This window comes from Heptranchias perlo, chromosome 14 (genome assembly GCF_035084215.1).
Source record: "Heptranchias perlo isolate sHepPer1 chromosome 14, sHepPer1.hap1, whole genome shotgun sequence".
NCBI classification, from domain to species: Eukaryota; Metazoa; Chordata; class Chondrichthyes; order Hexanchiformes; family Hexanchidae; genus Heptranchias; species Heptranchias perlo.
The window spans coordinates 15,331,639-15,403,727 of NC_090338.1; the positions used below are offsets into that span (position 1 = coordinate 15,331,639).

The 72,089-nt window shown below is 45.1% G+C and overlaps 1 protein-coding gene across 3 annotated transcripts; it reads right to left on the reverse strand.

Moving 5' to 3' along the window:
- Nucleotides 1–13,904: 13,904 nt before the first annotated feature.
- On the reverse strand, nt 13,905–56,988 carry LOC137332317 (uncharacterized). 3 transcript variants are annotated; one of them, XM_067996054.1, is made up of 12 exons: nt 56,870–56,988; nt 45,955–46,064; nt 43,069–43,410; nt 41,479–41,742; nt 37,841–38,194; nt 37,496–37,765; nt 29,758–29,865; nt 25,114–25,212; nt 23,459–23,515; nt 22,412–22,468; nt 14,660–14,703; nt 13,905–14,519 (listed from the first exon to the last, which is right to left on the reverse strand). In XM_067996054.1, the coding sequence occupies exons 2-12, from the start codon at nt 46,013–46,015 to the stop codon at nt 14,448–14,450; spliced, it is 1,728 nt and encodes a 575-aa protein (XP_067852155.1). In that variant the 5' UTR covers nt 46,016–46,064; nt 56,870–56,988; the 3' UTR covers nt 13,905–14,447. The 3 variants fall into 3 exon arrangements, with proteins under 3 accessions (XP_067852155.1, XP_067852158.1, XP_067852156.1); XM_067996057.1 differs by lacking the exon at nt 43,069–43,410; XM_067996055.1 differs by lacking the exon at nt 37,496–37,765.
- Between the last annotated feature and the right edge of the window lie 15,101 nt (nt 56,989–72,089).

Sequence of the window (72,089 nt, forward strand, 5' to 3'; positions counted from 1 at the left end):
ACATGGCGATGATGGGACCTGTAGAATTTTTAATGAGCAACAACTGGGCTGCTCAATGTTTGCGGGGCTCTGATATTTGCAAAATATAAGATATGGGTCCGCACGGAGTCTGAACGGAGATCAGACATTGCACACGTAAAACACAGATGCAGGTCCCATCCCTATGTTTACAAGTGCTGAGTTATGTTAAAACATTGAATAAAGGTTGCACACTACTAAATCCCACATAACAGGAGGCAGCAAGTGGTGGAGGCTCCATGGAACATGAGCCTGCTGTCCTCGCTCAGGATGACAGCATTCCTGTCCCACCCCTTAAACTCCACCAGTGCCCTTGGTGTTGCCTGTCAGCTAGCCAGCCCACTCCCTGTACAGTGTTGAAACTTTATTATAGGAAGATAGGAAGATAGGAACAGGAGTGGACCATTCAGCCTCCCCATGAGCCTGTTCCATCATTCAATGAGGTCATAGTTGATCTGTGTCGGGGCTGGTGGTGTGTGTCAGCTTCATCTCTGACTTCTGAGCGGTCCGAATCGCTCCCACTCCCTGGGTTCTAGACCTTTGACTTATTTGGGGGTTGTGACAAAGTGCAGCAGACAACTGCTTTTAGTGCAAGAAACTTTGACCTTTATTCAAGAGAGAAAATACAACACAACAATCTTAACAGTCTAATAAAATGGGGAACACTTTGGTACACACGAGGGAAATTACAGTAGAAAGATACCTCACCCCTCCCAATCCCACTGTACTAGCTAGGTTGGACTCTAAAGGGCCAGAGATAATGCTCACCAAACGTATCTTTGACAGTAATTCACCCAGAGGTAAGTCAGAAATAGATTGTAGAGTGGAAACTTTGCGGATCTTTGGTTTTCTCCCGAGTTGGTTTTCTTTGGTCGCGGTGGCCCAATATTACCCGGTTGGTTGGTGGTAATATTCGGTTGGTTGTTCCGTAAGGCCCTTGTTGCCGCGAGGTGTCTGATGGTCACTGGGGCTGTTGCTCTGGTTTCTTCCTGTGTGTCGGCCTGCTTCTAGAGCTGCTGACCTTCCCCGTCGAACTGCCTTCCCCTCGCCTTGTTGTTTGCTGGAAACTGCTCTTCTTTCCAGACACAGGCAGAACCAAGACAAGCAGCCCACCAGAGCCAGCAAGCCAGAGAGAGAGAGAGAGAGAGAGAGCGAGAGAGAGAGAGAGAGGGAGAGAGAGAGAGAGAGAGAGAGAGAGGGAGAGAGAGCGAGAGAGAGAGAGAGAGAGAGGGAGAGAGAGAGAGAGCGAGAGGTTTCGAGTTTCCACTTGTGGATGTCTCTCTTACAATTGGTCTTCGACCCTTTAAAAAAAACACTTCATGTCTGTTTAAACAGTTCTTACAAAGGCCTTAAGAATCTTTGATGGCTTTTTGATGGTCCCTCATCATGTTGCCATTGCTTCTCCCGATGGGTCATTGTTAATTCCGATTTGCTGATCACCTGGTTTACAGGCTTCCTTTTGTATCCAACATCCTAGGTGTTGATAGGTTTTGCATTAAAACAAAGACATGGCCCCACCATGTCTGGAGCAGTTGCCTCTTTCAATGGCTGACTGCCTTTTGAATTCGTGCTGAGTGTCGACCACCTGCTGTCGGTTATGCATTAAAACAGAGTCATGTCTGAAGCATTAATTCTCTGAAGTTCCACGGTGTGTGTGTTGTTGATTTCACCTGGTGACCTCTCACCTATCCTTCCATTTTAGGATTATAGTCAATGGCCAAAGTTTTCCCATACTCAGGGTTTTTTAGGGTTTTTCTCCGGGTTTTGGGGGATCTGTGAATTTCGAGAATCTTACATCTGTGACCCAACTCCATATACCCACCTTAGCCCCATATCCCTTAATACCTTTAGTTAACAAAAATCTATCAATCTCAGATTTAAAATTAACAATTGAGCTAGCATCAACTTCCATTTGCGCAAGAGAGTTCCAAACTTTTACCACCCTTGGGTGTAGAAACTTTTGCAAACTTCACTCCTGCAAGTCCTGGCTCTAATTTTTAGGCTGTGTCCCCTAGTCCTAATATTCAAGTATAGGAGACCTCCAAAAACAGGTACAAATGAATCAGCAGCCAGAAGCAATAATCCAGCAACTAACCTGTAACTCCTGCAACATCCCTTTAGATAGGATTTTACATTGTCATGGTGAAATTTTATTGGAATTTTTTTATGGAGTTGTAGCAGTTACTGTGCTGAGTGCACTCATATATAATGTTAACATTTTTGATACTCAGCTAAAATTAGCATCAGTAACAGCAACACAAGACTTATTGGTTTACGAGAAAACGAAACGTGGTTTGATCTTGGACCGCCTACTTTGGAGTGAGTTAGTTACAGAATCTGACTCAAAAATGGTTTGTTTTGTGGTTAACCACACAGAGCTAAGATATTTATTTGACGGTTACCACAGAACCAGAGAGAAATCACGGACTAGAAATTCTTTAGGCCATTTTTAATGCAGTAAATGGGCACAGGGAACAACCCCAGTGCCCAAAGACGGAGGCCCAAGGATCACAATAAATTTAGGGCGAGTTGCCGACACCTGTCGAGCCTCCACAGGTAGCTCGCACGAGGGGGGTCGATTGTGGCAGACAGCAACCATTGGGAGTACTGTGGAGCTGGGAAGAGCACTCCTGGGCTCCACAGAAATGTAAAAAAATTATATTTCACTTATCCTTTCGGAGGCAACCAAGGCTCGGCCGCATCTATGTCCCAAAAACCTGAACAGAGAAGGCCCAAGCCCTGCTTTGCTCAGAGACACCCAATTCCTTCTTGTAATGTTCCTTAAACAGGCATTATGCTCTTTAGTGGCATATGCAAGGGACCTGATGCCTGTTTTAGGCGGCTGCGTTAGACACCTGAAAAGTGGCCAGATCCAAATTCGGGTAAGACGTTTATCAGGCATTCTTGGGGTGCAGGGCTTGTGCTCCCAAATTGGTCTTTTTTTGTGCCCGTTTCACGCCTGATGTCAAGGGTATTTTACAAATAATTGTAAATGTACCATTTGTTATTGCTACTGATTTCTTAACTACTTATATTGTTAATAAATAATTCAGTCGTTCACGGCTTAAGCCGACATTTGATAGATTCATAGAATGATAGAAAGGTTACAGCACGGAAGGAGGCCATTTGGCCCATCAAGTCCGTGCTGGCTCTATACATCAGCAATCCAGCTAGTCCCACTCCCCCACCCTAACCCCATAGCCCTGCAAATTTTTTACTTTCAAGTCCTTATCCAGTTCCCTTTTGAAGGCCATGATTGAATCTGCATCCACCAACCCCTCAGGCAGTGCATTCCAGATCCTAACCACTCGCTGTGTAAAAAAGGTTTTCCTCATGTCGCCTTTGGTTCTTTTGCCAATCACCTTAAATCTAAGCCCCCTGGTTCTTGACCTTTCCACCAATGGGAACAGTTTCTCTCTATCAACTCTCTCAAGACCCTTCATGATTTTGAACACCTCTATCAAATCTCCTGGCAACCTTCTCTGTTCCAAGGAGAACAACCCCAGCTTCTCCAGTCTATCCACGTAACTAAAGTCCCTCATCCCTGGAATCATTCTAGTAAATCTTTTCTGCACCCTCTCTAAGGCCTTCACATCTTTCCTAAAGTGCGGAACCCAGAACCTGACACAATACTCCAGTTGTGGCCGAACCAGTGTTTTATAAAAGTTCATTGTGACTTCCTTACTTTTGTACTCTACGCCTCTATTTATAAAGCCGAGGATTCCGTATGCTTTTTTAACTGCTTTCACAACCTGCCCTGCCACCTTCAATGATTTGTGCACATGTATCCCCAGATCTCTCTGTTCCTGTACCCCTTTTAGAATTGTGCCCTTCAGTTTATATTGCCTTTCCTTGTTCTTCCTACCGAAATGTACCACTTCACATTTTTCTGCTTTCAATTTCATCTGCCACGTGTCCACCCATGCCATCAGCCTGTCTATATCATCTTGAAGTCTATCACTATCCTCCTCACTGTTTACTACCCTTCCAAGTTTCGTGTGATCTGTAAATTTTGAAATTATGCCCTGTACACCCAAGTCCAAATCATTAATATATATCGAGAAAAGCAGTGGTCCCAGCACCGACCTCTGGGGAACACCACTGTACACCTCCCTCCAGTCCGAGAAACAACCGTTCACCACTACTCTCTATTTCCTGTTACTTCACCAATTCTGCATCCATGCTACTACTCTCTCCTTTATTCCATGGGCCGCAGTCTTGATGACAAGCCGACCATGCGGTACTTCATCAAACGCCTTTTCAAAGTCTATATACACCACATCAACTGCATTGCCCTCATCTACCTTCTCTGTGACCTCATCAAAACCTCTATCAGGTTAGTTAAACAAGATTTGCCTTTAACAAATCCATGCTGGCTTTCCCTAATCAATCCAACTGTTAATTCTGTCCCGGATTATCGTTTCTTAAAGTTTCCCCACCACCGAGGTTAAACTGACTGACCTGTAGTTGCCGGGTTTATCCTTACACCCTTTTTTGAACAAGGGTGTAGCATTTGCAATTCTCCAGTACTCTGTCACCACCCCTGTATCTATGGATGTTTGGAAGATTATGGCCAGCACCTCCACAATTTCCACCCTTACTTCCCTCAGCAACCTAGGATGCATCCCATCTGGACCAGGTGACTTATTTACTTTAAGTACAACCAGCCTTTCTAGTACTTCTTTATCAATTTTCAGCCCATCCAGTAACTCAATTATATCTTTCTTTACTGAGACACTGGCAGCATCTTCTCCCTTGGTAAGGACAGATGTAAAGTACACATTTAGTACCTTGGTCAAACCCTCTGCCTCCATGAGTAGATCTCCTTTATGGTCCCTAATCGGCCACACCCCTCCTCTTACTGCCCGTTTACTATTTATATGTCCGAAGAAAACTTCTGGATTCCCTTTTATGTTGGCCACCAATCTACTCTGAAACTCTCTCTTTGCCCCTCTTATTTCCTTTTTCACTTCTCCTCTGAACTTTCTATATTCTGCATGGTTCTCACTTGTGTTATCAACCTGACATCTGTCATATGCACTTTTTTTCCGCTTCACCTTACTCTCTATCTCTTTTGTCATCCAGGGAGCTCTGGCTTTATTTGCCCTATCTTTCTCCCTCGTGGGAATGTACCTCGACTGTATCTGCTCCAACTCCTCTTTAAAGGCAACCCACTGTTCAGTTACAGTTTTGCCTGCCAATCTTTGATTCCAATTTACGCGGGCCAGATCTGTTCTCATCCACTGAAATTGGTCCTCCTCCAATTGAGTATTTTTACTTTAGAGTGGTCCGTGTCCTTTTTCATAGCTATTCTAAACCTTATGATACTATGATCGCTGCTCCCTAAATGCTCCCCCACTAACATTTGCTCCACTTGGCTCGCCTCATTCCCGAGAACCAAATCCAGCAATGCCTCCTTTCCCGTTAGGCCAGAAACACATTGGTCAAGAAAATTATCCTGAACACATTTCAAAAATTCCTCCCCTTGTTTGCCCCTTATATTATTATTATCCCAGTCTATATTAGGATAGTTGAAGTCCCCCATTATCACTACTCTATAGCTTTTGCACCTCTCTGTAATTTCCCTACAAATTTGTTCCTCCACATCCTTCCCAAGGCCCATAGAATACAACCAGTAGTGTAATGGCACATCTATTGTTTCTTAACTCTAACCAAATAGATTCTGTCCTTGACCCCTCCAGGACATCCTCTCTTTCCAGCACTGCAATATTCTCGTTAATCAAAACTGCCACCATCCCCCACCCCCCTCCTTTCTTTCCTTCCCTATCTTTCCTGAACACCTTGTATCCAGGAATATTTAGTACCCAATCCTGCCTTTTTTAAGCCAGGTCTCCGTTATCACCATGATATTGTATTCCCATGTGGCTATTTGCATCTGCAGCTCTCCAACCTTGTTTACCACGCTTCGTGTGTTTACACACATGCACTGCAAACCAGTCTCAGACTTTCTTGTACTCTCTCTTAGTCTGATCCCTCCTAATACTATACTAATTCTTACTCTTGTGCTATCTTTCTCTCCTGCTGCTTTGTGCCCCTTGTTTCCCCTTTCCACTGCTACATCCTGGTGCCCACCTCTTGTTAAATTAGTTTAAACCCCCCCCCCCCCCCGCCGACAGCACGAATGAACCTCCCTGCGAGAACATTGATCCCAGCTCTGTTGAGGTGCAACCCGTTCGGCCTGTACAGGTCCCACCTCCGCCAGAACTGGTCCCAATGCCCCAGGTATCTAAAGCCCTCCCTCCTGCACCATCTCTCCAGCCACGCATTCATCTGCTTTAACCTCCTATTTCTATACTCACTAGCACGTGGCACTGGGAGTAATCCGGAGATTACTACCTTTGAGGTCCTGCTTGTTAATTTCTTTCCTAACTCCTTAAAATCTGCCTGCAGGACAAAGGGTAAAAGTCGATGGATATCTTTGCGAATGGAAATCTGTTTCCAGTGGTGTGCCACAGGGCTCAGTGTTGGGTCCCTTGCTGTTTGTGGTATATATATATTAATGATTTGGACTTGAATGTAGGGGGCATGATTGGCAAATTTGCAGACGTCACAAAAATTGACCGTGTAGTTGATAGTGAAGAGGATAGCTGTAGACTCCAAGAAGATATCAATGGGTTGGTGGAGTGGGCGAAAAAGTGGCAAATGGAGTTCAACCCGGAGAAGTGTGAGGTAATGCACTTAGGGAGGGCAAACAGTAAAAGGGAATACGCAGCAAAAGGGAATATATTGAGAGGGGTAGAGGAAGTAAGAGATCTTGGAGTGCATGTGCACAGGTCCCTGAAGGTGGCAGTTACAGGTAGATAAGGTTGTGAAGAAGGCATACGGAATGCTCTCCATTATTAGCCGAGGTATAGAATACAAAAGCAGGGATGTAATGATGGAACTGTATAAAACGCTGGTAAGGCCACAGCTGGAGTATTATGTGCAGTTCTGGTCATCACATTACAGGAAGGATGTAATTGCTCTGGAGAGAGTGCAGAGAAGATTTACAAGAACGTTGCCAGGGCTTGAAAATTGCAGCTACGAGGAGAGATTGGATAGGATGGGGTTGTTTTCCTTGGAGCAGAGGAGGCTGAAGGTTGACTTGATTGAAGTGTACAAAATTATGGGGGGCCCAGATAGAATAGACAGGAAGTACCTGTTTCCCTTAGCGGAGAGTTCAAGAACTAGAGGACATAGATTTAAACTGATTGGCGGAAGAGTGAGAGAGGACATGAGGAAAAGCTTTTTTACCCAGAGGGTGGTGGGTGTATGGAATTCGCTGCCCAAATTGGTGGTAGAGGCAGGGACACTCAACTCTTTCAAAAAGTACCTGGACCTGCATCTAAAGTGCTGTAAGCTGCAGGGCTACGGACCAGGTGCTGGAAGAAGGGATTAGAATGGGCACCTGGTTGTTCTTCAAGCCAGCGCGGACACGATGGGCTGAATGGCCCCCTTCTGTCCTGTATCTTTTCAATGGTTCTATGGTTCTAGGACCTCCTCCCTCTTTCTACCTACATCGTTGGTACCAATATGGACCACGACCTTTGCCTGTTCACCCTCCCCTTCCAGAATGTTCTGCAGCCGCTCAGTGACAGTAGCATTTATTCTGCTGCTTTCTAAAGCCTAGGAATTCATGAGGGCCTGTGCTGTATCCAGTAAATAAAAGACCCCTGGGCACAGTCTTATTATCAGATATTGTAGATTTAAAGCAGCATTCTGGCTTGTAGGGAGCCTATGTGTCCCTTATGTGTGTGTGGTGTTTGACTGACCATGAGAAGGTAGGAAGAGATTCTTTTATCTCGTGGGTTGTGTCTCACTTAGAAGTTGGAATTTTAAAAACCTGTTTTCCGAAATACAGGCAATAGCGTCAGTCTTCTCAGAATTACTATTTGAATAATTGATGAAAAATCCCACTGATGTCTGTAAAAACTACGGGGATCAGTGTGTCATGTTTTAGTTGCTGATGCATTGCTTTTGAAGAAACTTTTGCAACATAGTCCACTTAGAGTGACTTTTAATCTTGCAAAATTCTACAAAAAAAAGTGTTGTCATAACAGAGCTAACTGAGCTTGAGCAGCATTTGGCAGATACTCAAAGACATGGCCGGGGCTTCCCACTTCTGTGCTCACCAGCCCCTGACCTTCTCACCATTAAAGTGAAAGGACAAAGAAAATCACAGGTTGGAGAATGCAAAAGCAGAAAAAGCCGGCCGATATCTCTACTGATCCCATATAGAGGGCAGTAACCTGTATCAGCAGCAGAGGTGTTGTGGTCAACATTTATCCCTCAACAAACATCACTCTCACAGATTGGGGGTGGAATTGGACATGGCGGGGACACAAAACAGGCGGTATCGCATCGTTCACCCGTTATACGCCCCGCCCGATAGTCTGTCCCACGGACTTCAATACAGTTGACTATCGGGCGTGTTGTATGAATGTCGGCAAATGAGATTCCGCCTGTTTTGTGTCCCTGCCCATGTTCAATTTCACCCCCATTGTTTGCTGTTTGAGGGACCTTGCTGTGTGCAGATTACTTGCCTTCTTTCCCTACATTTCAACAGTGACTACATTTCAAAAAGTATTTCACTGGCTATTAAGACGTCCTGAAGACGTGAAAGTGCTTTAGAAGGACAAGTTCTTCTTTCTTTAGGTGTGTGTTGTAAAAGATTCAGTTCACATTAGCATATTGTACCCATGTTCAGATTACTGGACCTGTAAAGTTGTATTGAAGTCACTATTTATTTTCATATGTTTAAAATATCTGAAATTCAGGAGAAATTATTTTTGGCATGAAAGGTAGAATTACAGTTGGCCTCAAAATATCAGAAAATGCACAAAATAAATACATAGGGCATTAAATTGGCCACACAGTGCCCGTTGTTTCGGTGCTACACGGCCTCTCCGACATCTAAGATGGCGTCTTGGATAAGCACACACGTTTCCTGCGTGACCTGCGCCAGTTGCCATCTTGGTATTGGAGTTAGAGCAGGTGCAGATAAAGCACGCTGGAATCATGTAAAGTAGGGAGAAAATGGCTTCAATCAGTGTGCAACGCTGATTTAAAGTGATCGACACCATTTTGGGACTTAACACTCAACTCAGCACACAGTCTTAAGCCCGACCATCTGAATGTGTCTTCGAGTGCCTGGTGGACCCCTCACCAGCGCTATTTAAAGGGACCATGCAGGATTTACAGGTTAGTGGCTGGATTACTGCTTCTGGCTGCTGAGACATTTGTAACTATTATTGGAGGTCTCCTAGACTTAAATACTAGGACATGGGGATTATAGTCTAACATTTAGAGCCAGGACATGCAGGAGTGAAGTTAGAAAATGCTTCTACAAACAAAGGGTGGGAGACGTTTGGAATGCTCTTCTGCAGACGGCAGTTGATGTTAGCTCACCTGTGAAAGTTAAAGCTGAGATTGATACATTTCTTTGAACCAAGGGTGTTAAAGGATATGGGGTTAAGGCGGGTATATGGAGTTAGGTCACAGGTCCACCATGATCTCATTGAATGGCAGAATAGGCTTGAGGGGCTAAATGCCACTGCCACTTGCCTCTTGATATGCGCCACCTTCTCCTGCAAGAAATCGGGATGTGTGTCTGGGTGATGTGCCTGTCATGGTTGAATAGCTCACCATTGTGTGTGGCCTGTGAGTTGTGGGTGAGCGGTTTGAAACAGTGCTAATGTGCAAGGGTGAGAGGAAGCATCTGGTTGGAAGAGTTGAGTACTGATGGAAAGAGTTTGTTGATAGATGGAGGATGGGGGGGTGTAGTGCGTGGTGCAGATGGTAGGAGATGCCACTTGACAGTTGACCTCACTCACCTTGACCACTCATGTCAAAGCATTGAACTTCTTCCTGCACTGCATCCATGTTCATGATGCTGTGCACCTGGCAATAACATCGTCCCCCGTTGCCTCCCACTGTCTTTTGGATACATGTCTGGAGGACTTCTTGACCCCCCCCCCGCGGATATAGGATGTCCCTCCTTCTGTCCACCGCTTCCACCCAAGGTCTCTAGTGCATCAGCAGAGAACCTTGGTGCATTCACTCTCGCAGGCCTGGTACCAACTCAGATCGGCAGATTGGCGAGGATGTGGGATTTAGTAGTGCGCAACCTTCATTCAATGTTTTAACATAACTCATCAGTGTATAAAGATAGGGATGGGACCTGCATCTGTGTTTTATGTGTGCGATGTCTGATCTCTGTTCAGACTCCATGCAGACAGTAAACTGTTATTTTCAGCAAGTAACAGGTACCAGCTACCTTTAAGAGATTTCGAAGAAACATCCTCCTTTAAGAGATTGAGCTCCCCCTGGTGGCAAAAATTGCAAATTGCATCAATTCCGAGTGCAAGGCCTGGAAAGGAAGGCTGATTGCAGGTAAGTCCTCGGGTGGGTCGAAACTTGCATCCTGCCTGCGCAGGGTCCATCGGGCACGGGGCACTAGCGCATCACGGTACCCCCGCCCGAAATGGACTCTTATCCAATTTCTCCCCCAAAAAATCATAACTTTCTGGGGATGTTTCCCTAGGAAATAAGAGGGCGATTTTAACCCATCCCGTCCGGCAGGAACTGGGCAACACAATTAAAATTGCCTCTTAAAACTTACCGCCCTGTTCCTGCTTTTTTTTATATGGAAACATAGAAAATAGGAGCAAGAGTAGGCCATTCGGCCCTTCAGGTCTCCTTCGCCATTCAAAATGATCATGGCTGATCGTCTAACTCAGTACCCTGTTCCCAATTTTTTCCCCATATCCCTTGATCCCTTTAGCATTAAGAAATATATCTATCGCCTTCTTGAATACATCTAATGTCTTGGCCTCCACTGCCTTCTGTGGGAGAGAATTCCACAGGTTCACCACCCTCTGAGTGAAGAAATTTCTCCTCATCTTTGTTCCCGCTCCAATCCCGCCTGCTCCCACATTAATTGGGCCCTTTTTTTAGGCAGCCCAGGCGCCCAAGTAACTCAGGCGGGAGTTTCATCACTACATGTAAATCAAGATCTTATGATGTCATTAGGACACAATGGCATTTTAACCATTGACTGATCAGGGTGCCCGTTGTGACTGCCCCACTCGGTAAAACCTCTTGGGGACGAAGCGGAAGCCATAAAAGGTAAGTTTTAAACTGTTAAATTGTGGGGTCAGGAGGAAAGTCTGAGCCTCTGCTGCCCCGGCCTCCCCCTTTCCCAACTACAAGGCCCTACCGAAATCAACCCCTCGCAACTTACCTCAGTGCCGGCAGGTGGCCTCTGGGCTGTTCAATCTTCACCTGACAGTAGACGGACAACTGCCTCATTTCAGGTGGGCAGCTGGCTGGTGAGATGTAAATAAGGCCTGAAGTTAAAATAGCCTCGGAGGGGAGGGTTTGACATTTGCTCCACTCCTGCCTGTTAGAAACACGCTCCGAGTTAAAATCCTTCAAAGTCCCATGCCTTCAACATGTGTATTTCACTTTGGTAAGTTTCAAATCCAACACTGCTTTTCCCTTGCAATAAAAGTGATGCAGTTTTAGTAATGACTTGCCCGTGTCCCACTGCACTTTCAGTCTAACTTCTCATCTTTACATGTCATAAGGCCATTATTTTGAAGTTGTCATCCTTTTTGGGGCTGCGTCGGTTTTTACCAGCGTGCTGGAATGGCATGTACACAGACATGATGGTAATGACCCGGATTTTGGGAACAAACCCTTATCAGATGTAACAAGCATTTTTGCAACATTGATGGGAAAGCTTGTTTTCACATCAACCAAAGCTTGAATAGACCAGAAACTCCCTCATTCCCCTTTGCAACCTTTCTTGTCCTTCTATCATATTCATACTGTTACTGTTAATGCTTCCCAGAGCTTTTCTCTCTTGTTCCTCCTATTTGCCATCTGACTCATTTTACTTCTTACCCACTTCCTCAATGTGTTGAAATCAAGATGCACATCCACGGTAACTGTCGAAAAGCTAACCAACAGTTTTAAAAAAAAAGTTGGCACACTATCAAAAAGACGTCCAACTCCAAAACCACCCTGAATGTTACTCTGCAATGTATGAACACTTGTTATTTGTGCTGCAAGTATACCGAAGCTTATTACTCAAAGATTGGTGGCATTGTAAGCAGTGTAGATGAAAACATAAAATTACAAAGCGATATTGATAGATTAGGTGAATGGGCAAAACTGTGGCAGATGGAATTCAATGTAGACAAGTGTGAGGTCATCCACTTTGGATCAAAAAAGGATAGAACAGGGTACTTTCTAAATGGTAAAAAGTTAAAAACAGTGGATGTCCAAAGAGACTTAGGGGTTCAGGTACATAGATCATTGAAGTGTCATGAACAGGTGCAGAAAATAATCAATAAGGCTAATGGAATGCTGGCCTTTATATCTAGAGGACTAGAGTACAAGGGGACAGAGGTTATGCTGCAGCTATACAAAACCCTGGTTCGACCGCACCTGGAGTACTGTGAGCAGTTCTGGGCACCGCACCTTCGGAAGGGCATATTGGCTTTGGAGGGAGTGCAGCGTAGGTTTACTAGAATGATACCCGGACTTCATGGGTTAAGTTACGAGGAGAGATTACACAAATTGGGGTTGTATTCTCTACAGTTTCGAAGGTTAAGGGGTGATCTGATCGAAGTTTATAAGATATTAAGGGGAACAGATAGGGTGGATAGAGAGAAACTATTTCCGCTGGTTGGGGATTTTAGGAGTCGGGGGCACAGTCTAAAAATTAGAGCCAGACCTTTCAGGAGCGAGATTAGAAAACATTTCTACACACAAAGGGTGGTAGAAGTTTGGAACTCTCTTCCGCAAACGGCAATTGATACTAGCTCAGTTGCTAAATTTAAATCTGAGATAGATAGCTTTTTGGCAACCAAAAATTTTAAAGGCTATGGGCCAAAGGCAGGTATATGGAGTTAGATCACAGATCAGCCATGATCTTATCAAATGGCGGAGCAGGCACGAGGGGCTGAATGGCCTATTCCTGTTCCTATGTTCCTGTGTATTCATCTTGAAGGAGTAAAATCAGAAGTTTATGAAAGTTTTAGGAGTGATATAAGTTTAGTCGGCACAAGATTTGATTTTTTGAACCTTTATTTGGTACATTTTCAAAAATTTTAGATTCTCGAGTGAAAATGGGCATTGAATTTTTTTAACATCTCAACATGGGGAATTTTGAGGATCATCTTGATATAAAATATCCTTGGCTGCAGGGTCCGGCACCCCGAGAGAGTGGTAACGTGCCCCTCCAACTTTTCTAGCCACCCTTTGGGGCGGATGCCCATGAGGAACTGGAAATAGCACAGGTCTTTGGGGCAGGGTCAACGATGGGCCATGCTGACAATCGGAAATCTCGTCCTCTGCAATTCCATCAGGGGTACGAGCCTTCAGGAATTTCAGGTCCCGTGTGACTTTTAGTCCAGGCAACATTTAGTTGGATCTTTTTGGCCTTCGAAGTGGAAGGAATTTCTCACCACATTCATGGAGTTATGATTTATCCATCCTTCTTTGTCCCATTTTCACCTAAGGTAGGTCTGGTGGAAAATGGGACATAGAGGGATGAATAAATCACAGGGCACTGTGCTGTTTCCTCATGTTACATTGGAGTTGACACAATCCACCATTAGACCATCACCTACGGTAGGTCTGGGGAATGGTCTAATGGTGGAGTTGCATTATGCAGAATCCACGACACGTGATACAATGCACATCAATACAGTCAATCATTTTTACCCATGGAGGTGAGCCTGACTCCAATAGACAATATTCTAGTATTTAAATAGATGTGTTGATCAGGTTATACCATTTGTTTCATCTGAAAAGAACTTGGAGCATTGCCAAACATGTACACACGAGAGTGTACACAGAGCATGCATGAAGTTGAGTTGTGATTTGGAGTGTTTAATGGGGGCGTACTGAAAAATGGCAGCATAAGATGGAACTCACACTGGTAACCAAGGATAACAGGAGCAGTAGGTGTATCATTGAATGAATTCATTAAATGCTGGTGGTTATTAAGGCATGAATTTACCCACATTGACTTCTAATCAGAGACAGAAAAACTCAAGCTTAAGGGATACATTGCACAGTGGAATCATCATTGTTGGTTATTACACTTCTGAGAAATTAATCAACAAAATTACGTGTAATGTTCAATTTATTTTCCATAATGTAGCAGTTTTTTTTACATAGCATCTGCAGAAGCCCGGAAAGGATTGTTGAAACTATATCAAGAGAAGTATTTCTATTGCAGGTTATGTTTGTAAGTTATGTTCATACTTGAAAAAAGTGATGCAATGATTATGTTCCATCAGAGCAGCTGCACAGGAAGACAGTTAAATATCGGTTCTTCGGTAATGATATCAATTCCCCAAAATGTTATATTCCACATATCTAACTCCAAGCTCTTCCTGTCTATCCTGTGCAGCTTATTTAAATTTTGCTTGTGCTATTTGTGCATAGATAACAGATGAATCAGCTTCCTTTGAAGGAGTCAGGTTCTGCAAGAGAGAAATTAACCATTTATAATAATGTGAACTATTACTGCATCTCTTTACATCAGATAACAACTTTACAAATTTGTTGCGGATATTAATATTGTAGGACGTGTGATTTCACCAATATGAATCTATATACTTACAGTATCTGAAGATTGTTGATTGCCTTGTGTACCATGTCTGGACCCTGTGATAATTGCAAACACCACAATTAAAGGATAACACTGACAAAAAAAACTGACAATTGGCACACAAATATTCTCAACTTACTGCATTTCATCGTACAGCCAATGGATCAGCAAGACATTGATTGACAGTGAACCCAGTTTTCATCTGTATAACCCAGATCCACACTAAGCACTGCATTTGCACAGGGAGCCATTGGGACGGTCATAAATGAACTAAGCTCCTGAAAAGACTCTGCAGAGTTTGAGAATTTCAGTGCCTTTTCAGCTTCAGATACCTGCTTTCATATAGAAAGCATAGAAATTACAGCACAGCAAGAGGTCATTTGGTCCATTGAATCGAGGCCGATGTTAACTGTTCATCCGCAGCTTTCTATTCCAATCCCACTAATCTTTTATATGCCTCGTGTATTTTTAGATGATTGTAGTTTACAATTTATGCTCTATTAGATGTCGGGGTTGATTCTCCTGTTTCCTCCTTGCCCGGGTGGAGCAGACTCAAAATGGGATCTGCTTGTCCAGGCCTCAGGGTGCCTTAATTTAGTTGGGCAGGTCATTAGCATGGTCTGATTAAACCCTGGTTGCAGGCCCACTTCCTAGAAGAGCTGTTCACTGGGAAACAGACAGAAAAAGAACCACAGCTGCAGGCCTGAGAAGACCTGAAACTGTGGGACAGGCCATCGGTCTCGGGGCCTTCTGGCTGTTGACCAGCAGTCAGTGGCTTAGTTCAAGCTTTCATGCCTGAAGATTGTTGGGAGATTGCAAGAGATAATGAACACTTACCTTTACGGCCTTGCTTGCCTATCCGTCTGGTCCCCTCAGACCCGAGGGGCTCCCAGGCACACGGCCCACTGTCAGCTCATTCAGGTGCTGTTGGAAGTGATTGCTCTTCGGCTGAAACCACAGCAATGGGAGGGTGGAGAAAGTGGGAAATGCTCCTCCAGCCTTATTTCCATTGAAGCATGGGGACAACATAAAAGGAGCAGAGGTCCCATATTACAGATCACCACCCCTTTTTCCTACCATTAAGGTCCAGGGAATAAGTGTTTCCTAGCAACTGATAGGAAAATCAGCCTTACTTATATCAACTTGGGAAGAATTGTCATAGTGCCTTTCACATCCTCAGGACATTTCAAAGCAAATTAAACACTTTTAATGTTTAGTTACTGTTTTAGGCAATGCGCCTCCAACAATACAACACTCCCTGAGCCTAGATTGTAGCAAGTAGGGTGTGAACCCATGACCTTCTCTCTCAGAGGTGGGAGTGCTACCCCTGAGCCAAGCTGGCAATCAGAAGGCTGAAACAAGTTTCTTTCTACACCACATGTTAAATTTTACATGGAAACATAGAAACATAGAAAATAGGAGCAAGATCAGGCCATTCGGCCCTTCGGGTCTGCTCCGCCATTCGAAATGATCATGGCTGATCGTCTTACTCAGTACCCTGTTCCTACTTTTTCCCCATATCCCTTGATCCCTTTAGCATTAAGAAATATATCTATCTCGTTCTTGAATACATCTAATGACTTGGCCTCCACTGCCTTCTGTGGTAGAGAATTCCACAGGTTCACCACCCTCTGAGTGAAGAAATTTCTCCTCATCTCGGTTCTAAATGGCATACCCCGTATCCTGAGACTGTGACACCTGGTTCTGGACACCTCAGCCATCGGGAACATCCTCCCTGCATCTAGTCTGTCTAGTCCTGCTAGAATTTTATATGTTTCGATGAGATCACCTCTCATTCTTCTAAAGTCTAGTGAATATAGCCAAGTCTACCCAATCTCTCCTCATACGTCAGTCCTGCCTTCCCAGGAATCAGTCTGGTAAACATTTGTTGCACTCCCTCCATGGCAAGGACATCCTTCCTCAGATAAGGAGACCAAAACTGCACACAATACTCCAGATGTGGTCTCACCAAGGCCCTGTATAACTTCAGTAAGACATCCCTGCTCCTGTACTCAAATCCTCTTGCAATGAAGGCCAACATACCATTCGCTTTCCTAACTGCTTGCTGCACCTGAATGCTCGCTTTCAGCGACTGGTGTACAAGGACACCCAGTTCTCGTTGTACCTCCCCTTTTCCCAATCTATCACCATTCAGATAATAATCTGCCTTTCTGTTTTTACAACCAAAGTGGATAACCTCACATTTATCCACGATATACTGCATCTGCCATGTTCTTGCCCACTCAACCAACTTGTCTAAATCACATTGGAGCCTCTTTGCATCCTTCTCACAGCTCACATGTGTCATCTGCAAACTTGGAAATGTTACATTTAGTTCCCTCATCCAAATCATTGATATATATTGTGAATAGCTGGGGCCCAAGCACTGATCCCTGCGGCACCCCACTAGTCACTGCCTGCCAACCGGAAAGAGACCCGTTTATTCCTACTCTCTGTTTCCTGTCTGTCAACCAATTCTCAATCCATGCCAGTATATTCCCCCCAATCCCATGTGCTTTAATTTTGCACACCAACCTCTTGTGTGGGAACTTATCAAAAGCCTTCTGAAAATCCAAATACACCACATCAACTGGTTCTTCCCTATCTATTCTACTAGTTACATCCTCAAAAAACTTCAGTAGATTTGTTAAGCATGATTTCTCTTTCATAAAGCCATGCTGACTTTGTCCAATCCCGTTAATGCCCTCCAAGTGTTCTGTTATCACATGGAGGCCATTAACGGGATTGGTCAAAGTCAGCATGGGTTTATGAAAGGGAAATCATTTTAAGTTCAGATGTGATATGATTCAAGAATGTCAGATGTTTTCCTCTTACTATGCTTCCATATTGCTAATAACTTCAATCTTCAGTTCAAGATAATCACAATAAAGTGGTTTTCTTTCACCACAATATTTCTAAAAGAAGTTCCAATTGGAAATATACTACTGATTTGATCTACAAGACCATCTACAGGATGCACTGCAGCAACTCGCCAAGGCATCTGCATCAGCACCTCCCAAACCCGTGACCTCTACCACCTCGAAGATCAAGGGCAGCAGGCGCATGGGAACACCCCCACCTGCACGTTCCCCTCCAAGTCACACACCATACTGACTTGAAAATATATCGCTGTTCCTTCATTGTCGCTGGGTCACAATCCTTGAACTCCCTATCTAACAGCACTGTGGGAGAACCTTCACCACATGGACTGCAGCGGTTCAAGAAGCCAGCTCACCACCACCTTCTCAAAGGCAATTAGGGATGGGCAATAAATGCTGGCCTTGCCAGCGATGCCCACATCCCATGATTGAATGAATAAAAAAAGGTACCACGTTTTATCGTGTGTGCAGGAAATTGCACTGGTCATAAGGGTCTTGCACCATTTCAGTATTTTTCAGGATATGGATGACCCTGGTCAGGGCCACATTTATTTCCCACCCCTAGTTACCCTAAGAAGGTAGTGGATGTTCTTCTTGAAGCAATTGTACACTTCGGAGAGCAGTAAGAGTTAATCACATAGTGTGGATTAGAGTCCCATTTAAGCCAGAATGGGAGGTGCCTTTCCCTGAAGGACTTTAGTAAACCCAGTTACCTCAATTTCCCTGGTGCTAACCTACAAATTAAGAGATTTATTAGTTTCAATTTCACAACATACCATGGTAAGCTTGGAACTCATAACTTTCAGGTTGCTAGTCCAATACCACAGTCACCACAATACCGTGTCTGGCTGTTGAGGTACTTTAATATTTGTTGTTTCTAGTTCTTCAGCCTCAGTGCAGTTCCTACTGGGCATTGGCCAACAGCACAATACTTTCTCTAATTCAAAATTGATTGCCGATCTCACAGAGAGGCACAGGACAACTGGTGTGGCAAATGGAAAAATGGCACGCTGGTGCATCAGCGGGTGCTCTTCTGAGGTTGGTGGTGAGGCACTTTTTCAGGGCAGAGTATGAGGAGCTTTACTCTGTGTTTGACTGCGCTGTACCTGCCCTAGGAATGTCTGATGCTGACATTAGGAGCATAATTTTAGAATGGCAACAGGATCTCAGCAGGGGGGGGGGGTCAATGTGCACGTTGGAAGCCTGGAAAAAAATTGCCTAACTTTTTGCACCCGATTGTGACTTAATTGAAGGCCCTTAATGTGGCTTTATGATCTTATTGAATGGCGGAGCAGACTCGAGGAGCCATATGGCCTATTATTTCTTATGTTCTTATGTAGGTGCGGATGCTTCATGAGTGCACGGGACCTCAGCCATCAGTAAACCCTCTGTGTTGAGCGATGTTGTGCAGGAGCAACAAACGATTATTATTCTACACACTCTCGGTCATGCGTACTGAAGGGCTCCCCCAGATCGATCCAGGCATCTGAAGCACATCTTGAGCAGTCCTGTGGCTTGTTCAATGACAGAGCTGGTGGTGATGTGGCTGTGGTTGTACCGCTGCTATGCCTTGCTGGTGGGATTTCTCAGAGGTGTCATGTGCCACGTCTGCAGCGGGTATTCCATGTCTCCAAGGAGCCAGCCCTTAAGTCTGTTTTGTGCATGGAAGGGGCCAGAATGTTGGATTCGTGCAGAATGAAGGAATCACGGCAGCTGCCAGGGAATTTGGCACACTCCTGCAGAAACCTCCTCCAGTGGTCGCAAACCAGCTGCGCATTGATGGAGTGATATCCCTTTTGGTTGATGAACAGTCCTGGCTCATGTGCAGGTCCTCGGATTGCTACGCGTGTGCAATTAATTGTGCCCTGTACCCATGGGAAGCCAGTCAGAGAGTGGAAACTCACTGCCCTCTCAGTCTGGCTGATGTCATCGCAGGGGAATGCCCTGGCAAACAAGCCATCCGTGACCTGTCGTATACACTTATGTGCAGATGACTGAGAGAGAGACCCCGGCAATGTTACTGGTGGCATCCTGGAAGGATCCGGAGGCAAAGAAATTGAGGGAAGTGGTGACTGTAACTACGATGGGCAATGCGTGGCCACTAGGCCCAGCCGGGAGCAGATCTGCATGAAGGAGCCTGCAGATATCGACAACCAATTAGCAACTCAATCTGAGCCTTCGTCGGCACCGCTCCTCAGAGAGGTCCAGGAAGCTCAGTCTCTGTCTGTACACCCTCTCACTTGGGTTGTGCCTCCTGCAACCTCTGCCCCTCCGTTGGTTCCCTCTCTGCTCTTCTGCAGGTCCTTGTGGTGCACCTCTATCTTGTGGAGCTGCAAGTCCCAGAATTGCTGCCATGCCTGTCATGGATGGTGATGTGCCTCCTCCTCAGATGTACGGCAGAATAAACCCATTGCGCCCCTCACCCCCAACATCCTGATGGTGTCAGTTTGAGGGGGTCCAAAATGAAGGTAAATATGTGTGAACACAAGAATTCTGAGTGTGAACCAAGAAATCTCAGTGCAAACACAAAGAACTCCCAGTCAAAGGTTTGTCTGAGAGAACTGATTGCCCTGCTGCAAAAACTCACCTTTTATTCTCATTTGTCAATCGCTGGTTTAAAGGTCTAAATGGCTGCCGGCTGCAACTCGCCTCTGTTTCCATGGAGTCTGTCAGATGCCACGGGAAACACATTGAAGCAGAGTTAAAATCGTTACCCTGCCTCAATCCACAGAAAATGAAACACTTTAACTACTTTAAGTATCTTAATTGATGGTTTAAATATCGGTCCGCTGGGCTATGGGTCCTGAGGCTATGGGCCCCGACAACATCCCGGCTATAGTGCTGACGACTTGTCCTCAAGAACCAGTCGCGCCTCTAGCCAAACTGTTCCAGTACAGCTACAACACTGGCATCTACCTGACAATGTGGAAAATTGCCCAGGTATGTCCTGTCCACAAAAAGCAGGACAAATTCAATCCGGCCAATTACCGCCCCATCAGTCTACTCTCAATCATCAGTAAAGTGATGGGAGGTGTCATCGACAGTGCTGCCAAGTGGCACTTACTCACCAATAACCTGCTTACCAATGCTCAGTTTGGGTTCCGCCATGACCATTTGGCTCCAGACCTCATTACAGCCTTGGTCCAAACATGGACAAAAGAGCTGAATTTCACAGGTGAGGTGAGAGTGACTGCCTTTGACATCAAGGCAGTATTTGACCGAGTGTGGCACCAAGGAGCCCTAGTAAAATTGAAGTCAATAGGAATCAGGGGGAAAACTCTACAGGGGCTGGAATCATACCTAGCACAAAGGAAGATGGTAGTGGTTGTTGGAGGCCAATCATCTCAGCCCCAGGACATTGCTGCAGGAGTTCCTCAGGGCAGTGTCCTAGGCCCAACCATCTTCAGCTGCTTCATCAATGACCTTCCCTCCATCATAAGGTCAGAAATGGGGATGCTCGCTGATGATTGCACAATGTTCAGTTCCATTCGGAACCCCTCAGATAATGAAGCAGTTTGTGCCCGCATACAACAAGACCTGGACAACATCCAGGCTTGGGCTGATATGTGGCAAGTAACATTCACGCCAGACAAGTGCCAGGCAATGACATTCTCCAACAAGAGAGTGTCCAACCACTTCCCTTGACATTCAACAGCATTACCATCGTCAAATCCCCCACCATCAACATCCTGGGGGTCACCATTGACCAGAAACTTAACTAGACCAGCCACATAAATACTGTGGCTACAAGAGCAGGTCAGAGGCTGGGTACTCACCTCCTGACTCCCCAAAGCCTTTCCACCATCAACAAGGCACAAGTCAGGAGTGTGATGGAATACTCTCCACTTGCCTGGATGAGTGCAGCTCCAACAACACTCAAGAAGCTCAACACCAGGACAAAGTAACCCGCCTGATTGGCACCCCTTCCACCAACCTAAACATTCACTCTCTTCACCACTGGCACACCGTGGCTGCAGTGTGTACCTTCCACAGGATGCCCTGCAGCAACTCACCAAGGCTTCTTCGACAGCACCTCCCAAACCCGCGACCTCCATCACCTAGAAGGACAAGAGCAGCGGGCACATGGGAACAACACTACCTGCACGTTCCCCTTCAAGTCACCCACCATCCCGACTTGGAAATATATCGCCGTTCCTTCATCGTCGCTGGGTCAAAATCCTGGAACTCCCTGCCTAACAGCACTGTGGGAGAACCTTCACTACACGGACTGCAGCGGTTCAAGAAGGCAGCTCACCACCACCTCCTCAAGGGCAATTAGTAATTGGCAATAAATGCTGACCTTGCCAATGATGCCCAGATCCCATGAACGAATAAAAAAAAATTGCCAGAAGGAATTCTGGCTTCCTGAAGCGCGTGCATCCAGATGCGTCTGGGTCGAACTCGAAAGTTGGTTGCCTGGAGCCAGGATTTATTCCTGCTCCGAAAAATATTGATTTGCTCTGCCCCCCACCCCCGTCCCCAACCCACCCGATCTTGGGGGCTAAAATCATGCCCTAGCATGATTAAGAATGAAGACAAGCGATTTCAACGCTGCCTCAGCGTGTTTCCCGCGCTGTGTGAAACACGTCATAGTGAACGAGTCGTGTTTCAGCCAGCAGCCATTTGGACATTTAAATGCCTGTTTGACAGATGGGGATAAAAGGTGAGTTATTGCAGTCGGGCACTCAGTTCTCTCAGACAAACTTTAGGCTGGAAGATCTTTGTGTTTAGACTGAAAATTCTTGGTTTCCACTCAGAATTGTTCTGTTTACACATATTTACCTCACCAGTTTTATTACCCAGCATTATCATTCCTCACCTTGATGAACACAAAAATGAAAAATATAATAACAATGAAAAAAATTGCAATACCAAGCTTCATTACCTGGTGCTTTTTTCCGAAAAGCGACAGATGCGTAATGAATATCTTCTCTTTCTGTGTCTGCAGAGAATAAGAAAGAAATAAAGAGTTTGCATCTCTATATAGAGTTCCTTAACATAATCCAATGCACTTTCAATAATGCAGTACTCCCCTTGAAGTGTCACTCTGGAGTATGTGCTCAAGTCCTGAAGTGAGGCTTGAACACACAACATTCTGTCTCTGAAGTGACGGTGCTACCAAGTGAGCCAAGTTGACTCATGAATTAGAGCATCAACATCACAGATCAGTTGCTGCAGATTTACTAAACAATGTCAATTAAAAACATAGCTCGCTGATCCGATTATCTTTTCCAATTTTCTTCTCTTTTCTCTCACCTCTCTTGACTCTCACTCGGTTATGGTTCCACAAGTACTGACAGTCCTCCAGTATATAACTCAAATGTTCTTCATGTGTGAGCCTGGATATTAAGGGCTCGATTTTAAAACGGAACTGCGGGAATGTTGGGGGCGGGGGTGGGGGCGAAGAAAAACACGATTTCCGGGAGCGAGGGAGAAATCCCAGCTCCAACATGCCTAATAAGGTGCACGACCCAGAGTCATCTGGGTGTGTGCACCAATCCCGAACCCGGAAGTCCCTCCGGCAATTAAAGCCGAGGTATTTGAAGTACTTGAAATGTACATGAATCTAATTAAGAATGAAGACAAGCGATTTCAACGCTGCCTCAGCGTGTTTCCCGCGCTGTGTGAAACACGTCATAGTGAACGAGTCGTGTTTCAGCCGGCAGCCATTTGGACATTTAAATGCCTGTTTGACAGATGGGGATAAAAGGTGAGTTATTGCAGTCGGGCACTCAGTTCTCTCAGACAAACTTTAGGCTGGAAGATCTTTGTGTTTAGACTGAAAATTCTTGGTTTCCACTCAGAATTGTTCTGTTTACACATATTTACCTCACCAGTTTTATTACCCAGCATTATCATTCCTCACCTTGATGAACACAAAAATGAAAAATATAATAACAATGAAAAAAATTGCAATACCAAGCTTCATTACCTGGTGCTTTTTTCCGAAAAGCGACAGATGCGTAATGAATATCTTCTCTTTCTGTGTCTGCAGAGAATAAGATAGAAATAAAGAGTTTGCATCTCTATATAGAGTTCCTTAACATAATCCAATGCACTTAACATCCAATGAATTACTTTTAAAATGGAAGTACTGTTGTCAGGTAAACAAACACAGAATTCAAGGTTCCAAAAGCATTAAATAAGATAACAACTCGTTAACTTCTTGTGGTGGTCTTGGTTGAGGGAAGAATATAAATCAGGACAACTCCCTGCTCTCCAATTATACAATGATATTTTTAACATGCACCTAAACAGGTCTCAACTGAAAGACGGCACTTTCAATAATGCAGTACTCCCCTTGAAGTGTCACTCTAGAGTATGTGCTCAAGTCCTGAAGTGAGGCTTGAACACACAACATTCTGTCTCTGAAGTGACGGTGCTACCAAGTGAGCCAAGTTGACTCATGAATTAGAGCATCAACATCACAGATCAGTTGCTGCAGATTTACTAAACAATGTCAATTAAAAACATAGCTCGCTGATCCGATTATCTTTTCCAATTTCCTTCTCTTTTCTCTCACCTCTCTTGACTCTCACTCGGTTATGGTTCCACAAGTACTGACAGTCCTCCAGTATATAACTCAAATGTTCTTCATGTGTGAGCCTGGATATTAAGGGCTCGATTTTAAAACGGAACTGCGGGAATGTTGGGGGCGGGGGTGGGGGCGAAGAAAATCACGATTTCCAGGAGCGAGGGAGAAATCCCAGCTCCAACATGCCTAATTGGTGCACACACCCAGAGTCATCTGGGTGTGTGCACCAATCCTGAACCCGGAAGTCCCTCCGGCAATTAAAGCCGAGGTATTTGAAGTACTTGAAATGTACATGAATCTAATTAAGAATGAAGACAAGCGATTTCAACGCTGCCTCAGCGTGTTTCCCGCGCTGTGTGAAACACGTCATAGTGAACGAGTCGTGTTTCAGCCGGCAGCCATTTGGACATTTAAATGCCTGTTTGACAGATGGGGATAAAAGGTGAGTTATTGCAGTCGGGCACTCAGTTCTCTCAGACAAACTTTAGGCTGGAAGATCTTTGTGTTTAGACTGAAAATTCTTGGTTTCCACTCAGAATTGTTCTGTTTACACATATTTACCAACTTTTTGGACCCCTCAAACTGACACCATCAGGATGGGGGGCCGTGATGGCTGCATTCACCAGTACACCCGAGGACGAGCAACATCACCATCCTCACCAGGCACGGTGTGCACTTCCGCCACTTGCAGTTCCACAACACAGTGCTGCGTCACAAGGACCCGCACAAGACCACAGAGGGGAACAACAGAGGGAGCGACATTGCAGGAGACACTACCCTCGTCAGAGGGTCTACAGACTGAGGCTCAGATTCCTGGACCTCTCTGAGGAGCAGTGCATACAGAGGCTGAGAGTGAGTCGCCAGGTGGTCGCAGACATCTGCAGCCTCCTTCATGCCGAGCTGCTCCCGGCTGGGCCTGGTGGCATCTCATTACCCATCGCAGTTAAACTGATCACTGCCCTTAACTTCTTCGCCTCCGGATCATTCCAGGGTGCCACCGGTGGTATCGCTGGGGTTTCTCAGTCATCTGCACACAAGTGTTTAAATGTTACCTTGCATTTGCTGTATTTCATTAGCATTTGAATAAAGCTGAGATGCATCTTCTCTACTTTCCCTTGGCTGCAGAGGTTTCTGTCTTTGATTTTCCAAACCTGTTCATACAGAGGTCACCTATTAAGATGCATTCAACTTTCCTCATAACTTTCACACATTCTAATAAACAAACTCAGTTTTAAAATGGTCCATTAGCACAGATATTTTTTTCAAGTATGAAAGACATTGTGACAAGATATTATGGATATCTCTGTATACACTAGATACAGACTTCGCGAGGCATTGCTGACCAACTTATTTACTTGTTGTTGAAGATTGTGGATTCAAGCCCCAGTTTAGGACATGAGCACATAATCGAGGCTGATACTTTAGTGCAATACTGAGGGAGTGCTGCACTGTCAGAGGTGAATGGGATATTAAACCGAGACTCTGTCTGCCTGTTCAGTTGGATGTAAAGCATCAAAGTGCACAGAGTGCTTCCAGTGTCCTGGCCAAAATTTCTCCGTCAGCCAACACCACCAAAATACAGACCAAGTGATCATTCATCTCATTTGCTGTTGTGGGAGCTTCATTAGTTCAAATTGATTGCTATGTTTGCCTAGATAACAGCAGTAACTACACTTCAAAAGTAATTTGTGAAATGCTGTAGGACATCTTGAGGACATGATAGTGCCTTGCAGGACTAGTGATCCAGAGGCTTGGACTAATAATCCAGTAGAACGTGAGTTCAAATCCCACCATGGCAGTTTGAGAATTTGAATTCAGTTTAAAAAGAAAATCTAAAAAGAAATAGCTGGTATCAGTAAAAGTGGCCATGAAGCTATCGGATATCAGTTAAAGGCCTGTTCACTAGTGTCCTTCAGAGAAGGAAACCTGCCTTCTTTAGCCGGTCTGGCCTACATGTGACTCCAGTCCTGCACCAATGTGGTTGACTCTTAACTGGCCTCTAAAGTGGTCTAGCAAGTCACTCATTTGTATTATAGGCAACTAGGGATGGGCAATAAATGCCGGTCTTGCCAGCGACCCCCACATCCTGAGCATTTTTTAAAAATGTGATGCTGAATAAATGGAAGCTCTCTCCTTTACTTCACATGTGATCACATGTCTTATTTTCCTTCCCCAATTTTCCCCGATTATCGGGGTACAGTTCCATGGGCAATGGCAGACTACTGCTACCTCATGCAAATGGCCATGTGGGTATGGACGGTGTGCATAGTTGGATTACTCATCTGTAGACACCAGCACATTTGAGTCTAATTGTGTCCTCATTAAATGTTATTATACTTGCACATCTAACAATCAGAGGCACTTCTCTTCCCGAGGAGGGCAGGAGATGGGAGAAACTAATCTAGTGATATACCTCCAGCCAAGCATTGACTGAAAACTTTGGGCTGGATATTGCTGTGAGCAGTGAACGCATGGCGCCAGCCGTTCATTAGACTTGCACTTGCCCATAGACTTTCTATGGGGTTTTGCACGGCAAATTACTGTCAGTGGGACAGCCAAACAGCGCGGCGCCCTCTATAGGGCATCTGGGATCTGTGTGAACAGAGTAAGCAACTGTGTATCTCCTTAACCAGTCAGATTAAAGAATCGCTAATAACAGCACAGTCACAACCAGGAAGTGTAAGTTAGAATAGTGAATTCAATGTCAAATCAGGTACAGAAAGTGAAATAAAGAGAGGGAAAGAAAGATTGAATTAAGAGACAGAAAGAAAAGAGGCAGAAAGAAAAAGTAAAATAAAAATTATTAATTTTCTAAACTGTCCAAACAATAATTAAAATCTGAAGGAATGATACTCCACACTTGTAAAAGGTAATTTTCAGTGCCAGAGAGGTTGTTTGGCAGTAACTAAGACTTATCATGCGTTAAAATGGTGCTTAAACTAACATTGTAACCTTTACTGTGCCCAGTCGGGAAAGCCTCGATTTTAAAATTCTCATCCTTGATTACAAACTCCCAATGGCCTCGCCCCTCCCTATCTTTGTAACCTCCTCAAGACCAACAACAACTACAACTACTCATAGAATCATAGAAAGGTTACAGCGCTGAAGGAGGCTATTTGGCCCATCAAGTCCGTGCCAGCTCTATGCAAGAGCAATCCAGCTGGTCCCACTCCTCCACCCTACCCCTGTAGCACTGCAGTTTTTTTCCTTTCATGTGCTTGTCTAATTCCCTTTTAAAAGCCATGCTTGAATCTGCCTCCACCACCCCCTATGGCAGTACATTCCAGATCGCAACCACTCGCTGTGTAAAAAGTTTTTCCTCATGTCACCTTTGGTTCTTTTGCCAATCACCTTACATCTATGTCCTCTGGTTCTTGATCCTTCCGCCAATGGGAACAATTTCTCTCTATCTACTTTGTCTAGACCCTTCATGATTTTGAATACCTCTATCAAATCTCCTCTCAAACTTTTCTGTTCCAAGGAGAACAACCCCAGCTTCTCCAGTCTATCCATGTAACTAAAGTCCCTCATCCCTAGCATCATTCCACTAAATCCCTTTTGCACCCTCTCTAAGGCCTTCACATCTTTCCTAAAGTGCGGAACCCAGAACTGGCCGAACCAGTGTTTTATAAAGGTTCATCGTGACTTCCTTGCTTTTGTACTCCATGCCTCTATTTATAAAGCCCAAGATCCTGTATGCTTTTTTAAGCGCTTTCTCAACCTGCCCTGCCACCTTCAACGATTTGTGTACATATACCCCAGGTCTCTGTGTTCCTGCACCCCTTTTAGAATTTGTGCCCTTTAGTTTATATCGCCTCCCCTTATTCTTCCTATCAAAATGTATCACTTTGTATTTTTCTGTGTTAAATTTAATCTGCCACGTGTCCGCCCATGCCACCAGCCTGTCTATATCCTCTTGAAGTCTATCACTATCCTCCTCACTGTTCACTATACTTCCAAGTTTTGATCATCGGCAAATTTGGAAATTGTGCCCTGTACACCCAAATCCAAGTCATTAATATATATCAAGAAAAGCAGTGTTCCTAGTACCGACCCCTGGAGAACACCACTGAACACCTCCCTCTAGTCTGAAAAACAAGCGTACACCACTACTCTCTGTTTCCTGTCACTTAACCAATTCTGTATCCATGTTGCTACCACCCCCTTTATTCCATGGGCTTCAATTTTGATGACAAGCCTATTATGAGGCACTTTACCAAATGCCTTTTGAAAGTCCATATCCACCACATCAACTGCATTGCCCTCATCGACCCTCTCTGTTACCTCATCAAAAAACTCTATCAGGTTAATTAAACACGATTTGACTTTAACAAATCCAAGCTGGCTTTCCCTAATCAATCCACACTTGTCCAAGTGACTGCTAATTCTGGATTATTGTTTCTAAATGTTTCCCCACCACCGAGATTAAACTGTCTGGCCTGTAGTTGCTGGGTTTATCCTTACACCCTTTATATAGCACCCTTAATGTAGTAAACATCGCAAGGCTCTTCACGGGAGTAAACAAAATTTGACACTGCGCCACATAAGGGCACAAAGAGATGAGTTTTAAGGAGCGTCTTCAAGAAGGAGAGAGAGGTAGGGAGGTTTGTGGAGAGAATTCCAGAGCTTAGGGCCTAGGCAGCTGAAGGCACGGCCGCCAGTAGTGAGCGATTAATATTGGGGATGGGCAAGAGGCAAGAATTGGAGGAGCGCAGGGATCCCGGAGGGTTGTAGAGCTGGAGAAGGTTACAGAGATAAGGAGGGGCGAGACCATGGAGGGATTTGAAAACAAAGATGAGAATTTTAAAATCGAGGTGTGACCAGGAGCCAATGTAAGTCAGCATGCACAGGGGTGACAGAAGAATGGGACTTGGTGCGAGTTAGGATACGGGCAGTAGAGTATGGATGAGCTTAAGTTTATGGAGGGTGGAAGATGGAAGGCCGGCCAGGAGGGCATTAAAATAGTCAAGTATAGAGGTAACAGAGGCATGGGTGAGGGTTTCAGCAGCAGATGAGCTGAGGCAGGCGATGTTACGGAGGTGAAAGTAGATGGTCTTGGTGATGGAGCGCATATGTGGTCGGAAGCTCATCTTAGGGTCATTACGAATGCCAAGATTGCGAACGGTCTGGTTTAGCCTCAGACAGTGACGAGGGAAATTCTGGCCTCTTGCACATCCACGATTTTCATTGCACCATTATGCTTACAGATGCCTAGGCCCTAAGCTCTGGTATTCCATCCCTAAACCTCTCTGCCTCTGTAAATCTCTCTCCTCCTTTAAGACACTCCTTAAAATCTACCTCTTTGACCAAGCATTTGTTCACTTGTCCTAATATCTCTTTATGTAGCTCCATGTCAAAGTTTGTTTGATAACGTTCCTGTGAAGCATCTTGGGATGATTTACTACGTTAAAGGCGCTATATAAATGCAAATTGTTGTTGTTGTTGTTGATTTTTGACCAATTGCATAGCCTAGTATAGAACTCACATCATTCTAGCAGTTCAGGAACCAATGCCTTTCTAGAATGTTTGACACGTAGAAAACAAACACATCTATTTATCTAATCCTAGTGGATTATATCATTTAATTTTAAACAAAGATATAATTGTCATTCCTAATTTTTGGAATCATGTGCCACATTCACATTTTCTTACATGGATGAAACCTGAAATTAGTTGCAGCAATTTACAAATCTTACCTGCTGCCTTGAACTTTCTTAAACACAGCACCACTACCAGGATAATGATGAGGAGAAGAGCCAGACTCCCAAAAATAACAACATTGGTATGTTTAAAAGTGTAACCATCTGTCAGAAGAATAAAAATAGATTTTCCATTTAGTTTACAGGTTAATTTTTTTTAAGCTCCCCTAATGACCCATTGGATAAAATTGCTGTCTGATTTACCACCAAACTGTACAGACCAGAAGGTCTTAGGTTTAATTCCTGATCCAAGTTAACTGACCTCACTCAGGATCGTCGGAGTGCTACAATTATCCTCATTGCTCGTCAGTTAATGACAGGTAAAAAAATCACACAGGGCTCTCATTCCCAGTTACAATCTAGTGATTCCTTCTGGAAAAGAGATGTGTGCAAATGACTGGTAAGAAAAGGATGCGATTCAGCTGTGATGCTTCCACTGTACAATAGGTCAACGATACTCATTGTCTAGGCTTATACTTGAATAATTCCATTTGAATGAGAACTCACTCAATGGGGTAGATCTTGACTTTGTGCGATAGTGTAAAACGGGTGGAAATAAAAATGGGGAGAGATGTAAAACAGGCTGCCGACTCGTTATCACCCGTGTTTTTTCTTTTTTTATTTGTTCATGGGATGTCGTCGTCGCTGGCGAGGCCAACATTTATTGCCCATCCCTAATTGCCCTTGAGAAGGTGGTGGTGAGTCGCCTTCTTGAACCGCTGCAGTCCGTGTGGTGAAGGTTCTTCCACAGTGCTGTTAGGAAGGGAGTTCCATGATTTTGACCCAGTGATGATGAAGGAACAGCGGTATATTTCCAAGTTGGGATGGTGTGTGACTTGAAGGGGAACGTGCAGGTGGTGTTGTTCCCATGTGCCTGCTGCTCTTGTCCTTCTAGGTGGTAGAGGTCGTGGATTTGGGAGGTGCTGTCGAAGAAGCCTTGGCGAGTTGCTGCAGTGCATCCTGTGGATAGTACACACTGCAGCGAATGTGCGCCGGTGGTGAAGGGAGTGAATGTTTAGGGTGGTGGATGGGGTGCCAATCAAGCGGGCTGCTTTGTCCTGGATGGTGTTGAGCTTCTTGGGTGTTGTTGGAGCTGCACTCATCCAGGCAAGTGGAGACTATTCCATCACACTCCTGACTTGTGCCTTGTAGATGGTAGAAAGGCTTTGGGGAGCCAGGAGGTGAGTCACTCGCCGCAGAATACTCAGCCTCTGACCTGCTCTGTTAGCCACAGTATTTATATGGCTGGTCCAGTTAAGTTTCTGGTCAATGGTAACCCCCAGGATGTTGATGGTGTGGGATTCGGCGATGGTAATGCTGTTGAATGTCAAGGCAAGGTGGTTAGACTCTCTCTTGTTGGAGATGGTCATTGCCTGGCACTTGTCTGGAGCGAATGTTACTTGCCACTTATCAGCCCAAGCCTAGATGTTGCCAGGTCTTGCTGCATGCGGGCTCGGACTGCTTCATTATTTGAGGGGTTGTGAATGGAACTGAACACTGTGCAATCATTAGCGAACAGTCCCATTTCTGGCCTTATGATGGAGGGAAGGTCATTGATGAAGCAGCTGAAGATGGTTGGGCCTAGGACACTGCCCTGAGGAACTCCTGCAGCAATGTCCTGGGACTGAGATGATTGGCCTCCAACAACCACTACCATCTTCCTTTGTGCTAGGTATGACTGCAGCCACTGGAGAGTTTTTCCCCTGATTCCCATTGACTTCAATTTTACTAGGGCTCCTTGGTGCCACACTCGGTCAAATGCTGCCTTGATGTCAAAGGCAGTCACTCTCACCTCACCTCTGGAATTCAGCTCTTTTGTCCATATTTGGACCAAGGCTGTAATGAGGCCTGGAGCCAAGTGGTCCTGGCGGAACCCAAACTGAGCATCGGTGAGCAGGTTATTGGTGAATAAGTGCCGCTTGATAGCACTGTTGATGACACCTTCCATCACTTTGCTGATGATTGAGAGTAGACTGATGGGGCGGTAATTGGCTGGATTGAATTTGTCCTGCTTTTTGTGGACAGGACATACCTGGGCAATTTTCCATATTGTCGGGTAGATGCCAGTGTTGTAGCTGTACTGGAACAGTTTGGCTAGAGACGCAGCTAGTGCTGGAGCACAAGTCTTCAGCACTACAGCCGGGATGTTGTCGGGGCCCATAGCCTTTGTTTTATCCAGTGCACTCAGCCGTTTCTTAATATCACGTGGAGTGAATCGATTTGGCTGAAGACTGGCTTCTGTGATGGTGGGGATATCGGGAGGAGGCCGAGATGGATCATCCACTCGGCACTTCTGGCTGAAGATGGTTGCAAATGCTTCAGCATTGTCTTTTGCACTCACGTTTTACACTGTTGCACAAAGTCAAGATCTATCCCAACATGGGAGGAGACGAGGAAAAAGGAGAAAACTGGCAGAGAATTAGCAACAAAAATTGGTACAGTATCTTTCTGGCCATAATATTTAGCAAAAATTAATCCTTGACAATACAACCTAAGTAATGACACCACAACGCATATTAGAGCAACAAGACACTACCATGGAATGAGTTTGTGGTCATGATGTGCCACAAACTAAATGTCCAATCTCAGTCAGGGTTTCAGAAGGAGGTTGGAAAAGTATGGTGAGCGTTCCCCTGGGAGGGAGAAAAAATACAGCGACAACAACTCTCCTCATACTTTTCTCATGCACCTCCCTGTGGCAGGTTGGAGGGTAACTTTGGTAGAGACCTGGAAATAGGCCACCTGTCCACACAGGTAGGAAATGGTGCAAACAATGTGATACCAAAAGAAAAAGGGACTGATTGCAGCATTGGAAATACAGACTAAACAAATTCTTTTGTTCGAGATTACTCACTCCATGTAACTGTGCTCATGTGAGGAATGTTTTGATTTTGCAACTAACAATAAAATTTGGGAATTTTTATTCCTGAATTTGATCACACGACAAGAACTTAAAGAAATTCCTGAAGACTTTTTAACCAGCATAAGAATAGCAGAACATGTGATACAAAAGAAGGCCACATATTAGACTTGTTAGCTCAAGTAAAGCCCATGGGATTAAAGGGAAAGTGGCAGCATGGAGACTAATGACCTGGACTTGGGTATACAGAGTATAATTGCAAGTTTGCAGATGACAAGAATCTCGTAAAGGTGATTGGCAAAAGAATGAGGAAACATTTTTTTACGCTGCGAGTTGTTATGATCTGGAATGCACTGCCTGAAAGGGTGGTGGAAGCAGATTCAATGGTAACTTTCAAAAGGGAATTGGATAAAAAGTTAAAGTGAAAATATTTACGGGGCTATGGGGAAAGAGCAGGGGAGTGAGACTAATTGGTTCGCTCTACCAAAATGCCAACTCAGGCACAATGAGCCAAATGGCCTCCTTCTGTGCAGTATCATACTATGATACTATGATTTCAGAAGTGACACAGCACATGCACACCCCAGTAATAAACTGTATAGAAAATAGTCACTTTCCTATAGATATAGTTATTATAATGAATTATTGTTTCTCAGACATTCCCTCAGCCCTCAAAGCTTCAACAAAAACAAAACTTTACATTTGTATGGCACTTTTACTGAAGAAAATGTTCCAAGTACTTTACGAAGAGTGGGAAAATAGATGAAAGCATTAAAAGACGACGACGACAATAACAACAACAACTTGAATTATATAGCGCATTTAACGTAGTAAAATGTTTGATAACACAGAAGTGTTATCAAAAAGACTTTTAAACCAATCCACATAAGGAGATATTAGGACAGGTGACCAAAAGCTTGGTCAAAGAGGCAGGTTTTAAGGAGTGTCTTAAAGGAGCAAAGCGAGGTAGAGACGCTTATAGATTTAGGGAGGGAATTCCACAGCTTAGGTCTGGGCAGCTGAAGGCAAGGCCGCCAATGGTGGAGCGATGAAAATCGGGAATGTGCAAGAGGCCAGAATTGGATGAGCGCAGAGATCTCAAAGGGTGAAAACGAGGAGATGTGACTGAACATTCAAAAAATATTGGCTTGGAGAATGTTTTTTAAAGGAGCACAGAGAAATGAAGAGGTAGAGAGATTTTGTGTTGATTCCAAACAGTGGCTGAAGGCTCTCCCATCAATGGTAGTCTTGGGTTCAAGGGAAAAAGTGGAGAGGGAGAGCTGGGTGTCCTCAACATACATATGGAAGTTGATCCTGTGCATGATGTCACCGAGAAGCAGTGTGTGGATAAGGAAGAGGAGGGAAATGTATATTTGGAAATCGCCAGCTGCATTTTTCAAACTCATCTATTTTCTGGTTTACAAAAGTATCTAGTGTGTTACAGGTGACAAATGAAAAAAGGTCCAGAACTTTAAGTGGTCTTTCTCACCCTCCATATGGTGGGGAGCATATTCTGGACCATTTCATAATATCGCCCTGTGAGCAAATATCTCTAACACTCCAGGGTCATCCTGGACCACTTCAATCTCTCCTCATCCACCACATACCACCTGTTCAGACCTCTCTTCCCCACAGTCTCCATTGTGATCTTTGATAACAAATGCAAAGTGTTCATGGAATTTTTTGACCAAAATCAAGGCAGCCTCTGCCTCCTCTGCTTCCTCCTCTTCACCATCTTAGACATTGCTTAGTGATCCTAGGAGTAGATGAGGAAGACATTTGCTGATCTCCCAAGGGTTGCTAAGGTAAACGTGCTCACACTTTGCCTTCTTTTATAATCTTACCTCCCAATTCATGCTATCAGCACTTCACTGCAAGCTTGATGGAGCATCAAGGTGCGAAAATGCCCAGCTCTCTGACAACTGTTCACCCACTTTCCAAATGTACAGAAACATTGTAAAATCTAGCACGCTGTCAACACAAGATATCTGCATAATGTGTGTTCACACACCCACTTAAGGTGGGTGATTGGCTTGCCAGTAGGGTGGCATTGTCTCTGCTTTTCCCAATTCCAGCATATGTCTATTTTGTATATACTTATAAAAGGCTGCACATGTGAACAGAGTTGTCCCTAAAGTGGACATCCCAAACAGTACTCACTGACTCTGCGAGCGAAATGAGGAAGAAGCTGTTTCCTTTGGTTTTCTACCCCTAAATCAATGCCACCGATTTCCCTTGAACATTTTTACCTTTCCCACGATCTGCCTGTGTCGTTCCCAAATGAGCTCATTTATACATATTATAATGAGGACCAGTGACACTGCAGCCTCGAGTTTCCTGCTTTTGCACTCACAATGCACTGGCCCTAAGTTAGAATGAGAGTGATGAGACACAGATGTTCCCAGGATCAGCTGAGACAGGCAGCAATGTGGTTGATTCTTAATTGCCCTCTGAAATGGCCTAGCAAGCCACTCAGTTGTAAAATCTCGCTACGAAAAGTCATAATAAGAATAAAACTGGACGGACCACCCGGCATCGGACCACTAGGCACTGGACACGACAACGACAATGGCAAACCAAGCCCAGTCGATCCTGCAAAGTCTTCCTCACTAACATCTGGGGACTTGTGCCAAAATTGGGAGATCTGTCCCACAGACTAGTCAAGCAACAGCCTGACATAGCCATACTGACAGAATCATACCTTTCAGCCAATGGCCCAGACTCTTCCATCACCATCCCTGGGTATGTCCTGTCCCACCGGCAGGACAGACCCACCAGAGGTGGCGGTACAATGATATACAGTCAGGAGGGAGTGGCCCTGGGAGTCCTCAAAATTGACTCTGGATCCCATGAAATCTCATGGCATCAGGTCAAACATGGGCAAGGAAACCTCCTGCTAATTACCACCTACCGTCCTCCCTCAGCTGATGAATCAGTCCTCCTCCATGTTGAGCACCACTTGGAGGAAGCACTGAGAGTAGCACGGGCACAAAATGTACTCTGGGTGGGGGACTTCAATGTCCATCACCAAGAGTGGCTCAGTAGCACCACTACTGACCGAGTTGGCCGAGTCCTGAAGGACATAGCTGCCAGACTGGGCCTGCGGCAGGTGGTGAGCGAACCAATACGAGGGAAAAACTTACTTGACCTTGTCCTCACCAATCTACCTGTCGCAAATGCATCTGTCCATGATAGTGTTGGTAGGAGTGACCACCGCACAGTCCTCGTGGAGACGAAGTCCCGTCCTCGCACTTAGGACACCATCCAACGTGTTGTGTGGCACTACCACCGTGCTAAATGGGATAGATTCAGAACAGATCTAGCAGCTCAAAACTGGGCATCCATGAGGCATTGTGGGCCATCAGCAGCAGCAGAATTGTATTCCAGCACAATCTGTAACCTCATGGCCCGGCATATTCCTCACTCTACCATTACCAACAAGCCAGGGGATCAACCCTGGTTCAATGAGGAGTGTAGAAGAGCATGCCAGGAGCAGCACCAGGCGTATCTAAAAATGAGGTGCCAACCTGGTGAAGCTACAACTCAGGACTACATGCATGCGAAACAGCGGAAGCAACATGCTATAGACAGAGCTGAGCGATTCCACAACCAACGGATCAGATCAAAGCTCTGCAGTCCTGCCACATCCAGTCATGAATGGTGGTGGACAATTAAACAACTAACGGGAGGAGGAGGCTCTGCAAACATCCCCATCCTCAATGATGGCGGACTCCAGCACGTGAGTGCAAAAGACAAGGCTGAAGCGTTTGCAACCATCTTCAGCCAGAAGTGCCGAGTGGATGATTCATCTCAGCCTCCTCCATTAACCAGAAACTTAACTGGACCAGCCATATAAATACTGTGGCTACGAGAGCAGGTCAGAGGCTGGGTATTCTGCGGCGAGTGACTCACCTCCTGACTCCCCAAAGCCTTTCCACCATCTACAAGGCACAAGTCAGGAGTGTGATGGAATACTCTCCACTTGCTTGGATGAGTGCAGCTCCAACAACACTCAAGAAGCTCAACACCATCCAAGATAAAGCAGCCCGCTTGATTGGCACCCCATCCACCACCCTAAACATTCACTCCCTTCGCCATCGGCGCACAATGGCTGCAGTGTGTACCATCCACAGGATGCACTGCAGCAACTCGCCAAGGCTTCTTCGACAGCACCTCCCAAACCCATGACCTCTACCACCTAGAAGGACAAGAGCAGCAGGCACATGGGAAAAACACCACCTGTACGTTCCCCTCCAAGTCACACACCATGCCGACTTGGAAATATATCGCCGTTCCTTCATCGTCGCTGGGTCAAAATCCTGGAACTCCCTTCCTAACAGCACAGTGGGAGAACCGTCACCACACGGACTGCAGCAGTTCAAGAAGGCGGCTCACCACCACCTTCTCAAGGGCAATTAGGGATGGGCAATAAATGCTGGCCTAGCCAGCGATGTCCACATCCCATGAACGAATAAAAAAAAGAAGAGTTTCTCTGAGCCTGAAGAGTGGAGAGCTTCAATTGCAATGTTTGCAGCTGGGAATTACATTTTGCTGTGATTTTTTTGAACATTCTGCCTCAGCATTCTGATTGATTTTGTTCAGAAAATGCTCCATTTTGCTGTCAAAAAGAAATGCTTACCCTGGCTCAGTGTGTTTACCGAGACCGTAGCTGAGACATACAGACCAGGAAGTTTCCACGCTCGATCTCAGGCAGTTCTGAGTTATCTCAGGGTAAATTTTCTGAGGTTCTGCACCACTGGTAGAGCCTCACACACAGGATATAAAGGAGGGGTTACATCTGGCAAAAAGAACAATAGGTGACAAGAATATTCTATCGAGAATATAAGTATAAAGAGCAAAACCTGAGTCACTTACCACTGGGCTCCAGATAGTACGGGACTAAAACCAGGGGCCTGTTTTGATAAAACAAAACACATATCCAGTTCTCTCTGCCTCTGTCAACTTTCTGAATATTCAGTCTCAATGATTTCTCTTCCCCATTCCATCCATTCAATGTTTTATTTCCTACAGTTTTGCCATCACTATTGATCCAAACAAGTCTGATTGATTCAGTGACATCAGAGACAGAGCAGGTCAGGGTAACGTTGTGTCCCTCAGTCACTGCATCAGATGGTTCAGCTGTGACTGTGTAAACAACAAAATCATTTAGATTTTAAACAATGACTTTATCACTGAAAACAACAAAATTCTGTCTCCTACCTTTAACTGTGATTAGTTTAATGATCACATATTTAGTTGATCCCAGAGAACATGTGTAAACTCCGGCATCTTCAAACAGTACAGGGACAATCCTCACACTGAAGTTCTTGCCATTAAAATTTGCCATTGTGGGAACCAGTCTTTTCCCAAAGTAGGTCCTGTTTACATTGATGAGCTCAGATTTTGAAGCAGATGCTATTTTTTTCTCCTGATTCTGAAGATGATGTGACCTCCAGGTCCATTCAGCAGTATCGTAAGAATGATCATAATTATTATAATAATCATAGCAAATCAGGCGGAGTTCACTGTGACCTGTGCCTGATCGATAAAGTGTGTAATTCTCACCATCTAAATCTGCAATAGAAAGACAGAGAACAAAGTGTGAGAATTTTACAGTTACTGAGATACAGAGAAAAGCCAGAATAATTACCGCCCACAATTATATAAAACTAATTGGGTTTTGATCATCATAACTGCATTTGATAACATTTTTTCAAAGCTATGAACTGTTTAAGAATGGTAAAGCTTGGATGAATTCAATTCACAAAAGGCAGTGGAAATTTATAAAAATGAAACTTTTTTGTTTTTTAATATGATGAGATTTTTGTGCCATGGATGACACTATGACATCACAGGCCCAGTGTTCAGAGGTTCGGTCAGTAACATGGAGTCCTGCAGGTGGCGGCTGCAGGTTGTGTCGAATTTTGCGATGGCCCAAATATGGTTTCCTTCAACAACAACAACAACAACAACAACAACTTTTATTTATATAGCGCCTTTAACGTATTAAAAGGTCCCAAGTCGCTCCACAGGACCTTTATCAATCAAAGTTTGACACCGTGCCACATAAGGAGACATTAGGACAGGTGACCACAAGCTTGGTCAAAGAGATTCTTTTTAAGGAGCATCTTAAAGGAGGAGAGAGAGGTAGAGAAGTGGAGAGGTTTCGGGAGGGAATTCCAGAGCTTAGGGCACGGTCGCCAATGGTGGAACATTAAAATCAGGATGCGTAAGAGGCAAGAATTGGAAGAGCGCAGAGATCTTGGCGCGATGTAGGGCTGGAGGAGATTACAGACATAGGAAGGGGCGAGGCCATGGAGGGCTTTGAAAACAAGGATGAGAATTTTAAAATTGAGGCGTTCCCGGCTCAGGAGCCAATTTAGGTCAGGGGGCACAGGGGTGATAGGTGAACGGGACCTGGTGCAAGTTAGGATACAGGCCACAGAGTTTTGGATGAGTTCAAGTTTGTGGACGGTGGAAGTTGGGAGAGCAGCCAGGAGAGCATTGGAAGAGTCGAGTCTATAGGTAAGAAAGGCATGTATGAGAGTATCAGCAGCAGATGAACTGAGACTGGGGTGGAGATGGGCAATGTTACGGTGATGGAAGTAGGCGGTCTAGGTGATGGAGCGGATAAGTGATCGGAAGCTTATCTCAGGGTCAAATAGGACGCCAAGGTTGCCAACGGAGTGGTTCAGCCTCAGACAATGGCCAGGGAGAGGAATGGAATCGGTGGCCAGGAAATGTAGTTGTGGTTGGGACTAAAGACGATGGCTGCGTTCTTCCCAATATTTAGTTGGATGAAATTTTTGCTCATCCATTACTGGATGTTGGACAAGCAGTGTGGCAAATGAGAGACAATGGAGGGGTCGAGAGAGGTGGTGGTGAGGTAGAACTTGGTGAGGTCAGTGAGCATGTGGAACCTCACATTGTGTTTTCAAATGATGTCGCCGAGGGGCAGCATGTAGATGAGAAATAGGAGGGGTCCAAAGACAGATCCTTGGGGGACTCCAGAGGTAACGGTGCAGATGTGGGAAGGGAAGTCATTGCAGGTGTTTCTCTGGCTATGTCTGGAGGAGGCTCCATGAACATCCCCATCCTCAATATGAAAGAGCCCAGCACGTGAGTGCAAAAGACAAGGCTGCAGGATTGCAAACATCTTCAGCCAGAAGTGACAAGTGGATGATCCATCTCGGCCTCCTCCCGAGATCCCCACCATCACAGAAGCAAGTCTTCAGCTGATTCGATTCACTCCACATGATATCAAGAAATGATTGAATGCACTGGATACAGCAAAGGCTATGGACCCTGGCAACATCCCGGCTGTAGTGCTGAAAACTTGTGCTCCAAAACTAGCCAGGCATCCAGCCAAGCTGTTCCACTACAACTACAGCAGTGGCATCTACCCGACATTGTGGAAAATTGCCCAAGTATGTCCTGTCCACACAAAGCAGGACAAATCCAATCCGGCTAAATACCGCCCCATCAGTCTATTCTCAATCATCAGCAAAGTGATGGAAGATGTCGTCATCAGTGGTTCAAGCGGCACTTACTCACCAACAACCTGCTCACCTATTTAGCTACTTTTCCTTTAAAAACTTCAATCCTCTTTGCCTCAACTATTCCCTGTGGCAAAGCATTCAATGCTCTAACAAACCTCTGCAAAATTAAATTTCTTCTAATCTTTTGTTCATTCTTTTACTACAGTTTTAAATTGATGATCTCTCGACACTGAGTCCCCAACCAGAGGAAATAATCTTTCCCTATTCGTCCAATCAAATAAATCTCTTTTAAATCTCCTCTTGGCTTTCTCTATTCCAGTAGAAATTGTCCTAGTATCTCAATACTCTTCTCAGAACTATAGCTTCCATCTCTGGTATCACCCTGGAGAATCTACACTGTCCACTCTCTATGGCTTCAATGTGCTTTCAATAATGGTGGACCCAAAACTGCACTCTTACTGCAGCCTAAATTTGCTGTGCACAAATTTATTATTATTCCTTTACTGTTGTACTTTATGCCCGTATTTAGAAAACCCAAAATAATATTGGCCTTTTTATGGCTTTATCTACCTGCATTCACACTATCAGAGAATTATATATTTAAATCCTTTGGTCTCTTTGTTCCTCCACACACTTTAGCATCTCTCCATTAAATATAAACTCTCATTCCTTGATTTTTTCCCAAAATGCATTACCACACACTTCTCCATATTAACCGGCATCTGTCACCTGTCTGCCCATTATACGAACCTGTCTATATTGTCCTCTCTTTCTCAATCCTTCTTGGTGTTTGCCGAATTCTGCGATTTTGCATCCAAAGCAAATTTTGATATTGTGCTCCCTACTTCCAGCACAAAACATCTATGTACAGAGAACAAAAGTGAAACCAGGTCTGACTTCTGTGGCACAAGATTTCAAGCCCTTCTCCAATCTGAGCAAAGTTCATTGAACACCAACCTTTTGCTTCTTGCCCTTGAACCACCTTTCCATCTGAAAGAGGTCCCTTTCCTCAAAAAATAAACATGAATACTTGTAACAAACATCTTGTGAAATACCTTATTGAATGCCTCATGAAAATCCATACATACTAAATCATACTTTTGAACACCTCTATTAAATCTATTTGAAGTCTAATGTATGCAGCAGATGGAATCACTTCAAATAGCAGCAGAAATCAGTTGGGAGCAGCATTGAGGGGAGAGAGGCCAGTATTTTGTTCAATGCTGATATGTGCACCAGGAACCCACATGCTGACTGTCAGCATGAAGTGTTGATGTGTGACATGTATGACTCCACTTTGTATGTAACAATTTTACATTAGTAACTGTTCAATATCGACTGTAAGATAACTGAACTTACATTGGGTCATGGAAAAATCAGCTTTGATAAGGACGGATCCACTTTCCTGCACTTCACACACGTACAACTCCTTATCCTCTACTGCAACATGTCTGACCATCAGATAATCTGTGTTCTTTATTCGGATCTGATCAGTGTTCCTCCTGTTCTGCTGAGATGAGTCCCTTTGTTTCCATTGAAGACTGACTGTATCTGAGAGTTTGGAGATGGTGCAGCTGAGTATAACGTCACTGCCCACCACAGCACTCTGTGGACTTGACTCAACTGTGAAAAACAGATATATAATATGTAGTACAGTTTACTGTAAGTAGTGGCATGCTAGAACAATTAAGTTCCAACTGGCATTAAGATGTACCCATTATCAGCATTTGTACCTTGTTTCATTAAAGGGTCAGACCAGATTACACACAAATGCATCTCAGCAGTAGAATAACACAGTGGGGCCGAAGATTCTCAGTCCTGCTCCACCAGCAGAAGTGTGGCAGAGCGGGGCCGGTGACCTTTACTCCTGATCCTGCCCGAGTATCCGGGGTCAGGTCAAGGTTACACAGTTTGGATGGCATTTGTGGGATGCCCACACCACAATGGACAGGTGATGGAAACTCATCAGAGGAGGGTGTGCTGGAAATGTATCCCCTGTATTATCGGACTTGAAGTAGGTTCAAAGCCTACTGTGTTCTCAATGTGCCGAGCACACTTCAGTAAGACCTCCCAACACATGCACTGGGAATCTGTGCACAAAATCCACATCAAAGGTCATTACAGCCCCAGAAATTATTTAAATTATGGGGCTCCCAAAATGCATCTGGACACGGCTCTAATTATTGTGCATCGAAAATGGAATGGCACTTCAGGAGAGGCTTGTTCTAAAAATGCCCACCCTAACTTTCGGTCCCACCTACAACATGACAAGTAATAATCAAATCTTGAACAGGGACTTTTTTCCAAGACCAGGCCAAATAAATAGTGGCAACAATTGGTTGCCGACGTCCAACGCTCTGGTGCCCGACCCATGTGTCATTCCCCGTGTACCATGCACTGTGTACCATGAGCAGCGTTAAAAATTGTAAATGAGTTGACTTTCTATTATGGTCAACTCATTCTGGTTCATTTGGGGTCTACACTTCAGGAGCAATGGTCCAGGGCGAGTACAGTCAGGATCATATTTTCGTCTCTGTGACACTTCATGATTGGATTATATTTTGTATCAACTTCATTTGACAGTGACCTGAGCCTCATTTAGATGTTAAACACATGAACCAACCACAATATGTCACTATTTAGTGATATTCTTAGTTGGCAGAAGTTAATTTTTTAGAGAGCACATCAGTGTACAGACCATAATACTCTCTGGTGGACAGATTTCCTCACTTTGCTATTTCTGGTGAAGTTATCAAAAAGTCTGTAATCATGTTGACCATTTCAGGAGAAATAATGAACAAATCTTTCCCCTGGTTGTTTTAATGAGAGATGCACGCTGCAGTGGGTGATATAAATCTCACATGATCCTGGCAATCTCTAATCTTTACAGATGAAATTAGTTACGGAGAATCATATTCTTGAACCTTTTCTAGTCTTTATCCCACTCACATTTGACCCCAAATATTTCATACTGTTTCAGGATTTTATTTCTCGACCATTCCTGAGTCAAGATGAACAATCCCGCAAATTCAAACGTGGAATTTCTAATTCTCAGATTAATGGTACCACGATCCAGCTGTATCTTCGAGTACAAGTCGCTGTTTCTAAAGTGATCGCTCCATTGTACTTTCCACCAGCCCGTATTAGTTTTGTAAAAAGTACCCATCTCCTGGATTGGTTGCCCTGAGTGTGGTTTCCATTCCCAGACAACAGGGTCATTTCCAGGATTGTCTGGTCCTTTTAATGAAACGTCATCTCTCTCATCCAAAAAATAAATATGATTTGGGTTTCCTGTTAGAAAGAATAACAATGTAAACATTTTAATATCAAATCAAAACTCTTTAATCCCATGTTTGGAAAAATTAATATTGGACTTTGTTTTGTTACAGTCACTTTTTTATATTCAATGGTTCAGCAATGACACAGACACACCCCTGTGAAGAGCTGTCTGTCTGGAATAATCAGGCCTAATCCAATGATACTTTAGGACATTAGAGGGTAAATTTATGCCACTGCACTCTGACCTTGTGGGCTGGTGGTATCCAATTTCACAATATGTATTTCCAGCATTTACCGGGAGTGCGGAAGGGGAATCGTTGCTCCCATATTGTGAAGAAATTTGGAATAACATCACAATAATCAGTATTTTCCTAAAATTGAATACGATACTGATGCAATCATATCACTTCAGAATCAAAAATCAAGTCAGTGATCTCCAAAAGTGGTCTCCTCTCCTCTTGTGCAATGCACAGTAAGTTGTTGCTTCTCCTGGACCACCGGTGACCAGGCTACCCACAGGAGCACCTATAACAAAGGGAGGCAGGATTTCCCACATTACCATAATCTGGCTGTAGGTCAGCGTGACGGACTCTGTCTTCCCCTACCGCAAACACCAGGGAATTTCCTGAGGCCAGCCTAATTTCCATAATTATGGCGACTCCTTGCAGGGTTCGTGCTCTGATCCGAGGAACCCACGTGGGAGAGGGAGGAAGATGATTGCTGCAGGTCTCGAGTGCTTTCAGCAGCAGATCAGGACTGACTACCTGTGAGGCAGCTGAAGAGGAGGGGCAACTTTTGAAAATTTACAAATTTGGCTGTGTGATTGATCACACTTGCTTCAGAAAGATCTTTGAAACTTAAATCCCCTCCTGCACACCATTGCAACACTGGATGCTGGGAACATGCTGCTGTTCTTTGTGTTCCAGCATTGCTATGGCGATAATGATGGAAAATGTAACATCTGATAACACTTGGCCACTACAAATAATTTGAATAAAGCTGTCCATATTTGGGTCCACATATTCAGTGAAGTGACAACAATCTGCAGGGAGCAGGTCGCCGGATCCCATTACAATCCCAAGAATCTGGCAAGTGTCCTTGATTGTGGAGTTGGTTAAATTCCATGTGGCAAAAAATAAAGGCTCTACATGTCCTTACGACTCCTGGTCTACAGGGGGCAGTATCGGGGTGGACAGGAGTGAGCCGAAGAGAAATTGGGGAAGGATACGTTTATGTCGGGACTCCACCCCATTTGTCCTTGACGGGGTTCCTTGAGGTGGGAGGAGATCAGGTGGTTCCTGCTTCCCGACCTCCTCTTGTCTAAAAACACACCGTGACAAAGATAAACCAACTCTTGGAACCTGACTTACAGCCTCTTTCCACCAGGTGCTTCGCCTTAGCTGTGAAAGATGACAACAACAACTTGCTTTTATATCCTGCTTTTCATGTAATAAAACTGCCCAAGTTGCTTCACAGGAGCGTAATCAAACAAAATTTGACACCGAGCCACATAAGGAGAAATTAGAACAGGTGACCAAGAGCATGATCACAGGGGTAGGTTTCAAGGAGCATCTTAAGGAAAAGAGCGGTAGAGAGGTGGAGAGGCTTAGGAAGGGAATTCCAGATCTTAGGGACTAGGCGGCTGGAGGCACAGCCACCAATGGTGGAGAGATTGAAATCCGGGATGCGCAAGAGGGCAGAATTGGAGGACCGCTGAGATCTCGGAGGGCTGTAGGGCTGGAGGAGGTTACAGAGATAGGGAGGTAACAAATGTCGCTGTGAAAGTGAGAAAGGCACTTAATGTTTGTGCATTCAGATACTTCGAGGGGACCTCTGATGACATTAGTTACATCATTCAGTCAGCAGTTAATCACTACCGTTCCCTGGACTGCATTTCCACCTTCGAATCATCATCTATCCTTCATTTCAAGGGTAACAGTAAACAAATAAAATACTCATTATAACCAAATATTTTATCTACAATTTCATAAGGGAAGTTATCTAAAGCAGTAAAACCCATATATCTGTGAGTCTTGATTAAATAGCAACTCACATCACAAATACCAAAAATAAAATAAGAACATAAGAACATAAGAAATAGGACAGGAGTAGGCCAATCGGCCCCTCGAGCCTGCTCCGCCATTCAATAAGATCATGACTGATCTGATCCTAACCTCAAATCTAAATTCATGTCCAATTTCCTGCCCGCTCCCCGTAACCCCTAATTCCCTTTACTTCTAGGAAACTGTCTATTTCTGTTTTAAATTTATTTAATGATGTAGAATTGGCTCCATGCACACTGTATTCACTGTAAAGTTTAAACACAAAGTTTGGACACTAAACCAGATGTAACCAGATGACAGATGAATGGATAAACAGAGTGATAGATGGATCGGGGAAAGGAGTTGAAGAGCGAACTTACTCATCCTGTTTAAAGGAGCAGGAACATGAAAATAAAGACCTTACTTGCTTTCTGAATAGTCAGTGCGTGATTTCATTAAACACGATGATAAAGTCAAACAATATGAATGTGATTGGTGGAAAAAAGGCACTTACTCTGAGTAAAAACAGACCGAAGTAGAAACACAAAGAAACTTAACATCAAACCAGCTGACATTTTGCTGCAGAAAAATTGTCGATTCTTTTTGCGGATTGAGTCTCTCTGCCTGTAAGAAATATACATATAGTTATATAGATATATATAATTTTACCAGAAAACCACTCGAAGTAAAACTGAGGCACTTGTACTTCACTTCTCCACCATAATTTTAACATACACATGAATGAATGTCAAATGAAACTGATCAGATAACGTATGAATTTTATATGCCTGAGGGTATGAATGAACAGCAATTAATGTTTTCTTGTTCACTGCTGCTCCATTTATTGATCATGTCTATATAATAACATGCTTTCAATGGCATTATCATCACCAAATCCCACACCATCAACATCCTAGAGGTCACAATTGACCAGAAACTCAACTGTACCAGCCATATAAATGCCGTGGCTACTAGAGCAGGTCAGAAGCTGGGTATTCTGTGGAAAGTGGCTCACCTCCTGACTCCCCAAAGCCTCTCCACCATCTACAAGGCATAAGTCAGGAATGCGATGGAATACTGTCCACTTGCAAGGTTGGCTGCTGCTGCAAGAACACCCAAGAAGCTCAACGCCTTCCAGGACAAAGCGGACCGCTTGATCGCCAACCCATCCACCACCTTAAACATTCACTCCTTCCACCATGGGTGCACCGTGGCTGCATTGTGTCCTTTCTACAGGGTGCTCTGCAGCAACTTGCCAAGGCTTCTTCGGCAGCACCTCTGAAACCTGCACTTTCCACCACCTAGAAAGACGAGGGTAGCAGGCGCATGGGAACATAATCACCAACAGGATCCTCTCCAAGTCACACACCATCCCGACTAGGACATACATCGCCGTTCCTTCATCGTTGCAGGGACTAAATCCTGGAACTCCCTATCTAATAGCACTGTGGGAGTACATTCACCACATGGACTGCAGTGGTTTAAGAAGAAGTCCCACCACCATCTTCTCCAGGGCAACTAGGCTCCACTGTTAGCTTCGCAAAAACGGCATCTCCCTGCCACCTTACCGTTGAAATCCATTGAATGGCGTGAAGTTGCTGTGTTTGCGCGGTAAATACAAATTAAAATTCGACACAGAAAGTTAAGTCTTGTCATTTCACACACAAGTACCCTTTTAACAACATGATAATTGTTCATTACTGCCAATCAACCTCTCTGGCACTGAACATTAAGTATTGCAAGTGTGAAGTCTCATTCCTTCAGGTATTAATTGTTGTTGGAGATTTTAAAAATGTCAAATTTTTTTTTTTACTTTTCCTTTCTTTCTCTTTTTTCTCCCTCTCTTAATCCAATCTTTCTTTCCCTCTCTTTATTTCTCTTTCTGAACCTGATTTGACATTGAATTCACCCACTCTAATTTGCACTCTCCTCTCAGTCCTTGTGCTCTTTATTTCTCAATCCTTCAATCTGATTGGTTAAGGAGATACCCTGTTCACTCAGGTCCCAGAAGCCCTGTTTCCCTCGCTGTGACGTTATCAGCTCGCACTTTCAGCAACTTAGTGGCCAAGAATGTTTTGAGCTGAAGGGTGGAGGGTTAAGTCTGACTAACGAGAGACGCCGTTGGATGCCCTGCTCCAGCAAAATCTGGGCCAACAAATTGAAGCTATTCCAACAATGTTCGGTTGCAGTGAGTAAAGCAAATCAGACGTTGGGTTGTATTAAAAAGTCAATATTGTATCGAAATAGTGGGGTAATCCTGCCACTTTCTAAATGATTGGTGGGACCGCACTTAGAATATTGTGTCCAGTTCTGGTCACCGAAACACAAAGAGGATATTGCACCTGCTGAGAGAATAAAGAGAGCATCCAGAATGATTGAGGGAATGGAGGGATTGGATTATAAGGAGCGATTATGTCAATTGAGCATGTTCACACTGGAAAAGAGAAGGTTGAGAGTTGATATAATTGCTGTTTTTAGGATTCTAAAGGGACTCGATAGTGTGGACCATGACAAGCTGTTTCAGAACAGTAGAACCAGAGAACACTACCTGTGCTTGAAAAGGGGTAAATTCAAAACTAATCTGCGGAAGCAGTGGGCTGTAAATTGATTTTGGGCAGAGAAGCAGAACGGGCGAGAACGAATCGGTGACTTTTTTTTGCTCTACCGCCTGATTTTGTCTCCCACTGACTTCAATGGAAAAGAAAATTGGACCGAGTATAAAAGAGGCGGCCGTTCACTATCGCCTGTTTAGCGCCACCGCCCAAAGAAGAATTTATACCCTGTTAGTTCAGTGAGTGTAAATCTATGGATCAGACGATCGAAGGAGACAGTGGAAGCAGAAAGTGTTGATTCATTCAAATACAAATTAGATAGATTGCTTTCAGAAAATAATATTTTGGGAGACACTGTGTGAGTAACTTGAGACATGACGTGGGAAGTGTTACATCGGGGGTTAAATTGGTTAACCCCCAAAACTGGGCGCGGGGGTTGCAGTTTGCGATTAACCCGCGCCCGATTATTGAGATGCAAGTAACACTTGAGATTCGTACGGTTGATAATCTGCATGATTGCTGCGAGCAGCCAGCACTACCTGAGCTGTTGAGTGGCTGCACGCACCAGCAAGGGGCTCGATATGGGGCGTGGCCAGCACTACTTAAAGGCAGCTTTTAAAGAGGAAGTGCACTGTCAATTCAATCGGTGGGAGAAGAAAAGTCTAATGCTGGACCAGTGAGAGAGCAAGCACCAAGTTTCTCCGATGAGGCTCCAGAGGCCTAAGTGGACAAGGCGGACACAAGGAGGGCCATCCTGTACCCACAGGGTGGCAGGAGGCTCTCCAGACACCAGCTGCAGAGCCAGTGGGAGAAAATGACCCCGGAAGTGAATGCCAGAAACATTGCACCACACACGTGAATGCAGTGCAGGAGAAATTACAATGATTTGACACGAGTGGTCATGGTGAGTGAATGCAAGTGTCAAGTGGCAAATCCTACCAACTGCACCACTGCTCCATGCACGATAGCCCCGTCACCCACCCACCAACAAACGCTTTCCATCCGTACGCAAGGCTGCACTTCGGATGCTGCACCTTATCCTCACATTGTACCACTCTTGTGAGCCACACACCCACAACTCTCAGGTCACTCCCACTGGCAGCTATTCAACCATGACAGCCACATCACCCAAACACCTTGCAGGACACTCACTGACACACTTCCCTCTGTCTTCCTGGAGAACTTTGCGTATAACAGCTGGCAGCAGTAAAGACCTGGGGGAGGACAGGCACACCTACACGTCCTCACCCTCATGGAGGAGACAGTGCTGGGGATCATTGGGTGGGCCGTCGCTGCGGACGTGGCCACTGGCGGCGCTGGAGGTCTCGCTGATGAGGGTCTCTACATATCTAATACTACTTCTCGTTTCCCACATCTCCCTCATCCCACTCACGTGCTGCAGATGGTGTCAGCACGCACGTCTTACTTTCTCCACCCCCGCTTCACAACTTATCCCGTCTCCCTTTATCATTGGAGATGCCCAAGAACTGGAGCCGGCACCGTCCGAGGTGGAGGAGGAGGAAGACAGTGATAATAAAGCCACAAGGTCACTTGATCTGCCGTTCGCATCCAGCAGCTCAGAGACTGACTCTATGTGTGGTGTAGAGACTAGGTTAGAGGAGGGATTTGCATGTGGTGAGACACTGGGCACAAGTGCACAGGAGCCGGGGCGGGGGGAATGGATACCACAGGTGCCAGTTCGCTGGAGGGCGAGGTGGCACACTAGTTCTGATGCCGAAGAGTCAGATGATGACTTTGATGGGCCAGGCCGATGGGAGTACACAACCAAATGCTTGGTGCACTGGAAAGCCTGCCAGAAAGCCTGTGTGCAATGTCACGGGGCATGGGGGAGTCCACCTCGAACTTGGCGCAGGGCTTTGCACAGAGCTTGGAGCCCATCCTTTCCCACATGGAATGGATGGTCACCTCCATCAGCACATCTGTGGAACCCACCATGATGCAGCTTCTGATGATCAATGTCACAGCTTCCATTGTAGCACAAACACCTGTCGTCCAAGGTCTAGCTGCTGCATTTAGAGCTCAGACTACTGCTATCATAGCTCTGGGTTCTACTGTGGAACGGGGCTTCCAGGGCATCACAGCAGTCTAGCAGTCTGATCTCCAGCAGATCACTAGGATTGCAGAGGGGCCGCCCCGGAACAGTGGCATTGGCTCCATGGAACACAAGCCTGCTCCCACCCCTGCCATTCCGCCAGTGCCCTTGCCCTTGCCTGTCAGCTAGCCAGACCAGACTGCTGCAGCCCAGGCCGAGATGGTGCAATCTGACACTGGGCCCTCCCGAACCAGAGCTGCTCAAGGTCATCCTCCACGACCATCTGCACGCTCCTCAATTAAAGGTCAGCAGCCTTCCACCACCCATGCTCCAGCCACTGGGGATGCACCTTATCGGAGCACTGGGAATGGAGCACGAACAACAGAGATTAAGAGAATGCACAAGGGTGAAAAGTGTAATGTTGTTTATATCATTTCATGTTTTAGTTTATAAATTTGTATTTGAAGTCGGAGTTGGTGGTGGTTTTTATTTATGTGGTGAGCTGCAGGAAGAAGCATTGTGTAATCATAAGAAGGATGATTGGATGATGTGGGAGAGGAAAGGTGAGGAGTGTAGGACTGTTGGTGATGTTACTGATATTGATCATTAATAAAGTGAGCACGCAGAGCCCTGGTAGACAGGGCCTGTCCACCTTGTTGCCTCTTTGCCTCTTCCTCCACTTCCTTCTCTGTCTCCTCCTTTTCCTCCCCTGCCTCTTCCTCCTCTCCCTCTGTCTCAGGTTCAGGGTCTTGCCGGATAGGCGGTGGCAAGGGCTGTCCTCTCATAAGAGCGAGGTTGTGCAGCATGCAGAATACAATGACGAATCTTGACACCCACTCAGCTGAGTGCTGCAGGGCTCCTCCAGAATGGTCCAGGAAGCGGAAGTGTGGTTTAGAACGTCTATGGTGTGCTCGATGATGTTCCCTGTGGTCGCATTGCTCTCATTGTAGGCCTGCTGTGCACGTGTGCATGTGTTGCTGACCTGAGCCATGAGCCACCTCATGAGGGGATAGCCCTCGTTGCCCAGTGACCAGCCTTTGACTTGCCGTGCCGGTTGAAAGATAGGTGGGGCATTGGACTGCCGCAGAATGAAGGAATCATGACTGCTCTCAGGGTAGTGGACATTGACCTGCATGATGCACTGCGTGTGGTCGCACACCAGCTGCACATTGAGGGAGTGGAACCCCTTTCTGTTCATGAAGATGGCCGAGTTTGAGATGTGGAGCACGCATGGCAATATGTGTGCAGTCAATGGCACCCTGCACCATGGTGAAGCCTGCAACGTGAGCTAACCCTCGTGCTCACTCATTCTGCTTCTCTCTGTCAAGAATCTGTTGCACAGCTTGTACAGTATCTCAGTGACCTCCCTTATGCAGCAGTGCACTGCAAATTGCGAGATGTTGCTCATATCACCAGCAGCAGCCTGAAACGATCCAGAGCTGTGAAAGTTCAGCGCCACAGTTACCTTCACAGCCACAGGCAATGCTGTCCTTGCTGTCTGAGGCTGCAGTTGTGGCTGCAGCAGTTGACGTATCTCCATCACAACCTCTTTCGTGAACCTCTGCCGTCAGATGCACTGATCTTCACTCAGGTTGAGGTAAGAGAATTGGTCCCTGAAGGCCCTCATTGGATATGGCGTCCTGCTCAGTGCCCTGTGCCTCCTCCTCCTCCCTCTCCTCGCAGCTTGACCTGTTCTGTGTGGCCTCTCTACATGCTCCCAGTTGTGTTCAATGCCCAGTGGGAGTCCTAGCAGGGCCACCCATGGTTGGCAGAAACCTTGTTCAGCACACTGTTTTAAATGCCACCAACAGTAATGCAGGACCTGCCAGACCACTCTCTATATAATATTGCAACTTTCTCCAAGTATAGGAAGCTTCAACCAACACGTACAATTGTACCAGCAGCCAGAAGCAATAATCCAGCAACTAACCTGAAACACCTGTACGATCCTTTTAAATAGTGTTGGCTGGAGTGTGGAGTTCCAAAATCGCATCTGTTCCTTTAAATCAGTATTGCACGCTGATCTACTACATAGTCTCCCTACTTTACATGGTGCCAGCATTCGTTATCTACATGTGCGCGAAAGCCTTTACCAAGGTGCACGTCACGCTAGAAGTGTGCGCTCGCATTCCGGATGCCATTTTAGGTCTTTAAGAGGCCGCATAGCGCCATCACAACGGGTGATACGCGGCCCAATTTATCGCCCGGTGTGCTCATCAATAAAACTGAGCTTAATTAAAGTGAGTTTAGTTCCCTCACACCTGTGCACCACTACATTTTTCACATCAGTTGTGTGATTTATTTGGTAGTCTTCCCTCAGGTTGGTGCACACTGTATTAAGCAATGAAATTATTTGTAAATGAGATTGCATGTGATTCAAATCAGCAGCCTGGAGTTGGAAGCAGTCTATCTTGAGGCTTGAACTTATAAGCCTAGAAATTCGAACGCTTAGTGCCTGATTTATGGGCATTAAATGGCCTCCTCTGCTTCCAATATGGTGGCGAGCAATATCCTGGGGTTGAGATGATTTGCCTCCAACGACCAGAACCATTTTCCTTTGGCCGTGTATGACTCCAGCCACTGGAGAGCCCCACATCCCCATTGACTTCAGTTTTATTAAGGCTCCTTGGTGGCGCACTTGGTTAAATACTGCCTTGATGTCATGGGCAGTGTATAAATACAAGTTCTTTCTTTCATGCATGTGCGCACGGTGTGTGCGTGTGGAACTGAGTTGGAATGAAGTTGAAGAGACACTATTCCATCCACAAGATCTCTGTCTTTGTGTTTATTCTCTCAGCAGCACTTCTTGTTCCTCAACATCTCAGGTAGAAACTTAATAAGTAAATGATAACCTCCAGGATTAGACTCTTTCTGATGGATATAAAGGTAATTGCTCACTATAATGGTCAATGCCATCCCTCCTTTTTATAGAGCCATTCAAGATTACATCACAGAAGAATTTGGCCTGTTGTGTTTGTGCCTGCAATTTGCTAGAACATTCTGACTCAACCATACCTGTAGTATTTATATAGCGACTTTCACGACCTCAGGACATTCCAAAGTGCTTTACAACCAATGAAGCACTTTTGAAATGTAGTCACTGGTGTAATGTAAGAAACTCAGCAGCCAATTAGTGCAGAACAAGGTCCCACAAAGAGTAATTAAATAAATGATCAGATCGTGGGGGGGGGAATTTGGCCTTGCATCTACACGGACAGCTAAGACTCAAAAATGGCGTCCGCCATGCACGTGCACACTTCTGGCGTGACGTGCGCAGGACGCCATCTTGGTAAAGGTGTTTGCGCATGCGCACCTAACAAATGCCAGCGGCATGTAGAGGAGGGAGATTATGGTGTTAATCAGTCTGCAACGCTGATTTAAAGGGACCGCTGTTATTTTGGAATGCCATGCTCCAGCCAACGCACTGTCTTAACCTCGCACAGCTGAACAGGTCTCAAACGGCATGAAAGTCCCCCACCAGCGCCATTCAAAGGGATCATGCAAGAATTACTGGTTAGTTGATGGATTATTTGTTCTGGCTGCTGCTGCATTTGTACCTGTTTTTGGAGGTGTCCTATCCTTGAATAATGTTGCGATACTCCACATAGAGTGGGCTGGCTAGCTGACAGGTAACAGCAAGGGCACCGGCAGAGTGGCAGGGGTAGGACAGGAATGCTGTCATTCTAAGAGAGGACAGCAGGTTCATGTTCCATAGAACCTCTGCCACTTGCTGCCTCCTGTTATGAGCCATCTTCTCCTGCAAGAAAGCGGGACGTGTATCGGTGAGCGTCCTGCAAGCTGTTTGGGTCATGTGGCTGTCATGGTTGAATAGCTGTCAGTGTGTGTAACCTGTGCGTTTGGGGTGTGTGGCTTGCAACATTGGTAATTTGTGAGGGTGTGATGAAGCATGTGATTGGAAGAGGTCATACTGATTGAAAGAATTTGTTGGTAGTAGGTGATGGGGGGTGTAGTGCGTGGACCAGTGGATGAGGCTAATGGTGCAGTTGGTAGGATATGCCACTTGACAATTGAACTCACTCACCTTGACTACTCGTGTCAAGTCATTGAACTTCTTCCTGCACTGCATCCATGCTTCTGGCTCCTGGCATTGATCTCATCCGCTACTGCCTCCCGCTGCCTCTTGAGCATATGTCTGGATGGCCTCTTGCCCCACTGCGGATATAGGGTGCCCCTGATTCTGTCCACCTCTTGCACCAAGGCCTCGAGTGCATCATCAGAGAACCTTGGTGCACGCTCTTTCACAGGCCCGGTACAAACTCAGATTGGCCGGGTCTGGAGTGTAGATTGGAGGATATGGAATGTAGTTTTGAGAAACATTTTTCAATATTTTAAAACGCAACAACTGTTTTTAACTGTTTTTAAACGTAGGGACGAGACCTGCATCTGTGTTTTACTTGTGTAATTTCTGATCTCCATTCAGACCAGTATCTCATATTTTGAAAATATCAGAGTCCCGCAAACTTTGAGCAGCCAAGTTGTTGCTCATTAAAAATTCCAGAGTTTCCACCATCACCATGCTTCACTATATTGCAGCACAGATTCACCTCACCATTCACTTCCACCACTTCCTGCAGCAACAGCGCACCTCCCCTTTAAGAGGTGCAGCTGCCTTTAAGTGGTGCTAACCTCTCCCGATATCGGGGTCCCCTGTTGATGTATGCAGCCAATAATCAATGTAGATAGCGCTGGTTGCACGCAGCAATCACTGAAATCATCAGGCAGTACGAATGTAATGTGCTGCCTGCATTGCAACCAACAGGCGCGAATTAATTGCGCACCATGATCCCAGTGCCCGTTTTTGGCGGTTAACCAATTTAACTCCCATCTGTTTTAGGTGTTGGTTGAGTGATAAATATTGACCAGGACTGTAGGAGAACACCACTGCTCTTCTTCGAATAGTACACTGAGATCTTAAATGTTTGCCTGAGAGGGCAGACAGGGCATCAATTTAACATCTCATCTGAAAGACGGCGCCTCAGACAGTGCAGCACCCCCTCAGTACTGCACTGAAATATTAGCCTAAATGATGTGCTCAAGTCTCTGGAATTGGTCTTTAACCCATAATGTTCTGTCTCAGAGGAGAGAGTGCTACCACTGAGCTATGGCTGACACCTTGGGTGTCGGGTGGGTTGGGGGTGAGTGGGAAGGTAAAATTAAAAATGTAAAACCCGCCTCCATCCCATCCACTTCTGGCTTTAATGGTGTCGGGTCGATGGGCGGGCGACCAACCCGCTCTCAGGAGGCAGGTCGGTCAGTAAAATCCTTTAAGGACGCTGTGGGCCTCCATTTTGATAGTTTTTTAAATTTGTGAAATGGTACAATGCTCCTGCCCTTATAAACCGGCCGAGATTCCCGGGCCTTCTGATTCTCCCATCCGACTGTCAATCTGGCTGGCCTGTTGGGAGGGAAATCTATAAAAAAATGAACTACGTCCTTACGTCAAAATCGTTAGGATGTCTGGGAAACCTGTACTTACGGGTTTCCGGTCAGGAATTCCACCTCTGCCACCTTCCCGGCTCCCAGTTAAAATTAACCCCCTTATATTGAGAGGCTTATGTCTGAAATTTATGTGAAACTATTAATTTTAATGTTTGGAATTACAAATAAAACATATCGTTCCAACTCTGAAACATAAACTAAAATATGTCTTTAAGGATCTTTAAAATGCTGGACAATAATGAAATTGTCATGGGCTTGTTTAACTGGTCCTGACTGAGGTCATGTGAGTAACCTGAAGCAGTAGATGGTTATCTCAGTGTCACAGTTTTGGATTAACCACGTCTACATCCTTCAACGATCTGTCCAAATTACTGTAAATAGGCAGCAATGATTCTGTTCATAGATTTCTAAACAGAATTCTTTACTGTAATGTATCTGATATGGTGCTGCTCACTGTAGGTCAGAGGCTGGTTTATAAGGGCAGGAGCATTGTACCATCTCACACACAATGTATTACTGTGCTGACAAAGGGATGATGTGGAGATGCCGGTGATGGACTGGGGTTGACAATTGTAAACAATTTTACAACACCAAGTTATAGTCCAACAAATTTAAAATAAATTTGTTGGACTATAACTTGGTGTTGTAAAATTGTTTACAACTGATAAAGGGAAACAATGATAACCCAATGTGATGATTTAAGACTGCAAAGTGTCATTGCTGTGCTTTCCAAGCTCAATTAGAAGGTAACGGGTTTCAGGCAGATCCTTAGGTCAATTAGAGCTTCTGCTTTTTCCTGTATCTTATTCACTGGAGGAGCTGAACCAAAAGTAGGGGCAGTCGTCAAGCCCACACTCAGGGCTGGCAATCAAGTTTTTCCACCATGATTCATCTGTTCTCTTACATTTTATTCTTTGACTTTTTTACTTCCTATTTCACTGACAGATGTTTTCAACTAAAATTGGACACCACTGATTAGTCAAAGAACTGAAAACCAACAGAACTTTGAAGGACAATGAAAACCTCAAACAGTACGACAGCATCACTTGGGAAACCAGAAAAAACAAATCAAGATAAAGACAAAAATGTTTGTACCAACAAGCAACAAGCAGGAAAGCTTAAAATGTGTAAAATGCAGTCATTTAGTTGTAAGAAACCTCCTTATTGGAGTTTTATGGAGAGGGAACCAAACAGATCAGCAGTTGATGCCCCTGTTTAGTCTAAAGAGGAACAGGGTGCAACAGAAGAACTGATTTGAAAGAGTAAAAGGTCAAAAAGGGACAAGATCTTTGAGCAATGTGTTATTCAAACCACATTTAAATCAATCCTTTATGAAGAAGTATGATTACAGTAAGATTGCCTACCTTGTGGGCAGAGACTAATGAAGAAGTCCAGAGACTGAGCAGCAAACCTTCAAGTCCATCGATACACAACTGAGGTTCTCAGTCGTTGCTCCGCACAAAGTAATTGACGTTGTCTCTTGTGAAACCTACAGACGGATGAGCTTCCTCTTCACTTTCAGCTCACAATTCATACATCATTGGTGTTGTGCACATTCAAGCTGAGATAGAAAATTAGCTCAAAATATGAAAAAGAGGACATCCCAAAATGGGAACTAATCAAGCTCAAAAACATTTCGGGAGGGGCAGTAAAGGGGTCAGTCTTGGGACCTATTATTTTAAATATTATTGGACGATCTGAAATGACAGAGCTCATGTTAAATTGGAGAATCTTCTGTTTTATAAAGAAAGGAGTGTTATACCATGAATTGCCAGGGGCCAAAAGTCTAGGGTACCAGCCATAGCAGGGGCTGAGCAGGACTCCCTGCCACCTCTAGGAATGAATGCTGACCAGGTCCCAAATCCCAGGGATGGGTTCATTAGCATATTTAGGCGAGTGCATCACATATGTAAGTTTAATCTGTGATGCTCCCCCGATCTACTCCTGGAGGGAGGATTGGGAGACGATCGTTCCACTAAGGATACCTGGAGGCCATTCCCTTGGAAAAAGAAAGTGTCTTCAACAGATCTTTGGCTCTGAGACACATAACTCTGATACAGTCTGGGATTGACCACCTCTCCTAGTGTTAGATGAAATAGGGCGGGAGGAGGCTCATGTGGAGCATAAACACCGGCATAGAAAGTCGGGCCGAATGGCCAGTTTCTGTGCAGTGAATTCTATGTAATTCCTTTGCAGAGTCTGGGGTCCTTTCTGTTGTATCAGTGGGGTCCACACCTGCTTTCAGCTGGTGTGATTTGCATTGAATTCTAATACTGTCACAAAGAGCAGAGTAACTGAGACAGCCTGGGAACACCCCCTGACCTGCTCCCTTGAAACAGGGGAAGGGCAGATGATCGACCATGGCCCCGCCATCAGAAAATGACAGATTCCCCCGCATCCAACTATTTTCCCATCACTTGACCAGTGACCTGCCCCAGTTGCATCTTGTACCAGACCAGAATTTTGGATCCCCGGTGTTTTACCTGGTAACCTGTAGAAGAATCTTCCAGTTGTTTACTATAACATCTGCTCATCGAGTCACCACATGCTCTGCATCAGCAATTTCATCCAAACTCTAATTTGAAGCAATGATGGTGAGCTGAATGCTTGCTGATTGGAAGCCAGCTGTCAATCTCCAGCAGGAAATTTCACTTCTTCTCTCTGAGCCTGACACACATACACTGTCTCCCTTTTTCTTTCCTTCCATATCTCACCCTTATGTGCTACTCACTGTCACACACCATCTCCCTCACTCATCCACCGTCTATTTCTCTCTATACATCTCTCTTTCTCCCTCTCTCTGCTTATTTCTCTTTCTGTGTGTGCGTTTGTCCCTTTATCTGTGTCTGTTTCTTTCCATCTGATTGTCTGTCTCTTTACCTTTTCTCCATCTATCTATCTATCTCCTGACATCTTTTTCTTTCTCTCTGCCTTCGTATGATTTTCTCTTTTCTCAATTGTCCATATTTGCCAAGGTAAATGCTCAAAAAAAAATTTTCCTGTCAAACAGGTTGTCACTGTTTTATCACTGTGAAACTTGAACAAGTGCAAGTGTGGCATAACATTTTGCTATACAGACATAGAAACATAGAAACTAGGAGCAGGAGCAGGGCATTCGGCCCTTCGAGTCTGTTCTGCCATTCAATATGATCATGGCTGATCCTTTATCTTAATACCATATTCCTGCTCTCTCCCCATACCCCTTGATGCCTTTTGTGTCTAGAAATCTATCTAGCTCCTTCTTAAATATATTCAGTGACTTGGCCTCCACAGCCTTCTGTGGTAGAGAATTCCACAGGTTCACCACCCTCTGAGTGAAGAAATTCCTCCTCATCTCAGTCTTAAATGTCCTACCCCATATCCTGAGACTGTGACCCCTCGTTCTGGACCCCCCAGCCAGGGGAAACATCTTCCCTGCTTCCAGTCTGTCTAGCCCTGTCAGAATTTTATATGTTTCAATGAGATCCCCTCTCATTCTTCTAAACTCGAGTGAATACAGGCCGAGTCGACCCAATCTCTCCTCATATGACAGTCCTGCCATCCCAGGAATCAGACTGGTGAACCTTTGCTGCACTCCCTCGATGGCAAGTATATCCTTTCTTAGGTAAGGAGACCAAAACTGCACACAATACTCCAGGTGTGGTCTCACCAAGGCCCTGTATAACTGCAGTAAGACATCCTTGCTCCTATACTCAAATCCTCTGAAAATGAAGGCCAACATACCATTTGCCTTCCTAACTGCTTGCTGCACCTGCATGTTTGCTTTCAGTGACTGGTGTACAAGGGCACCCAGGTCCCTTTGAACATCAACATTTCCAATCTATCACCATTTAAATAATAGTCTGCCTTTCTGTTTTTCCTTCCAAAGTGGATAACTTCACATTTATCCACATTACACATCCGCCATGTATTTGCCCACTCACTCAACGTGTCTAAATCGCCTTGAAGCATCTTTGCATCCTCCTCACAACTCACGATCCCACCTACTTTTGTGTCATCAGCAAACTTGAAAATATGACATTTGGTTCCCTCATCCAAATCATTAATATATATTGTGAACAGCTGGGGCCCAAGCACTGATCCCTGCGGTACCCCACTGTCACTGCCTGCCACCCCGAAAAAGACCCATTTATTCCTACTCTCTGTTTCCTGTCTGTTAACCAATTTTCAATCCATGCCAATATATTACCCCCAATCCCATGTGCTTTAATTTTGCACACTAACCTCTTATGTGGGACTTTATCAAAGGCCTTCTGAAAATCCAAATACACCACATCCACTGGTTCTCCCTTATCTATTCTACCAGTTACATCCTCAAAAAATTCCAGTAGGTTTGTCAAACACAATTTCCCTTTCATAAATCCATGTTGACTTTGTCTAATCCTGTTGATATTTTCTAAGTGCCCTGTTATCACATCCTTTATAATATACTCCAGCATTTTCCGTACTATTGATGTCTGTAGTTCCCTGTTTTCTCTCTCCCTCCTTTTTTAAATAGTGGGGTTACATTTTCAACTCTACAATCTGCAGGAACTGTTCCATAATTTTGGAAGATGACAACCAATGCATTCACTATTTCCATGGCTACCTCTTTTAGTACTCTGGGATGCAGATTATCAGGCCCTGGGGATTTATCAGCTTTCAGTCCCATTAAATTCTCCAGCAATATTTTTTTACGAAAATTGATTTTCTTTAATTCCTCCTTCTCGCTAGTCCCTTGGTTCCCTGTCCTCTTCCGTGAAGCTTTGTTTAATTGCTCTGCCATTTCCTTGTTCCCCATTATAAATTCTCCCGTTTCTGACTGTAAAGGACATACATTTGTCTTCACTAATCTTTTTCTTTTTACATGCTTGTAGAAGCTTTTACAGTCCACTTTTATGTTCCTTGCAAGTTTACTCTCATACTCTATTTTTCCCCTCTTAAACAATCTCTTGGTCCATTTTTGCTGAATTCTAAGCTGCTCCCAATCCTCAGGCTGCTACTTTTTCTGGCAACTTTATATGACTCCTCTTTTGATCTAATACTATCCTAATTTCTTTTGCCATTGTTGGGCCACTTTTCCTGATGAAAAGATGTGACATCTGGGGTGTGATGCTGAAGTGTGATGAACAATGTACAATATTTTGATGTGTATACATAGGTTACTGATTTGGACTGGGTAACATAAAGAAAATCTCCAAGTTTAGAGATGACAGAAGATGAGAGAAAGCAAATCAGGAACAATATAACCAGATTCAGATGGACTTAAATCTTTTAGGCACAATTCTCTAAGACACTGGGTAGACTCCTTTCTGCACTAGTGTGTACAGCTTTGTTCACCCAATTACAGGAAGGATATTATTGCCTTTAGAAGATTACAGAGATGAGCAACAAAGATGATTCTGGAGACCAGCAATTTAATTTATCAGGAAAGATTCAGGAAATCACACTGTCAGGTTGTCCCTTGGAAATTTTCAAGATTCTGAAGGGAATAGACACAATTGATCTGTACAAATTGCTCAGTATGATGAGGGGCGCACATACCAGCTGACACAAATTAAGTTTTGAATAAGAAGAGAGGACAGGGAGAATGTTTTCACTGAAAGGATATTAGTCATGGAATAAGTTACCAGGGACGACCATTGAATCAGATGGTAGACATGGATTGAAAAGAGAATTAGATACAGTTCTACAGAGAGAAGGGATTGAGAAAGTAAAACAAAGGAGAAGAAGGACCAACAGGCAGTGGAATGGGTCTGAGGGAATCCTGAGCCCAGCTCTCACTTTCATGGCAACGAGGCTGCTGTCCAGAATGGCTGGTGTGGGACAGGGCCAGAAAATACTTGTTTAACCTAATTTCCTGTACATATTTCTTATTGTCATTCTTTAGACTTCTTTTCCTTTACTATTTATTGTTAAAACAAAAAGAAAATGAAAAGTACATAATTAGTCTCATCTACATAAAATAATATTTCCTTTTATTTGGATTAATTTAGAAGAAAATGCCAAAATGTCTCCAAGCACTTCAGTACACATGGTCTTAGGCACCAGCTTACAATTAGATTAAACTGACACAAAAGAGTCTGTCTGGAGAAGGAGCTGCAGATGAGATGTACTGGCAGGCACGAACGCGGGGAGTAGGGGTGGGAGGGGGATTGGGTGGAGGAGGACGGTCACTTCATGACGACTGGTTCACAAGTTGGGAAATTGGGGGAAATAAATCATGTTTTTAAATAATCCAGTTTTCTCATGTACTTCCATCGTACTTCAATCCTGATGTAACAGAATACACCAAGACTTTCACAATCTTTGAAAATAACTAATGCGGTTTTCTATTTATTGCAATGCTGAGTGAGTTCTCAACCACATGACTACCAGACTCTCTCCGAAATCTGTATGGAGCACTTCCTCTACTGATGATGCATCATTTGCAAAACATATTTTACAGTAATAAACACTTTTTTCACAAAAAGGAAAGTCGAAATCTGGAACTCACTCCCCAAAGGCTATGGATGCTGGGACAATTGAAATTTTCAAGACTGAGGTCGATAGATTTTATGGTGGGTAAGGATATCAAGGGATCTGGAGCAAGCATGGGTCAATAAAGTTGAGGTGCAGATAACCCATGATCTAATTGAATGGCGGTGGAACAGGCTCTGGGGCTGAATTACCGATTCCTGTTCCTAACATGAGTCAGTGACAATTCATTTTTGTATCAAAAGCAAAATACTGCGGATGCTGGAAATCTGAAATAAAAACAAAAAGTGCTGGAGAAGCTCAGCAAGTGAGGCAGCATCAGTGGAGAAAGAAACAGAGTTAACGTTTTAGGTCGAAGACTTTCATCAGAACAGGAAGATGTTAAAGAGTTAAAGTTTTTAAACAAGTACAGAGCCAGGGAAAGGGGGGGAGGGGACGGAAGGAAAGAACAATAGGGTAGAGGGCAAGATTGATTAAATGATAAAAGGTGCAAGGCAAGGAGAGTGGTAATGGGACAAGTTAAGAAACAAAAGAGGGGTCTAGAGGAGTTGTAAATGGCAACAGCAGAACCATAACCAGCACCTGCAGTCCAAATTTAACAGTTTCCGGTTCCCTGGCCCTAACCATCTCCTTTTCACCATGGACGTCCAGTCTCTCTATACCATCATCCCCGACCAGGACGGCCTGCGGGCCCTCCACTTCTTCCTTGAATAGAGGCCCAACCAGTCCCCATCCACCACCACCCTCCTCCGCCTGGCTGAATTTGTTCCCACATTGAACAACTTCTCCTTTGATTCCACTCACTTCCTCCAACTAAAAGGTGTCGCTATGGGAACCCATATGGGTCCCAGCTATGCCTGCCTTTTTGTGGGATATGTGGAACATTCCTTGTTCCAGTCCTACTCAGGTCCCCTCCCTCACCTTTTTTTCCGGTATGTTGATGATTGTATCTGTGCCGTTTCCTGCTCTCGCCCGAAACTGGAAATTTTCATCAACTTTGCTTCCAATTTCCACCCTTCCCTTGCCCTCACATGGTCCACCTCCGACTCTTCCCTTCACTTCGACTTCACTATCTCCATATCTGGGGATAGGCTGTCAACCAATATCTATTAGAAGTCCATCGATTCCCACAGCTACCTTGATTATGCTTCCTCCCACCCCGCTTCCTGTGAGGACACTATTCCCTTCTCCCAGTTTCTCCATCTCCGTCGCATCTGTTCTGATGATGCCACCTTCTATACCAGTGCTTCTGATATGTCTTCCTTTTTCCTCAACCAAGGATTCCCCTCCACTGTGGTTGACATGGTCCTTGACTGTGTCCATCCTATTTTCTGCACTTCTGCCCTCAACCCTTCCCTTCCCTCCCAGAACCATGATAAGTTCTCCCTTGTCCTCACCTTCCACCCCACCAACCTCCACATTCAATGTATCATCCTCCGCTATTTCCGCCACCTCCAGCACGATCCCACCACCAAGCATCCATTCCCCTTTTCAACATTCCGAAGCAACCTGGTCCACTCTTCCATCACCCCCAACACCCGCTCCCCTCCCCACAGCACCTTCCCGTCCGAGCACAGGAGATGCAACACCTGCCCTTTCACCTCCTCCCTTCCCACCGTCCAGGGCCCTAAACACTCCTTTCAGGTGAAACAGTGATTTACTTGTACTTCTTTCAATTTAGTATACTGCATCCACTGCACACAATACGGTCTCCTCTACATTGGGGAGACCAAACGCAGATTGGGTGATTGCTTTGCTGAACAACTTTGACTGCAAGCGTGACCCTGACCTGCCATTTTAATTCCCCATCCCACTCCCACTCTGACCTCTCTGTCCTCGGCCTCTTACACTGTTCCAATGAAGCTCAATGTAATCTCGTGGAACAGTACCTCATCTTTCATTTAGGCACTTTACAACCTTCCGGATTCAACATTAATTTCAATAACTTCAGATCATAATCACTGCTCCCATTTTAAAATTTTTTTTAAAAAATGATTGGACAGCAGCTGCTGGTTATGGTTCTGCTCTTGCCATTTACAGGTCCTCTAGACCCATCTTTTGTTTCTTTACTTGTCCCATTCCCACCCTCCTCGCCTTGCACCATCATCCCTTCTGTCATTTAACACTCTTGCCATCTACCCTATCACAGACCTTCCCTTTTGTTCTTTCCTTCCCTCCCCCTCTTTCCCTTGCTCTGTACTTGCTTAAAAATTTTAACTCTTTGACATCTTGCAGTTCTGAAGAAAGGTCTTCAACCTGAAACGTTAACTCTGTTTCTTTCTCCAGAGATGCTGCCTCAATTTCCTTTTAGCTTTTCCTTTTATTTTTGTATTGTGAGTTATAATTAAAACTCACCAAATAAAACTTTCATATCTGGGCTAAAATATTTCACATAAGGACTGTTAAATGACTTTAAATGTGCCAATTGATGATTCCTTTAAATTCAGTGCAATGTACAATATTTCAATGAAATTTTAAAGAAAAGTTTGAAACCACGTAATATCTGTTCAAAGAACATCAGTTTTCTAAGAGTCAAATGACAGCTCGGCACGAATTACTGATTTACTGGAAAGCTTAAAGATATTCTTACTCTGTTCATCCTCTTCAAGCAGCAAATTAGTCCAATAGCAATGCCCAGTTTAACAAACAAGTATCCCGAAACTGTCTGGATCCAAATGTCCGGATATGGGCTCGATGTCACTTGTGTCGAGACTAAGTCCGCGTTGTGTTTTTTTCTCACATTTTGTGTGTCTGGATTTGACTATTTTCATCAGACTCTTGTTGGTGAAATGGTTTTGAATTAATGTGAGCGGCTTTGAGTGAATGAAAAGGGAGTGAATAAACACAATAGTGGGTCATTGATTCCCTAAACTGACACAAACTGGAAGTAAAAATGTTGTCTTGTCCAGATTGGCAGAATCCAGATTCACACCTGAGATTCCCCAGTTTGTGAGTTCCCAATCCTGGCTGTGCTGTCTGGAGAAACATTAACCGTCAAGGTGTGAAACAGCCCCAGATCTGTAACCGGTATTTACCAAAAATAACACTTATTTTGAAAAGGTGCAAATTTGATGAAACTATTAATATCTACCTGTGCTACCATGGGTGTTTTTGAAAGTTCTGTGTGTTCTTGTAATGTTTATCCATGGTACATTTAATTCAATATTTTATTTCAAAATCTTAAACAAATATTATTGTAACACTAGATGAGGTAAGTACATGATGTAAATGGACAATTTTATCAGTATTCAGACTCCCAGTGTAATTATACTCCACTGGGTGATCTCCCATGGCATTAGTCATGGTCTAGATTATCAAATGTAATTTTAAACTATTAAACCGAACATTGAACATGATCGACGATGTTATCCACAAATCATTTGTGTTCAGTTTGCTCTCCATGTCAATGTCATTTTCTTCTCTAATATCTGGCTTGCAATCCTCAATTTACCATTGTATTCAATGACCTTTAATCCCACTGTCCAGGGAATGAATTTTGAGGCCTCTCACCTGGCGGAATCGAGTGCTAATGTCCCCAAAAATGGCCAGGAATGATTAGCTCCCCATTGCCCCTCATTCCTGCAGTCACTGTGTCCGTGACAATCTCCTCCCGGGCCTAGCGCTGGGCGGTCGGAGCACCTCCAGCTTTGGGTCAGTGGTAGGACCCATTGGATTTCTGGCCACAGCCTGCCGGGGTGATGCTAATGAGGCCTGTCCATCAACATGGACCGGGCCTCCTGTCAGCACCATCGGGCGGCCATCCCATAGATCATATCTACCCCAAGTTCCTCTGGGGGGGTTTCTAGTGTGGGAGCTAATGCAGGATTCACACACTGTGCTGCTAGTTGTGAAATCTTGCCTTGTAATATTGTTGAGCCCATTAATAGTTTTGTGGAGCCAGAAGAAGCATTCCTCGTCCTCCGAGCGCCACAGAAATGTAATTGTTAAAGTGTTTTGTGGCCATTTCTTGAGTGGCCTCCAACAGCCCTGTTAATGACCACTGTTCAGGCCACTCACAACCTGTACAATGAGGTGGAGCTCCGCCAATTTCTACCAAATTTCAACTGGGGTCCTCCAATTTGCATTAGGACCCAGATTTGCACATGTAAGACGCCTAAAGCCTGTTTGAGGTGGCCAACCAGGGCCTCGATTTTCCTACTTTTGCACTCACAATGCATTGGCCCTAAGTTAGAGTAAGAGTGATGAGACACAGATATTACCGGAATCAGCTGAGAAAGGCAGAAAGGAAGAGTTTCTCTGAGCCTGAAGAGTGGAGAGTTTCAATTGCAATTTTTGCAGCTGGGAATTCCTTTTGCTGTGATTTTTTTGAACATTCTGCATTGGCATTCGGATTGATTTTGGGTCAGAAGTTTGAGGATTCTGTACCATTTTGCTGTCAAAAATAAATGTTTGCCCTGTCTCCTTTTTTTTATATAAGGGGAGATTTGATAGAGATTCAAAATCATGAAGGGTTTTGATAGAACAAAGAAGGAGAAACTTTCCAGTTGCAGGAGGGCAGTTACAACACGGATTAGATAGAGAGCAAAGCTCCCTCTACACTGAGACATCGAACACTCCCAGGGATGGTACAGCACGGGTTATATGCAGATGAAGCTCCCTCTACAAATCAAACACTCCCAGGGCAGGTAAAACACAGGTTAGATACACAGTAATGCTTTCTCTACTCTGTGCAGTCAACCGCAACATCGTCATCAAACCAGCGGACAAAGGAGGAGCCATCGTCATACAGAACAGAACGGACTATTGCAAAGAAGCATACCGACAACTGGACAACCAGGAACACTACAGACAGTTACCCGCAGATCCGACCAAAGAACACACCCACCAGCTCAACAAACTGATCAAGACCTTCGATCCAGACCTTCAAAGCATCCTACGCGCTCTCATCCCACGTACTCCCCGCGTGGGAGACTTCTACTGCCTCCCAAAGATACACAAAGCCAACACATCCGGACATCCTATCGTATCAGGCAACGGAACCCTGTGTGAGAACCTCTCTGGATACATCGAGGGCATCCTGAAACCCATCGTACAAGGAACCCCCAGCTTCTGTCGCGACACTACAGACTTCCTACAAAAACTCAGTACCCACGGACCAGTTGAACCTGGAACACTTCTCACCACGATGGACGTCTCGGCACTCTACACCAGTATCCCCCATGATGACGGCATTGCTGCAACAGCATCAATACTCAATACCAACAACAGCCAAACCCCAGACGCCATCCTACAACTCATCCGCTTCATCCTGGATCACAATGTCTTCACCTTCGATAACCAGTTCTTTACCCAAACACACGGAACAGCCATGGGGACCAAATTCGCACCCCAATACGCCAACATTTTCATGCACAAGTTCGAGCAGGACTTCTTCACTGCACAAGACCTCCAACCAACACTATACACCAGATACATCAACGACATTTTCTTTCCATGGACCCATGGCGAAGAATCACTAAAGAGACTACACGATAACATCAACAAGTTCCATCCCACCATCAAGCTCACCATGGACTACTCCTCAGAATCAGTTTCTTTCTTGGGCACACGAATCTCCATCAAAGACGGGCACCTCAGCACCTCACTCTACCGCAAGCCCACGGACAACCTCACGATGCTCCACTTTTCCAGCTTCCAAACTAACCACGTCAAAGAGGCCATCCCCTATGGACAGGCCCTGCGAATACACAGGATTTGCTCAGACGAGGAGGAACGCGATGGACACCTACAGACGCTGAAAGACGCCCTAGTAAGAACGGGATATGACGCTCGACTCATCGATCGACAGTTCCGACGGGCCACAGCGAAAAATCGCATAGACCTCCTCAGAAGATGAACACGGGACGCAACCAACAGAGTACCCTTCGTCGTCCAGTACTTCCCTGGAGCGGAGAAACTACGCCATGTTCTCCGCAGCCTTCAACATGTCATCGATGACGACGAACACCTCGCTAAGGCCATCCCCACACCTCCACTACTCGCCTTTAAACAGCCACCCAACCTCAATCAGACCATCGTTTGCAGCAAATTACCCAGCTTTCAGGAGAACAGCGTCCACGACACCACACAACCCTGCCACGGTAACCTCTGCAAGACATGCCAGATCATCGACACAGATACCACCATCACACGAGAGGACACCACCCACCAGGTACATGATTCATACTCCTGTGACTCGGCCAACGTTGTCTACCTCATACGTTGCAGGAAAGGATGCCCCAGAGCATGGTACATTGGCGAGACCATGCAGACACTGCGACAATGGATGAACGGACACCGCGCAACAATCGCCAGACAGGAGGGTTCCCTCCCAGTCGGGGAACACTTCAGCAGTCATGGACATTCATCCACCGACCTTCGGGTAAGCGTACTCCAAGGCGGCCTTCGAGACACACGACAACGCAAAATCGTCGAGCAGAAATTGATAGCCAAGTTCCGCACCCATGAGGACGGCCTCAACCGGGATCTTGGGTTCATGTCACGCTACACGTAACCCCACCAGTGAACAAAAGTTATCTGTTTTTAATATAACGGGTCATTTGTTGTCTTTCTCTTCCTTCCGGATGTTTCTATGTTTCTGCCTCTCTCTCTCTCTGTTTTTTTTTGGTTGTTTGTATATTCGGTGGTCCTGTAGGTAACACCTCTCTGTCTGAACACTTTGATTGCCTTGACAACGGGCAGTTGGAAAGACTTTCTGCAATCACCAGGTATTGTTCTGTGATTTATAAATGCGAAGGGTTCGAGGATTTCTTGACATTCACCTGAGGAAGGAGGAAGCCTCCGAAAGCTTGTGATTTTCAAATAAAATTGTTGGACTATAACTTGGTGTTGTAAAATTGTTTACAATTGTGCAGTTTAGATCTCAACTCAGATTTCAGATAAAAGATTGGTTTCGTGGACACTCTGCTGGTGTCTCTCCATCTCTCCACACAAATACACCGCTGTCTCTGTACTCAGTTACACCGCTCTCTACCTCCCTCTGCTGGTGTCTCTCTGTATCTCTGTACACAGTTACACTGCTCTCTACCTCCCTCTGCTGGTGTCTCTCCGTATCTCTGTACTCAGTTACACTGCTCTCTACCTCCCTCTGGTGTCTCTCTGTATCTCTGTACACAGTTACACTGCTCTCTACCTCCCTCTGCTGGTGTCTCTCTGTATCTCTGTACACAGTTACACTGCTCTCTACCTCCCTCTGCTGGTGTCTCTCCGTATCTCTGTACTCAGTTACACTGCTCTCTACCTCCCTCTGGTGTCTCTCTGTATCTCTGTACTCAGTTACACCGCTCTCTACCTCCCTCTGCTGGTGTCTCTCTGTATCTCTGTACTCAGTTACACCGCTCTCTACCTCCCTCTGCTGGTGTCTCTCTGTATCTCTGTACACAGTTACACCGCTCTCTACCTCCCTCTGCTGGTGTCTCTCTGTATCTCTGTACTCAGTTACACCGCTCTCTACCTCCCTCTGCTGGTGTCTCTCTGTATCTCTGTACACAGTTACACCGCTCTCTACCTCCCTCTGGTGTCTCTCTGTATCTCTGTACTCAGTTACACCGCTCTCTACCTCCCTCTGCTGGTGTCTCTCCGTATCTCTGTACACAGTTACACCGCTCTCTACCTCCCTCTGCTGGTGTCTCTCTGTATCTCTGTACTCAGTTACACCGCTCTCTACCTCCCTCTGCTGGTGTCTCTCTGTATCTCTGTACACAGTTACACCGCTCTCTACCTCCCTCTGGTGTCTCTCTGTATCTCTGTACTCAGTTACACCGCTCTCTACCTCCCTCTGCTGGTGTCTCTCCGTATCTCTGTACACAGTTACACCGCTCTCTACCTCCCTCTGGTGTCTCTCTGTATCTCTGTACTCAGTTACACCGCTCTCTACCTCCCTCTGGTGTCTCTCTGTATCTCTGTACTCAGTTACACCGCTCTCTACCTCCCTCTGCTGGTGTCTCTCTGTATCTCTGTACACAGTTACACCGCTCTCTACCTCCCTCTGCTGGTGTCCCTCTGTATCTCTGTACACAGTTACACCGCTCTCTACCTCCCTCTGCTGGTGTCTCTCTGTATCTCTGTACTCAGTTACACCGCTCTCTACCTACCTCTGCTGGTGTCTCTCTGTATCTCTGTACTCAGTTACACCGCTCTCTACCTCCCTCTGCTGGTGTCTCTCTGTATCTCTGTACTCAGTTACACCGCTCTCTACCTCCCTCTGGTGTCTCTCTGTATCTCTGTACTCAGTTACACCGCTCTCTACCTCCCTCTGCTGGTGTCTCTCTGTATCTCTGTACTCAGTTACACCGGTCTCTACCTCCCTCTGGTGTCTCTCTGTATCTCTGTACTCAGTTACACCGCTCTCTACCTCCCTCTGCTGGTGTCTCACTGTATCTCTGTACTCAGTTACACCGCTCTCTACCTCCCTCTGGTGTCTCTCTGTATCTCTGTACACAGTTACACCGCTCTCTACCTCCCTCTGGTGTCTCTCTGTATCTCTGTACTCAGTTACACTGCTCTCTACCTCCCTCTGGTGTCTCTCCGTATCTCTGTACTCAGTTACACCGCTCTCTACCTCCCTCTGGTGTCTCTCCGTATCTCTGTACTCAGTTACACTGCTCTCTACCTCCCTCTGGTGTCTCTCCGTATCTCTGTACTCAGTTACACCGCTCTCTACCTCCCTCTGGTGTCTCTCTGTATCTCTGTACTCAGTTACACTGCTCTCTACCTCCCTCTGCTGGTGTCTCTCCGTATCTCTGTACTCAGTTACACCGCTCTCTACCTCCCTCTGGTGTCTCTCCGTATCTCTGTACTCAGTTACACCGCTCTCTACCTCCCTCTGGTGTCTCTCTGTATCTCTGTACTCAGTTACACCGCTCTCTACCTCCCTCTGGTGTCTCTCCATCTCTCCACACAAATACACCGCTTTCTACCTCCCTCTGGTGTCTCTCTGTATCTCTGTACTCAGTTACACCGCTCTCTACCTCCCTCTGCTGGTGTCTCTCTGTATCTCTGTACTCAGATACACCGCTCTCTACCTCCCTCTACTGGTGTCTCTCTGTATCTCTGTACTCAGTTACACCGCTCTCTACCTCCCTCTGCTGGTGTCTCTCTGTATCTCTGTACTCAGTTACACCGCTCTCTACCTCCCTCTACTGGTGTCTCTCTGTATCTCTGTACACAGTTACACCGCTCTCTACCTCCCTCTGCTGGTGTCCCTCTGTATCTCTGTACACAGTTACACCGCTCTCTACCTCCCTCTGCTGGTGTCTCTCTGTATCTCTGTACACAGTTACACCGCTCTCTACCTCCCTCTGGTGTCTCTCTGTATCTCTGTACTCAGTTACACCGCTCTCTACCTCCCTCTGGTGTCTCTCTGTATCTCTGTACTCAGTTACACTGCTCTCTACCTCCCTCTGCTGGTGTCTCTCTGTATCTCTGTACTCAGTTACACCGCTCTCTACCTCCCTCTACTGGTGTCTCTCTGTATCTCTGTACTCAGTTACACCGCTCTCTACCTCCCTCTGCTGGTGTCTCTCTGTATCTCTGTACTCAGTTACACCGCTCTCTACCTCCCTCTGCTGGTGTCTCTCTGTATCTCTGTACACAGTTACACCGCTCTCTACCTCCCTCTGCTGGTGTCCCTCTGTATCTCTGTACACAGTTACACTGCTCTCTACCTCCCTCTGCTGGTGTCTCTCTGTATCTCTGTACTCAGTTACACCGCTCTCTACCTCCCTCTGCTGGTGTCTCTCTGTATCTCTGTACTCAGTTACACTGCTCTCTACCTCCCTCTGCTGGTGTCTCTCTGTATCTCTGTACTCAGTTACACCGCTCTCTACCTCCCTCTGGTGTCTCTCCGTATCTCTGTACTCAGTTACACCGCTCTCTACCTCCCTCTGGTGTCTCTCTGTATCTCTGTACTCAGTTACACTGCTCTCTACCTCCCTCTGGTGTCTCTCTGTATCTCTGTACACAGTTACACCGCTCTCTACCTCCCTCTGCTGGTGTCTCTCTGTATCTCTGTACTCAGTTACACCGCTCTCTACCTCCCTCTGGTGTCTCTCTGTACCTCTGTACACAGTTACACCGCTCTCTACCTCCCTCTGCTGGTGTCTCTCC

Coding starts and splice junctions, on each gene's coding strand:
- LOC137332317 (XM_067996054.1), bottom strand. CDS start 46,015: ATGTCAGCTGGTTTGATGTTAAGTTTCTTTGTGTTTCTACTTCGGTCT. Junction 25,213..29,757: donor AAGAAAGTTCAAGGCAGCAG/GTAAGATTTGTA, acceptor CTGTATGAACAG/GTTTGGAAAATCAAAGACAG. Junction 23,516..25,113: donor TGAAATACAGCAAATGCAAG/GTAACATTTAAA, acceptor TATTCTCTGCAG/ACACAGAAAGAGAAGATATT.